This window comes from Paramormyrops kingsleyae, chromosome 2, assembly GCF_048594095.1.
Source record: "Paramormyrops kingsleyae isolate MSU_618 chromosome 2, PKINGS_0.4, whole genome shotgun sequence".
In the NCBI taxonomy this organism is placed as follows: domain Eukaryota; kingdom Metazoa; phylum Chordata; class Actinopteri; order Osteoglossiformes; family Mormyridae; genus Paramormyrops; species Paramormyrops kingsleyae.
The window spans coordinates 7,213,593-7,274,540 of NC_132798.1; the positions used below are offsets into that span (position 1 = coordinate 7,213,593).

The window sequence follows — 60,948 nt, forward strand, 5'->3', positions numbered from 1 at the left end:
GCAGCCATGTTTTTCATTCTTATGTTTTTCATTCTCCTGATTTGGGTTTTGTAATGACCTGTAAATGTACTGATATTTGAGGTTTGCACTTATCCTGTCTCTACAGGGTCACGTTGCTTCTGAAAGTATCTCCTTGTGGTATGGAGCTTATGGACCTGGTGCTCTCCTAAGATAAGCGTATGTTTGAAGGTTTGTCGTTAGGCTTGCAGGGTGATTGCTAAATAGTTTTGGCCTTTGAATGTCCCCACATGTGATAGGGTTGGGTTCAGTTTGTGTATTTCTCCTTTGTTGTCACAGCCATTATCATATCTGTAAGCTCCATAAGCAGGACATTTTCCTGAAGGTGACAGACATTTATTTGTGACTTTGTGAAATTTGAGCGGTTTGATATTGACTTGACTTTGTCAGGCAGTGTGTGACTCTATGGGTGAATGCTCTAGCCTGCGCCTGTGGTCAGATGGTTGCTGGTTCAAATCTCGTGGCTGGTAGGGTGATGTCACTCTTAGGTTCTTTGAACCAGACCTTCAATCCCAATTTTGTTTGGCCATGCGCTCTGGTCCTTGCTTCTATGTAACTTTTGACAAAAGCATTTGCTTGATAAATGTATTAATTTGGCATACAGTGTCAAAAAAGGACTGTCATCAGTACTGAACTAGATATTAATCTGTCAGATTTTACAACTCGAAGAACCGTATTTGCATTTCTTGTCTTGCAGCTTGTATATACATAAATCATTATGTTCAAGGTTCAAATGCGAGCATGACCCTAATCTCTCTCATGTTGGGAAACAATGATAATACTGTTTTGAAAAAATAATGAAAAAAGAGAACACGACATAATGAGTGATGGGCTGTTGATAAATGCAGAAGATTCTCCTGGGAAAGAGCCACAGTCATAGCCCCAACAGCAGAGAGAGAGAGAGAGAGAGCAAATGAACTGAAAACTGGTGGCAGATGTTATCATATGTGTTTTGTAGAGGGAAAGGAAAGAAAAAAAAGAAGACAGAATGGTTTTTCAGTCTTAATTAAATGCTTATTTGATATATCTTCTCCAGTCAAGTCCAACAACATGGGAGCTAAACAAAACAGATCAATTTGATTGTTTGAAATTTTCTGGTGTTCATGATTTGTGTCATATTTATGGTGGGATAACTAAAGTAAATAAGATTCTTGATCCATCAGCAATGTCACAGAACCTGTAAATTCCTGGAGGGACACATCTGTTATTTTTCATTATAACCTTGTCCATCCATCCATCCATCTTACTGCTTATCTGGGTCAGGGTTCCAAAGACAATTTTTCCCCTCCTCATAAAATCACAAATAATGTACTGATACTATGTTAAGTAATATGTAAGTTTAAAGCCAATTAAGCTACAAGTTACTGTATAAACAATAAGTGGATTGTCTTTCTGTCCTAACATGACACTGTTGTGGGTGTTACACTTCGTATGTCCTGGGTTTGCAATCCACTGTTGATTAACAAGTTGAAAACTTGAAAGCTGACTGGAATATTTAAACTATCTTAAATGCTACAAATGGTATGACCTTATAACCGATATGGTGAACTTCTTCCGCAGACCCTGACAGCCACACCTCCTTGTTCAGACATGTCAGAAGTTAACGGTTCTAATATGTGAGAGGAAATTAACACCGATGGATTTCATTGCTATCAGGATTCGACTAGTATACAAATGGACAAACAATTACCCGTTAATAATAAAAAAGAATTTGGAATTGTACATCTTGAGGAGCAATATATTGTTGGCGACGTCTATTTGGGGGCTCTTAGTAACGTGGTTCACAAAAAACACGGCAGAAATCGGTCTCCTTGATGGCCCCTTGTCTCTTTAAGAGGAATTCATCCAGCGTTCCTTTCAGACCCCAAAAGCCTCCCCCAACTACCTGCTTTTGAACGTTGACGCTTTGACTGTCGGAAAGTCCCGTTCGTTTCTATCGCATCTATGCCAGCAGGCGGTAAACTGATCCCGGATACACGCTTTTGCAAGACCATTATTTGCCTGACAAAGGTAAGTTATTCACAAGGGTTTCCTGAGATAGTGCTGGCTTTTGTTGTGCGTTTTCTTATATTCTTGCTTGATAATGTTCAGTATTGAATTGGACCAATGAAATTGGGTATTAAATTTAATTTTACATCATTTGAGATACATACCCATTTCATAATACAAACTGACCCATTGTCTTTAGACTTAAAATAACTGCTTTGCGCCCTTTACCTTTGTGAACGAAGATGCATAAACTAGAAAATGTTTTCCTGATTTATGTGGTACTATTCAAACATTATGACACATGGTACTTCTGGGACTCCTTAAATGTTTGGTTACAATGTCACGTATATTTATTAAATACGCGTGTATATGTTTAATAATGTATATATTCTCAGATATAAATACAGTGAAACAGTTTAACGTCTTTGTTGTTTACATCGCTGAGTCCCCATCTATGAAGACTTTGGCAAATTCTCTAACCATCCAATGATTACCAAAAACAACATTTGACATAAAACTGAAAATGTTTTCACACGCAAGCATTAGACTACATGCGGAGTGTTTATTTTGTGTGACTATACCCGGCTCGGCAGTTACAGATCTGATTCTTCCTGAACGTTTCATCCGTGCATTTACTTTTCTTTAAGGGATTTTTCATGTGTCTAGCTCTTCAAAGTGTCCCATGTCGTTGTTCAAAATCACTCTGATACATATATTTTGTATAATTATGTTAAAAGATGATTTTTTTTTAACCGATCAGTTTTAAAAAAAAATATAATTTAAAAACTATAATTTCACCACACATTAAATTAAATGACGCTTCATTTGATTCACCTAAAAGAAATTTGATTGGTAAATGAAATCATTTTTATCGTTTATATCGTTTTTTTCTGACCCTTCGATTTCACACCGTTTATTACCTGCCCAGTTGCTTGGCTCAGTTACACTCTTGACGTTTTATTATTTAGTTCTGGTTTCACCTTCTTCTCTAGGCAATTTTTAAACAAGAAAAAAGTGAAGTGCCTGTGATATAATGCTGTAAAAGTTAAACATTTCAAATGCATGCCTGTTACATTTTAATGACCGTGTTGGGGGATTGTAATTCTAGGTAGATAGCGTACAAATTGAGCTTAAGTGAAACTGACATGAAACAATTACTAATGTACTTGAGTGAGTAGTGTACTGAATGCTCAGCAGTATCCTTACCACTTGCATTAGCCAAGCCAAATCAGAGAGGTCACAGAAGGGATCCTGAGGTGACCTTTCAGTGACCTTCACCAAAATTCTTTGTACTAAAAATGTGAACAATCATGTATATCTAATATTTCGTAAAAGTGGGTTTTATTTAATGCATCAGATTTCCACATTCTACAAGAATTTCAGACATGCTGTGCTCCAGTGAACATCCCAAGAGAGCCCCATAGCTCTCCTGTCTGTCACAAATGGGGTTTAATCCACCATACATCAGATACTTGGATATTGGTTTTTATTAGGTAAACGAACAGTGATAGACAGCACAAGCGAATCACCTAAACCTAAAATTTAAACAGCAGCAAAAACTGGGGTGCGTTCCGAATCCTTTCTGAAATACCCTGTGCCCTTATCCTGCCATTACACCCCAGCAGGTGTGAAGAGCCCAGGACACCATGCTGAAATTCCTTTTAGGCTATTACCATGGTGTCATTTGTCAGACAGACCCAGTGCCAGGTGACGCTTCATACACCTGAGCGCCAGTGCTGGCAGGTGTCACAATATTGCGTCACAAAGACCCAAACGCTCGAGGCGCCTTTGAGGAATTCATATTCAAACTAAGAAAGTCTTTCGCCCTGGGTGCCTTGTGGAGAATGTTATTTCAAGATTGCCTGACGGTGTTCAGGTCATTAGTAACTGGCCCATTCCCCAGGTGCTCCAATGCCGCGTGTCCATGCATTTTTATCACATTTGACATTCGGATTTTAGCCATATTACTCGAAAAAAGGGCTCAGTCTGTAATTTAGCAGCTGATAAGGTTAAAGCATACAGGCCTGAAACCAGAAATAAATCTCGTTGGGGGGGGGGGGGGTCCAGCAATCATCTTGGTAGATGTTGTCAACCAGGGGATGGGGGTTTCCCTCGGTAGAGTTTGCTGACTTGGGGGCTTGTAATTTTGCTACATGGCTATGTGCCAGACTGGCAACAAAAAAACTTTGGGGGGGTTCAAACCCCTGGTTTTACTATCTGGCTACGTCTGCCTGAATGTTATGAATTTACAGAGCCGTGGACCTCGCAGACTCACACAGGGTATCCATCAGCTTCCTGTCCTGTTTGCATGGCTCTGGCCAGGACACCTTGATTCACGATTACGTGAATTACGGCAGCCCACCATAACGGCTGTTACTCCACTGCTTTTCAGGGCCATGTTACTTTCCAGATGCTCACCACTGCAAGCTGTTTCAGACAATAATGTACCACAAAACTCAGTACGGGATTCCTTTATTAGATTATCTCTTTATCTTTTTATCCACTTGACAGATTCTGTGGCAGAAGGCATATGTGCTTTTTAATCTTAATGCTTACGGACCATGAAGAGTCATTAGACAAAATTTTAAACTTACATATTCAGTCCCTTATGTTTTCACTCCTTTGACTTAATTGTTTTAGACGCAAGGGTCCAGTGTCTCAACCAAAATAAATAAAATGGTACTGGATTTTAGTTTGCTGTACTGTAATTTTTCATCTGGGAATTGTAATTGTAGTGTTACTCTGAAACATGTTTGATTTTACAGGTGGTCAAGGCCTCTCAGAAGAGCAGCAATCTTATCAACATACCACAGAATCCTGTCTTGGCTTTTCAGTCAAGATCCAGTTTGTTCTCACAGACACTGGAAGGACATCAGTAAGAAGGTGAAGCAGCACAGTCTGAGTCTGAATCCTACTGTAGCTAGATCAAGCTCAAGTAAGTGCTTTACCACCAATCCTAAATGCATTTTAATATATTTTAATTTTAATATGTTAATATATCGGATATATGGTTGACATACAGGGGTTGGACAATGAAACTAAAACACCTGATCAATAGTGTTTGAGGTTTCATAACTATATATGTGCAGCCTGGTGCTTCAGAAAGAACCATTAATGCTGTATTGGCCGCAAAAGGAGGCCCTACCCCATACTAATGAATTACTGTGGTCTAAAACAAGGGGTTTCAGTTTCATAGTCCAGCCCCTGTATTTCACCATAAGTCCTGCATACTTCAGCATGAAAATGCTTTCTAATCAAAAAAGGGAGTAATGTTCTTAATACAAACAGACAAATTAGCTGGTCAAAGTCCTTTTTTTAGTTTAAACTTGTATTTCGGTCGCATCCATTTAATTCCATTTCTGAGGCTCACGCTACATCGGGGTGCAGCTTCTGCAGATCAGGTCAGCAGGTGAACATAATGTTTTAGAAGCAACAGCAGCACCAAAAGAGGTTCACTAGTTAAGCACCCCTGATATGGTTAGTAGTATGGTTAGATTACCTTTTATATGAGCGGCAATCATAGAGGACAATTTAGGAGTTGGTGGGTGGAATGGTATATGTGTGAATGGTATATGTGTGAATGGTATATGTGTGAATGGTATATGTTTGAATGGTATAAGCATCTATATGCATCCCATGACAGCTTGAGCCCTGAGCACCTAATCAGCAGCTCCCAGCTCAGGGCCATTATGTGCAGTTGAATAAGGTAATTCAGAGCTACTTCTGAAAGTCATCTACATATAATCCAAAACGTCTCGCAAATTATGCAGTGTGCAGTTTTCATGAAAGAGATGGTGAACATTTGCCCTCCTGCTGGTAGTGCCATCATTTTGTATGTTGAAATTATTACAGGTTTAATGACTATCACTTCATGCCTTACTATCGTAACATTGCATCATTGGCTGACTGAAACAAGTGAAATTAGAATCAGGTGAGATAATAAAAATAGAGTTCTGTTCCCTTGCTCTCACAAATACTCTTATGCAGACAGTCTGCTAGTGGGTTTGTCAGCCTGCTTTTACCTACCGTAGTAATATTTAGCACACCAGCTAAACTAAACTGGTTCTGTGAACATATTCAACTGTAAATCTACTGTGTATCTGTCTAATACATCTACTGGGCGCTGTGTGAATGTCACCATGTATAAGCATCCAAATAATTACTGTCTTAGGAACTTTTCATTTGTGTACACAGATATATAGTCCGTGATCATTTCTGGAAAATGGCTTTCAGGTTATCCATTACTCGTCGTAAATGTTACAAACATGAAATAAGGAATACATAAAGAGCCACATATCTCTGAGGTTCCACTGAAGGGTACTTCATAAATATTTAGACTTTTACATCATACAAGAGAGTAAATGCTTGGTTCTGTCATAAAAAAGCTAATAGCCACTTGCTAATACTTAGAGCCGATGTAGCTACAGTATCATCCGACCAAAAAAGGCTAGGAAAATTACAGCTGGAATTTATCAGCCCGGTTAACGATACTGTCAAGTCTTGAGACAACGGCATTTTTGGCAGTAATTTCCTGTCGTACCGTACGACAAAATATCACAATATTTAAGGAAGACTGGCAAACACAAGTTGAATCCATCCATCTTCCAACTGCTTATCGTGAGTAAGGTCTTGGGGGCTGGAGGTGGTGGTGGCTGGAACTGACACAGGCTGAATGTTAAACTGAGCTTTTAGAAAAAGAGAACCGAGCCTCTTGTAAAATAATACCAGAATGGTTATGAAATGTTGGAGTCGCCTGGCAGATGTCACACAACCCATGTGTGAATAAATTATTCTGCATGACATTGCTACAAAAATGCAACTGAGAACTGTGCTGCGTGGCTGTGGAACAACACACAAATGATTACTGTACCTTAAAAAAAACACCTTGCATTGCATTCTAACTGAGCGAAAACAACTGGGCTTAGCTTCAAACACACAGTGGTCTTGTTAACAGCATTTAAAATTAGGGCTAATTTCTTGCCACTTGAGGAAGAAGAGACAATTTCATGCTTTGCCTAGTCTGATGATTGATGAAAATTATATTTAGGTACTTTTTTTGTACGTAACTTTTGTAAAATCGGGTAGACTGGTATGATTTATTTATAGTGCAATATTTATGTTCTACATGGGAAATAAATTGCTCTTAGAGCAAAAGCTTAAGCTGTTTCTCTTGATTTTTTTTTTTAACACAGACGAATAAAAGCAGACATCTAAAACCTACACCTGAACTTAGGAACAAGGGACATGACTCCTGCCAGTTAAATACAACAAAGAACAAATCGTCTTTACTGTATTACTGCTGAACAAGTCCTCCCCACGGACATCCACCTGCGGTTGGCCCCATGATGAATAACAGCAGCAGACCCTGGTGGGATGAGCTATCCTGGGACCAGTCAGGCCAGTGCCGCACCTCGGTGAGCAGCACGACCTTCCTCATTGTGGCGTACAGCGCCGTGATTGCCGTCGGCCTCATCGGCAACACCTGCCTCGTCTTCATCATCTCCCGGCAGAAGGAGATGAGGAACGTCACCAACATCTTCATCGCCAACCTCTCCTGTTCCGACATCCTCATGTGCATCGTCTGCCTGCCAGTCACTGTCATCTACACCCTGATGGACCGATGGATCCTGGGAGAAGCCCTCTGCAAGGTCACGCCTTTCGTCCAGTGCATGTCTGTCACGGTCTCCATCTTCTCCATGGTGCTTATCGCCCTGGAGCGCCACCAGCTTATCATCCACCCTACGGGCTGGAAGCCGGTGGTGGGTCACTCCTACCTAGCAGTGGCTGTCACCTGGATGGTGGCTTGCTTCATCTCCTTGCCATTCCTCTCGTTCAACATTCTCACCAACGCCCCCTTCCAGAACCTGAGCCTCCCTTACAATCCATTCACGGACCACGTGATCTGCATGGAGCTTTGGCCGTCCGAGCGTAACCGGCTGGCCTACACCACGTCGCTGCTGCTCTTCCAGTACTGCCTGCCCCTGTCCCTCATCCTCGTCTGCTACCTGCGCATTTTCTTGCGGCTACGACGGAGGAAGGACATGGTGGAAAGAACGCGGGACCCCCGGCAGAAGAAAGCAAAGGGGTCCAAGAGGGTCAATGTCATGCTGGCCTCCATCGTGGCTGTCTTCGCCCTCTGCTGGTTACCACTCAATGTCTTTAACACGCTGTTCGACTGGCACCACTGGGCGATCCCCTCCTGCCAGCATGACATCATCTTCTCTGCCTGCCACCTGACGGCCATGGCGTCCACCTGCGTCAACCCTGTCATCTATGGCTTCCTCAACAGCAACTTCCAGAAGGAGCTGAGGGCTGCGCTATACCGATGCCGATGCTGGGGGGCGCCGGAGAGCTATGAGAGTTTCCCCCTCTCCACAGTAAGCATGGAGGTCACCAAAATGTCTTCTTTGAGTGTAATTACCTAGCTACCCAGCCCCTCTGCAAAATCAACACAGAGTAAGAGAGAGTATAAAACAAGCATGAATCTTTCATAAGCCATATGGTTCCACATTTTGTAGTTAATGAAACTGGTACATCTGCTTCTTACGTGTTTAATTTCACTTAAGAATCAGAACATGACGGAATATTCAACTGAAACTGCCTAAGGAAATTGGCCAATTGTATTTTTCACAAAAATGCTTTAATATTGTACCTTATGTTACTTGCTTTTCCATTTTTTTTACTGTGTATGTTGTGTGTTTACCATGCAAGTCTCTGCTAAAATGTTAGATTGATTGTTGTCCTATTTTCTGCTAGTTTGTAAAGCACTGAATGTTGACCTTTGTACTTAATACAGTAGCACAGGTGAACCAGCAATCTTTATCATTATATCCAAAGAAAGTCATTCCAAATGATGAAAAGTGTTTATGATTATGGATTCCACTTCTGAAGACATTTTAGTTTTTTTTTCTTACAAAGCCTCTATAACCTAAATGCTTAAATCCATAAAGACCGAAAAACACAGGTTCATCCCATTTTTTTCAATGGCCAAACCTGTTCTTTTTTGTAATAGATGACTGTTTAGTTCAGATGCTGGCTCCATTTGCTGCTCCATTCAGATGTCATTATGCATGATAAAATTCTGTGCTCTACGCTCTGTTTCCATAGCATATGCTAGCTGCTCTGTTAGCGGGTATTTATCTGAGCTTAAGGTCACTGCAAGCATGCAGCTGAATTTCAAATATGTAAATCAATTTATCGTTTTTCTGAAGATCGCCGTGAAATATTTATACATTTAATAACTAGCTCTTCTGTTTTTTTTTTTTAATGTATGCTTTTTCATTCTGGTCATGGACGTCTTGCTTTCTCTTTGGGATTTTTGCGCTTCACCAGTCCTCGAAGGCAATGTATGAGAAGTAACGCACTGTGTGTCTGTCCCACATGAACACAATTCAGGCCATTATTTTGCTTGCCATACTGTGTGCTTCTACATGTGTTCATATTAAAAACAAGTGGATTTTTATTTTGGGTGCTAAACCCAAAATTATTTTTAAACAACATGTATTGTAGTTAATATCGTTGCCGTTTTATGAGCAGTGAAGAGCCTGCAAGCTCTCGTTTCACTTCTGTATGTCAAGGAAAGGCAAAGAACATGGAAGGATTTATGTTTGACTCCTCTGCATACTGACGTATTTCAACTGAGAGAAAACAAGTGGCACAAATAACATCTGCCTTTCATCTAGCCCTGCTGTTCTAACCTTGGAATGGCCTATTTTCATCGATCCCACATACCATCTATTTGATTACTGGCTCTCAGTTCTGGTCCAACAAGATAGGTTGATTTTTGATAAGTAAACACTGATATGATAATATTTTTGCAGTTTTATTCTTATCCGTATTTAGGACGCTCATGGGAGTTTTACTTACACAAAAATGATCAGTTCAGAGAGATAATCAATCAGATTGTAGAGGAGGTGGGTCTAAGTAACTAGAGGAGGCGGGGCCAAGACATCTGATTGTTTGGTCCTGCCTCCTCTAGTTTGAACCCACCTCCACTACAATCTGATTGGTTATCTCTCTGAACCAATCATTTTTCCTTCTGCTCTCAGAACATTTTTGTACGTAACTTTTGTAAAATCAGGTAGACTGGTATGAGTTTTGCTAAAACTCCCACGAGCATTTAGGACTGTCATTCATGTTAATGCATATCTACACAGTGCATATTTATCTTTCTTTACTAAATGCAATTTTTCAAAGGTACAGCTTTAAACTTTTAATTGAGGACAGTCTAATACTAGTTACCAATGATTATATTCTCCAATCACTCACGTCTTATATAAGTAAAAGGCAGCTATAGAGAAGGTAATGAAAAAGTTGATGGAATAATATGTTACCTTCACAAATACAAAATTAGATGCGATACAAGACAGTTAATACAGACACATTTCTTACATTGCATCGTAATGTTATACAATAGACACATTCAGTCTCTTAACAATAATGAAGTAGTATTTGGCCTTCATAGTCTCCAGATATTTGGAAATATTCAGGAAGTTAGGTATGGAGAAGAACGCGCAAGCACACCGTACTGGGTGGACATTTTATGCTTCCAACTTTTTATGAAGGTTAAATGTTTAATAAGAAATATAAATTGAATGAAAAATTAATGCAAGTTATTAAGGAACTACTGGTTTTAAATCATTATTTTGGTGAATTGTCCAACATTCCATTGTCTGCATTGGTTTGTCTTTGTAGATCTTTATATATCTTATTTATCTCAGAATTTTCAGAACAGGTGTAATACGTATTGTCACACATATCCACTATTATTAGGATATTACTTTGTAATATGCATTACAGAGATATGCACTTAATTACATAATATTTTTTGTAATGCTTAGATAAGTGAATATATATATATATATATATATATATATATATATATATATATATATATGATCATTTTATGTTTAAATATTTTTGTTAGTAGAAATTTCGGCACACATTCACTTGTAAATATAGTTTTTAAGTACAAACATAAAACTTACATGTTAGCAATTGAACATTTAAAAGAAAAAAAGAACAAAAAATGAGAAAACAACTAACAGTCATAAAAATGATTAAATAAAAATTAAACACATTTTCCCCAACCAACCACCCACCAGTGCTATCAAATGGTAAAAGTAGGTACTCAAGGCATAGTAAACATATTAATCACAAGTTTGTAGAAAGGAAAGGAAATGAAAGGGGACCAGATTTTTCAAATAACAAAATCTTGTCTATACCTGATTTTTTCCAGATGTAATGTACCCGTTAACTCTGTCAGCCATAATCTAGAGTTGGATATGATCATTTTATCTTTAATGTACCGTTATTTTCTTAAATAAAAATGTAAATGTCTGCATCTATAGTTCATTTCATGCAGCTTTATCTGAATACGTCTCTGTATCAGTCTAACACTAACATCTATCACTGTGTTACAGTCTAATGTAGTTTTTATTGTAAGTAATGGCCCGCAGTGTTTTATAGGAGAATATGTACATAATGGTTGGTGAATACATTATAAATTCAATAGCCTGAGTAAGTAACGTTTATCCTAATGTGTGTTCTTCTCTAGTAACATCTCCAAAGTATACTGAAAATGTGTGGTGTGATTTTTTTTTTGGTTGCCAAACCATATGGTTCTAGAATTGCTAACGGTATGTAAATAGAACTTTTGAGATTTATTTTATTTGGAATTTATATTAATAACTATGACACTATCAAGAAATATAGTGCAAAATGTTTACTCAATAGGACTGACAGTAATCATTAAGGCTGTAGATTTCTTTTCATTGATCAGTTTCGAAACCAGGTGCTTTCCTCTAAGCAGTGAAATATAATGAAATGAATATAATGAAATGAATCTGTGTGCAAATGTAACTAAAGTGTGACCATAACCCTCTTATTTTTATGTGGCTATTAAACTAATTATTAGACTAATATTTGGAATGGAATATTTTGATTTTTTTTTTTTTTTTTTGCAAATTCTGTGATTACCTCATTCATTGAAAACAGACCAGAGGACTAGATTTCAAAGTTTATTGATTTTTCTCAAAATAATCATTGTAAAAGTGCTTCAAAACATTTGTGCAATTCCTGTAAAACACTGTGTATGTTGATTCTGCTGACGGTACACACCATATGGCTATCTGCTCTCGATTGATTTGTGGTTCCTTGAGCTGTACCTTAATTGTGTTGTATTTCAGTGTTCTTCACCTGTCGCATTACACGGTATCGACGTGTCTCAGACAGACTTGAGCCGCAGGCCAGTCCCTGCAGCCGTCATGAGGGCAGGACATCACACGCCCTCGGTCAATGCATTTAAGAATGAGCCTGTCACCTGCTGCTTCTCCTCATGCTGCAATTCCACAGTGACACAATTCACATCGTCACACGTAGGGACAAATAAAAATGCTGTTCGACCATTATTTTATGATGCTACTTCATGGCCAGCTGAACCATACTGGGACACCTCTTTCTGATATGAAGAAAATAGTCCAGGTGTCACTAATGAAAAAAATATATTAAACACTGTTGACGTTACATTTCATTTGTTCTTGTTGTTGGTTGATTCATACATGAATTATACGGCAATAAAATATTGTATGTTTATGTTTTATGCATGATTTTGTTTTTAATGTGCTGTAAAGCTGTATTTGAAATGGTTAATAAATGTTGGACTATATTTGCATAATTGCATAATCCACGGTGTAGACCACCTTCATGCCCCGTGTTGCCTGGGATGGGCTCCAGGCCCTCCTGTAGCCCTGACCAGGATTAGCAGTTAAAAGATGGATTGAATGTTTTTTTTTTGCATATACTGTATATAAAAAACAGAGAACTAAAAAAGCTTTATTAGAGAGGGACATGCTGATCTGCTGCAGGGCCACATTTGCATCCAAGCGTCTACATTATCTGCAGGGGTCTGCAGATCTCCCATCTTTCCGTGAAGAACCCCAGGACCACCACAGAGCTGGGGCAGAGTAGATGAACTTGAAGCCTTTCCCGATGACCCCAGTTCATCCCTCATAGACGGGAGCTTTTAAAGAAGGTTACCTAATGCTTAAAACATCTCCACTGTATTGACAAAAACTTTCATTTTAGACTTTTTTCAAAAGGGTTATATCTTGCAGTGAAACACTAATGTGCTGACAAACAAGTACTCGGATTACTCAGCTGCCCATGCAATGAACATACAGGAATACCATGGGCACTGAGGCCAAGGCAGCTTCTAACTGTAGCAGATTGCCTGTATGTCCCTCCTTGTCATTCACGGCTGTTTCACCACATCCACCAGTATGGGTTCCTACTGCAGCCATTTGATAAGAAAAAGTCTGACCACACAATTTGCATCCACACAGTGCTCCAATCTTTATTCTACCTCCTGACTCTCCCAGATTTGCTCCAGAGGGTTTATTATTAACTCTATTTTTGCAGTTATTTGTCTTTACAAAGACATTTCACATGCCTGGTTCCTCTTCTACACAACATTTTTTTCGGTGACTAACCTCATTCTATACCACTGACCCCTATTGGCTCTCTGTCTACTGTTGACTTGTTCCATTTTAACATGGTTTGCCTGGAACTACTAGATGTTCTCAAGTGTTCTAAGCATTGTTTGTATAGCTCTCCTTCCGACAACTATCATGCACTTGTTTCTGGACAATCAGTGGAAGTTCATCCTACCAGCACTCAACTCTGGTTGGTCATTGACAGCTGTACACTTGTGATGTATTATCTACCCTGCTTGTACATCGCTTTGGACAAAGCTTCTGCCAAGTAAATAAATGGTAACGTAAATGTATAACTATATTTCTAGAGGGGACATTTCTCACTACTTAAAACTATTTTGCAAACTTTTGTAGTGGTGGATCAGAAACAGGTCTTCAGCATCACACGGGAAAACGTTCAGCTGTGGAATAACAGCACTCCAGCTACAAGTGTGAGAAAAGCCTGTAGGACTCAGTCGTCACAAGGCTGAAATCCCAGAGTGACTCTGATGACACCTTTCAGAGGAGAAAGCCAGACTAGTTGTCATTTTCATGGAGGAGAAGAAGAGAGGACACCATTAAGGCCATGAAAAAAAAAGAAAACTACACAGTAGCAAAATAAGGCAAGTTGATATCAAATGTGGTTTTCGGCTATACAGACGCTCCTGCACTTACAGTACGAACAAGATACGTTTCGAACAGCCGATCGTAACTTGAAATGTTCGTAAGTTGTTATTCAAAATCATTTTAAAGTTATACGCAAGTACAAAGAACTGGGATGTTGGGAGTACGCACGTTATGCTGCTGCGTGGCAGGAGTAGCGGTCAGAAGTTGTACTAGGCGGAATTGATGCACAGAAAAAAAACTGATGTTGCGCACAGGAAACGGGAGCCCAATGAACACAATTTGGACTTACAGTCCTCTTTGTTCGTTTGTCTGAAAGTTCATAAGTAGAGGAGAGTCTGTATTAACATGGTTGCAGCATTCTAAAAATGCAGATGCAGTAAATGACAGGATGCTTTAAATGCTTTAGCTGTCATACCAAAAAACAGCAATAGATTGTCATGGATCCGGGCGGCTCGGGTAAGGGAACGTGGCATGACCAGGGCATAAAAAAGGTGAACGACCCACTGGCGGCTCCAAGAAAACAAAAAGGGTTTATTTAACTGAACTAAAAACACAAGAAAGGACTAACAAAACAAAGGCCCACGAGGGGTCAGAAACTGAAGGGGATAAACAAAAACTACAAATCACAAAAACTACAAATCACAAAAACTACAAATCACAAAAACTACAAATCACAAAAACTACAAATCACAAATAACAGAAACTGGGCAGGTAAGCAAAATACACACCTCACAAACATTTCAGTACAAATCACCATCACAATCAACAACCACTAGGGAACAGAACAGAAGCAGGGACTTAAATACAGAAACCAAAATTGGGTAGTAAGACTAACACAGGACAGGTGAGACTAATTAACAGAGACCAGGAAAACAGGGCACAGGTGAAACTAATAAACTCAAAAGGAACTAGACAGGGAAACTAAGAACTAACCAAGGAAACAGGGAAACAAACCAACACTAGGGAATTACAAACAGGTAAAGACACAAGCAGGGGCACAAGGAACAAAACCAAAACCAACTACAAAATCAGACACAAGAACGAGAGAAACTCAAATGAAACACTAGGGAGCAAAATACAAAAACAGAGGAGGTGGGATTCAAACACAGGACAAGGATCACAAGCAACCACATGCTAAACACATTGAGAACAAAGACTAACATGAAGGACGGGATGACCAGCAACGCCTGCTGGCCAAACGGGGAAGGGACACAGAGTGGGACAATGGGGGCTGACCCTGACATAGATGGACTAATATAAGGTTAGCTGTAGTGATTGACCGATATTAATTTTTATTACCGATACCAATTATTTGCATGTTTATGTGCCTGATAACCGATATTCAGAACCGATATTTATTTACTATTATACTTCTGTTTTTGACACAATGATTACAACACCACTGAACTGAACAAACTGTTTTATTTATAACAATCACTCCCTCCTTGCATACAAATCAAAACTCTTATTTATACACCAATAAATAGAGGGGTCTGAAAGTGCAAAAAATACAAGAAGTGCACTGTTACTAAAGTGTTTTTGTTCAAAAATAAAATCTTCAATGAGGTAAAAAAAAAAAACAGGTAGCCTAACATTCTTAGCCACCTGGAAAAAAAATAACATTGTTGTTTTAATGCAGCTTAATACTCCCAGTTGAGCAGAACTAGGTTGTAGTGTAGAAAACAGAGTCTACAGAGAAAAGCATGGGCAGCAACACTAACATTACCAATAAGCAAAATAAATAGACCTATAGAATGTCTGTTTTCAAGCACAGGAGTCATATCAACTTTGCAGAAATGTAACTTCATTTTAAACTACAGTTTTATTAGGTTTATAAAGCTGCGTTTATAGGCTAAAGAGTGAAGAATGATTTGCTGGATAATGTTAATTTGCTGAATAATATTCTGAAATATTGAAATATAACAAACAAAACATAGTTTTTTTATTGCTTTTCTGATATATCACAATTACGTTTTTGAAAAAAAAAAACGTTTTTGTCGTTCTACATTATGACTTGCGTGCTGACAAAGCGCATTCAATTTCTTAGTTATATTTATTTAGAAGATGTTTATTAGCGGAATGATGGTTATATAGTACATGTTAATATAATTCGGGTGTTTTAGTGAATCTTGTTAAAAGTTATATGCGGTGGCTGTGCTGGAGCATTTCATGGTGAGTGAACAGCAAAATGGAAGTAACTTCACGAGACGAATGATGAGCATATAGACGCTCTTTAGTGGCTGTATTTAATTCCGGCAAGTTACGTCTTTATTGGAACAGGACATGACGGTTTATCTTAGCATTCGTGACTCCAACTTCACGAGACTATAATGATGAGCACTGGCGTGCACAGATAGAGACGAGGTGGTGCTGAAGCACTTGCCCTTTTGCCCTCAGTCCAAAAAAGTGCCCTTTTGAAAGACGTGATTTTTTTTTTTTTTTAAAGCTGCGCGATTTAAAAAGGTGTGAAAATAATGGCTTGATTTGTGCCCCTTCTTCAAAGACACCCGAACCCTGTCGCTTTTTCACTGTCACCGTGTCACGTGAACACGCTTGCAGTTCATTTGTTGTGAGGCGTGTAGCAGCGGCATGACATAGGACTACTTGGAGTAGGCATAGTAGGCTAACTATAGCGACTGGGAGCCACGGCGGACAACACGGCAGCTCTTTCCCTTCCCAACCAGTCAGGTAACCCATGAATCGAGTGAAATTATTCTGTTTGCCCTCTAAGACCAACCTGCAATTGTTTTGTTGTGAAGTAGCCTGTCAGAAACTGCACATGACAAACTTTGCCAGCTTGCCCCCTCCATCCATCCATATGGATAAACAAAAAAACGACACATTTAAAATGTAACCTAAACCATTTAGGCAACCCCGCTCTCCATCAATTCCGACCTTTTTGCATACACTATTGAAAATATCACGTTATGCTATAGGCTACATGCCGTTAGGCAGAGGGCTCTTTTGAGCCCATTTTTCGTTACAAATTTTAGGATGATCTCACGGAAATCTGTGAATAAATACAAAGTTTTCAAACTGAAGTCAGTGACGGGAAGACATCACACTTTTTAGAGATGGAACTGCAGAAAAACCTAAAACCTTGACATGATTATGAATAATAGAATTATGGACGTTTCTCCGTTTTTGTGGATTAGCCTTTCCATAACTAACGTCAACTACTGTCCTACTTTGGTAAGATTGAAATTAATGTCTTTGACTGTCTTTAGTAGGTGTCTCCTGTGAGAAAGTTAGAACACCGTCCAACTGTCTAAAGATGCAGTCTTTAGCCTAACTGGTTGTTACTGACTCAGCGATGCTCGCAGACATTTACGCACTGTGTTGTGAATATGTATGTATATAGTTTAGAGTTGGATACAGATTTTATCTTTTTGTGGTGTGATTTTTGATTTTTAGAGAATGTTTTGAAATAAAAGTCAAATTGCATTTAACCTGTGCGTTTTTTTTATTATAAAAAGAAAAGGTTTTCCACATATGCAAAAAGTGCCCTTTTTTCCCCCTGGAGCACTTGCCCCCCAAAATGTCTGTGCACGCCACTGATGATGAGCATGTAGACAACAGAGAGAGGATTAAATTCAGCGCTTTTATTTACAAGATGCACTCATCCATGTCTGTAAATGATTTAATTCATGCAAAGTTACATATTTATTGGGATAGGACTTGATGGGTTATTTTAGCCGACCAATTTCACGAGACTAATGATGAGCATATATAGACAACATGAGAGAGAATTAAATTCAGCGCTTTTATTTACAACATGTGCTTATTAATGGCTGTATATTATTTAATTCAGGCAAAGTTATGTTTTTATTGTGACAGGATTTGACGGATTATTTTACGTGACTGTGAGTTCGTCTTTATTTCTTAGAGCCAAGCTGCATAAACTACATATTAGTCATTTATGTAACACATCTAATTTGTGCATTAATAGCTGTTATGTTAAATAAAGTTGACTAAATATAGCAAAACAAGTAAGTATACTTTACCTGTGCACGCAGTTGTTGTTTCCCCTCAGACGCTGTGCTGCAATGGCGATCATGCACGTAATTCTCAAAACACACACAAGATGGCGGCGTTTATCGGTGAACCCGATATTACAAAACCGATAACCGATTATGGTAAAATGCTTAAATATCGGGAAAAATATCGGTAAATCGATATATCGGTCGATCTCTAGTTAGCTGTCAAGACTGACAGAATTACATTAGACCAGGCATGGGGACCCTGATCCATGGAGAGATGGCGCGGGTTTTTGGGGTGACCTCTCAATCAGCCAATAACAGTGGATCCCCAGCACTGGTGTTGAGAACCACTGCTTTATTATTGGCTGATTGAGAGGTCATCCCAAAAACCTGCACCCACAGTGACTTTCCATGGATCAGGTGTGCCACCCCTGCATTAAACAATTATCCAGAGGTTTTCTAACACACAATTTTTCAACCTTCTTAAGAAACTAGCATTTATTTCAGCTGCAATGGTTTTTCAAGGAAGGACATTGATTCAGATTAATAAGTATTTATCTTGATTAATAAACAAACAAAAAAAACTTTATAAAAAATTATTGTCAGAAATTAATCATTATTTATGTTTACAATATAATATGATACAATTTCTCTAAATCTCCCGTGCCTGTGTGGGTCCCATCCAGATTCTCTGGGTTCCTGCTGCTGTCCAAAACAATGCTTAAGTGAACTGGTGTCTCCAAGTGGCCCATAGTGTGACAGTGAGTCTCTGTGTGTGTGTGTGTGTGTGTGTGTGTGTGCGTGTGTGTGTACATTGTGCCGAATCCTTTGAGCCCAGCATGATTGATAGACATGATACAAGTTTTCACTGTATATATTCAGCATATTAATACATTTGTCTCACTATCGTCACCCATTTTCTAAGCTTTGAGGCTATTTTTCCATGCAGTTTATCATTCAGACCAAATCCATGCATTATTCATTTGTCCTTTTTGCTTAAAAAGAGGGAAAAAAGATCAGAGACCCAGGGTCCTCTTCATTTATTTATGTCACATCACTTCAGGGCTGTTTCCAGCTCTGTGAAAGGAGTCGCTGGATTTAGCCGAATTCATGTATTATCGCAGATGTTCTCCATTGCAGGGTAAGTCCGCATGTATAAAAGGTACTAAGAGAATTTAAATAGGCCTACTGACAAGTTATCATCAAAGCTATTTCTAACCCATATTGTGTGGGATTATGAATAACAGCTTTGTGGAAAATATATACAGGTATATAGAATAATCACTTCTTTCTCCCAAAACGATAACAAAGTTCATGATATCGATACCCAAACAAAACAATTCCATGGCCCTATATTTTCTTTTTTTTCATTTAATGAATAAATAGTTCAATTAAGTCGCCTTCCTTCGTGCATATTTTGTTCGCTAGAACTGATACTGCACCCAACAGATCTCCTAGGATCACCTATAAAAACAATTAATGAGAAGAAAGAAGATTTTCACAGAGGACGTACAGTATTCAACTATAGTGAAGGAAAATCAGATCATGGATCTCCGGATTGATTTAACGCACATGCCAATCATTCAAGCCTAATTGAATGTGCTTTGTTCTTTCCCTTAATTTGTGAGCAGTTTGCCTATGTGACTGAGGCATATGTCTCAGTTTAATTTTTTATTCTCTTGTCTTTCTTTGATCGCATTAATTGCCAGTCCCTTACAAACAGACGGGAAAACCCGTCTGTATAAAAAATATATTCCGCACCCCACACCTGTGCCACGTTTTTCTTGCCGGCGAGAGTTTCGCCGCTTGCATCTCCGATTTCAAACTACACGTGGTTCACCTTCATTTTTTTGTTGTTGTATGGTGAAACGCATAATAACCGTTTAATGCTATTACTTAGTGCTTATGGTTTTCAAAGAGTAGCAGTACTAACTATACATAAACCGTTTGTATACTTGAAGGTCGAAGCACAAACATTTTCAGAGGAAAGCGATGCAGCTGTTGATCAGAAACTGATTCTAGTTTTTTTTTTGCAATGGCAAATAATGCGACTTAAAAACAAAGTAAAAAGGTAAATAGATAAATAAATATTTTAATGATTACAGAGGAAGAACTTTACTTTTTCCTTTACATTTATTAACTTATGTTTAGTGAAGTTATTATTTGGTGTTTTTACCTTGCTAATTAGCTGTTGAACTTTTCTTACCCTGCGTAACTTACTGTAAATGCAGAAAGAGAAAACCCAACCGCAGCTCGTGTACACGGTAATAATGTGAAATGAATCGAAGGGTCTATTTCAGAAGTCCTGACCTTTATCTTTAAAACCAGTATTTTACATTAAAAGTAAAGTAAATAGCCCAAGTTAACAATTGTATAGAAACAGTACGCCGCATAGATAGATAGATAGATAGATAGATAGATAGATAGATAGATAGATAGATAGATAGATAGATAATTGATTTTATATTAGGAAACAATGTAACTTGGCCACAGTTTTAAGTATACCCTGCACCTTGACCAATACGAAATAATGAACATGTTTAATGTAAACATTCTTATAAATATAAGGAATTAATATGAGTAGAATTGCAGTCTCTCACAGTTACTGTCCGTGTGACGTAGATGAATAAATGTACCTGCACTCGGACTTTGAGAAAGCCTCCCACCTTCATCCCATCCCCTTCTTCTGCTTGTCAGAGTTACTGAGGTGCTACCTACCCTACTGACGTCATAAAATGCGTCCAAATGACTACCCAGGCAGAGCGAATTACTAACAATAAACTTCTTTTTGTTGCGGGTGCTGGTATTATGGCTCTCGCTGCTTTTTACTGAGAGCTTAAATGCATTCTCTTTTTGAAAACGTCTTTTGAAATACCACTTACCAGGTGACTCATCCATCAGTCTCAGTATCCCGTCATCACTCTCTCGCTTTCTCCTCCGGCTGGCACGTGATGCAGCCGGCTTGTTTTTACAACCCTTCAAACCTCTTTGTTCTGGATATCTGTTCAGTGTAGCAAATGCCAGCCTAGATCTTCTCTAAGTGGTCTTCATTATATAAAGAAGTGGGCGTGCATTGTCCCTTTGGAGTTTAGCTTTTGCACCAGCACAAAGGGTCAGTAGACTGGTCTGCCTTTCTCTGATAGCTATACAGTATGTTTGATGGGGTCATAGAAGTCACCCAGTAAATCAATGCTCCCAAAATGTAACCCAGCCTCTCTTCTAAGCTCTGCATGCTAATTGCAGGTGTTGGTGCGGTGGGCAGGTCTGTACAGGTTAGATTTGGATTGTTACCGAACTTTTGATTTTGATAAGGATACAAGCTTTAGTACCTTGATATCAATAATCTTTACAGTATCTAAATTTCCGTAATTCTGTGGTACATTGTATTTAAAAACAAAATTCTATTCCAGCATAGAATTCGGCAAAGTGTGTGTGTGTTTGGGGCAGGGGGCGGGGGGGGGGGGGGGTTGGTCCAAATTGACAACCCACACCATTCCCGCTCATTTTGTTACCAAGAATAAAGAGATATACCCAAAAGGTCATAATCATGATAACCTACAGTTAAACACCCCTATTTAAAATACTGTTTTTAAATAAACAGGCCTGATTGTGAAATAAGCCAAAAGCAATAGCCTACTGTATAGTTTTAACATTTTCATTGAAACCTACATAGATTAAATTCCATTCAATACATAGATTCTGTTATTAATTTGGCCTTAGCTGTTACAAAACCTAATTGATGCTAGAGTCATGTTAGCTTTGTGTCCTGTTAGCCATTTAGCCAAGCCTACTTTTCCTAACCGGGGAAAGCGATATAAATGCATTGTAATTATGCACACCTAAGAATCTGTAAACTCATTATATAAATAGGGTGACCGGATAATCCAGGACACTTTGAGCTAAGACAGGGTTTATGCAAGCTACCATTTCAATTAAAAGGACTTGAATTTCACAGCACTGAGTTCATGGTTTGTGCTGATTGGTCAGTTTTCCTATAATCATGCAAATGTCACTAATGTGAAACAGCTGGATGAGTCTTTCAATCGCGGAAACAAAAGCGCAAGAAGACCTGAATTATTTAGACAAGTACAGGAGTCTTTCAGTTTTAAAATAGTTTGTAAATCCTGAAGTGTCCTCCCTGACATGAATTATCTTGTCAGTCTATATACAGTATAAATCAAGGTGAGCGAGGGACAAATGTTCCTCCCGGTTAGACTTGTTGCCCACTTGTAGTCCGTTCTTCAGGTTCACCCTTTTTGTTCAGCTTGAAACTAAAATGACATCTTATCTCACTCCTGCCGCCCTGTTTATCAATCATAGGCACCAGCTGCTTCCATCTTCCATCCATGTAGCATTTTGGCATAGGACACACGTGAAATGAGGGCTCCTGTGTCTCTCTGCTATTTGACGTAAGTTCTTAAATATCTATATTTGTAAAATGATAGAATTGTAATGTTTTAAATTTCTGGTATTGCGATATGATACTGATACGGGTACATCAAACAAAGCTAGTACAAGTTTGTGGATAGTATTCTGATTACCTTTACATCTGCTTATTTAGCACATGCTTTAGCTGAAAGTGAAAACTTTGGGTCAGAGAACAGGGGTCAGACAGTGTGGAAAAAGTTTGAGTTAAGGGCTTTGCTGAAGCTTCCAGTAGCGATCTTATTGCTCTGCCAGCCATAGGGTTTGAACCCATAACCTTCTGGACAGAAGCACAGATCCATAATCCGCAGTGTTACATAACACTCTGATAATTTGCATATCCCATCTTGCACTTTAAGCTTGAAAACTCTCTGTATATAGGAAAGCACCGGCATGCCAGGCTACATCTGTACTGCAGTGCACTGAAACTCTGAGAAATCTACTTTTTTTTTCTGAGAAATTTGTATTTTTTAATGAGTTCTCACCTTTGATACTGATATTTGAGGCTGTAAGTTTTACCCCAAACACACAAATGTAAGATCAGCACCTTACCTAGACTAATAGCATATGCCCATTTTTTATGGATTTTTATAGAAAAGTTTTTGAATGATAGTCTTCTTTTAACAATTTTGACTAATTACTGTTTCAAGATCCAGATGGACAAGAAACCAAACATCTGCATTAAATATTTATTACAAAAAATTACTAATTATTTGATGACTGTGATGGATTCTTAAACTGTGCACCTTTGACCGAAATATATCTCAGAATGCAATAGTAAATCTTTGACTTTAAAACACTATAAACAGACTATAATTAATTACTTTGAATTCATGAGCCATTTTAAATCAAAATGCAATTGTATGCATATATTGTATCTGTGGGATGACGAAGGCAGATAAACAATGCAAAGATAACAGAAGCATTTACTATAAATAAAAGATGTAACATTTCCCAAACACAAAGAGAAACAAACACAATAGAACAAGGGCACTTAAAACAGAAAATTAACCAAAAAAAGGCAATACAGCTGACTTAAAGAGAAAAGATATAAAGATTGGGGGGGGGGGGTATTTTGTCCACCTCCTACCCCCACTCAGCCTAGCAAGATCTTTCTCCCAGTCAATTCAATAAAACCCAAATATGTGTCCTTAAAGGAAGGTCTACTAGGCTGGAATCACTCTACGCAGAAATGCAGTGCTTTTTTTGTTTGTTTGCTTGTTTGTCAGCTCATAACATCGTTTAGTTTTGTTCAGGCCCCAGCTGGTGCTCTTGCAGTGGTAGATGATTTCTGTTGTCACTGAAGGCCCAGTCTTGTGATAATGAATGTATGAAGCCTTCAGTCTGCAGAGGGCTCCCATATCTCATTTACACTGCTGGGGGGTGATATTAATGCACCTCCCATCTCCTTATATCTTTTACTGAGATGCCTGTGAATTACTATTACTATGTTGTTTGCTGTTACTGTTGCAATAATATGAAATCAGCGTACAGGGTAGAAAAATACATTTTGATAATTATGTGCCACTTTCATTTTAAAAAATGTTCTTTTCTTTCGGGACCTATGGGAATGACACAGATGAAGAAATGCATGGATGTTTGTTTATTCACCTCTTAAAGCAAATTGGTACTTTGACCGATCAGGTAATTGCTTTAAAACAGCCCATTGTTTTCCGCGAAGCCAAACATTGAACACAGTGATAAAGGTGTGTGACGCGAATGTGATTTAGGTGGCACAGCTTCCGCTGTAGCGTCACACTTTCCAGGTATGTGTGTGTAGCGTGTGATGGACAAGCTTCCCATCCACGATGCCCCCTGCCTTGTGCGCTGGCCTTCCTGGGCCCAGGCCATCCCATCACCCAATGCTGGCGTGTAAGATGGATACAAATCAAGACTTAAAATCAGTTGCATTCATCAAAACAGGCAGTCTGCATAACATGCACTAAAACCACAATCCTGAAATACACAAAATGGGTTTATAATATTCAGAACCACTGTGTCTACAATACATTAAACAGTTTTACTGTATTATTTCTTTAGTAATAGCTACATATTTACGTCTCATTTGGTTTGTCTAAATCAGCTAGAGTAAAAGCAAACACATCCATTCACTCGTTAATTACGTTATTTCTTGTTGCTTATCTGATTAAACCCATTCAGTACGCTTCCTTTGCTTTCCCAGTTCTGACTGCTATAAGCTGTATTAAATGCCTGGTTAAAACACAGCTTGATTTAATATCCAAGGCATTTTCAGGACATGGAAATGCCGGCTAAGAGGCTCTGGGGTGGCTCCTGGATCCTAGGCCAGGGAAGAGCTGGGGCACGTGCTGCATGGGATGCTGGTCCATCACAGGACAGGGACAAGATGAAAGGACAGATGAAAATGAAGGTTTGTTGCATTAATAATTTACATAAATGAGAATTCCTGGGTTGTTTAGTATATCTTAAAGTAATAGATTGATAAAAAATAAAAAGGATTGTTCAAGTATTCAAGGAACTGCATATTTAATAAGAAATTTTAAAAATCCCTTCCATGTATAACATGCACATTCATGCACATTACATGTACATTACATGTACATTAACAGTTATGGAGACTCCTGGATTTTTATAATGAAGAGCTGTTGGTTTCTAATTTATATGTGAAGACTTTATGCCCCCTGAAAACTGCCTTTCTTTTTTGTTTGCACACCTGGCTGTCAGATTTCAATATATGCCAAGTTCAGTCAAGTTCGCTAATGCCTTCTTGTCCTTATCTTATAGTTCTTTGTGTTGAAATATCTTTGAAGACCAATTATATGGCTAGTGTAATTTGCCAAAATTTATCTATAAAGCAAGACAAAATGGAGCGCCATTCTAAGTGACCTTTAAATGTTTGAAGATCTGACAATCTCAAACCAGACTTATAAATGGATGCAATTATAGCACTCCCTTATCGTAAAAAAGTGACCTCTGGCGGCTGATAAGGTTACCGCACCACAAAAGTTACATTTTCCTTTCATACGTATTTCATGCATTGTACTGCGTCTTTACAATAAAAAAAATAACAACCTAACTGCGTATCCTCATTCTGTTTATTTAGAAACGTGTCAAAAAGAGATACAGAGTTGCCTTCTTTTCGTTTTGTAACCTAGGGTATTATGAATGAATTATAATGAAAGAATTAAAAAAAAAACATCTGATTTGTTGACAGAATGTATCCTGAGAAGACGCCAATGAATGCTGAGAATGTTTGCAAAAAAAATAATACAATCTATTCATGAATATGTATTGCTTATTAAAAAATGAAATTCAAACTAAATTTCATTAGTGACTGTGTGTGTGTGTGTGTGCGTGTGTGTGTGTGAACAGGTATACCTTTCCTTATGGGGACACAATGTTCCCATAACGTGATAAATATCCGTTTTTTTCCTTTTCCCCATAAGGGAAAACTCTATTTTATAAAAATCAGTGACTGCTATGAAAAAACTACAAATGCAAAAACTCATGTATTTTGTTTGGTTACTTATGGGTATGGTTAGGGCTGGGTGGGGGTTAAGGTTGTCTTAGTTAGCGTTAGCATTTTTCCCATAGAAGTGAATGAGCGGTCCTCATAATGATAGATATACCCAACGTGTGTGTGTGTCAATTTTTTCAAATTTACTTCAGATATGCACATGATAGAAGAGGGCTGTTTTGTAGGGCTGAAATAAAATGTTTCTTTATGGCCCTGCTTGAGTTAACATGACTTAATGCCCATATAGAGAGAGACTCGCATTTGCTTTTCGTTCCAGAAAAGCTGAAGAGGCAGCAATGGCCTTAGTTGAGGAGCCACTGCTGTTTGAAGTGTTTCCTCAGGGTGCCTTTGATCAGGATGAAGGTGATGCACTGAGTGGGGAAACCACCCACAGCGCCAACCAATGCTAACCTGCCATGCAGATGGAAAACCGGGCACCACCCACAGTGCCAACCAACGCTAACCTGCCATGCAGATGGACTTTGGCTCTGGGCAGACAGATATTCTGTGACTGCTGGCCCTATTCAGGGTTGTGGGGGGTCCAGAGCCTATTGGCAGAAAGCAGGGAACAACCCAGAATGGGGCACCAACCCACCGCAGGGCACATACTAACACAGCATTCATTCACACTCACACACACACAAATGGGCAATTTCGTAACACCAATTAATACTCACATTAATACTCACATAATACTCACATAGCATTCATTCACACTCACACACACACAAATCGGCAATTTGGTAACACCAATTAACCTCAGCATGTTTTTAGATTATGGGGGGAAACCAGAGAACCTTGAGGGAACCCTACAGAGAGCCCTGATGGAGACTCGAACCCAGGTCTCAGAGGTGTGAGGTGACAGCACTAACCGATGCACCACCGTGCCCCCCCCCAGAATGGAACATATTCATTATTATTAATAATTAGTATTATACTTGTTGTTTTTTTGAAGTAACAATTTGCAGTCTTGTACAACTAGATATCTGAGTGGTGTGAAACAGATTAAGCACCTCATTCAAACACTGAACAGTACGGCTGAGGAAGAGGAGACCTTCAGGTCCAATTCTGTGCCACAAGCAGCATGTCATCCGTCACTGATGGTCACAGCCCATGTGAGGCCCTCAGCAAGCTCCAATGCCAGTACCCCCCCCCCCCCCACCCCCTGGCAAACTTCCCCACCCAATTTCACTTTGTCTCAGAAACTGACAATAGAGGCTGTCTGGTGAATGTCAATTGCTAAAGAGGTTTATAATTTAGGTGCGCAGAAGCAAAAGGCTGCTTCTCCATTTTTTATTTTACATAACATCTGGAAGCTTTAGCAGCTCAGCACCAGGTGATCTTAAGGTCCTATATGGAATTTATTCTATCAGAAGCTCTGAGATATAAGCAGGTGCTTGTCCATTTAGAGCTTTAAAAACTAGTAATAGAATTTTAAGTTCTAAAAGAAACAGATAAACAGTGCAGTTTATCTGTTCAAATAACTCCATGTTAGAAATGCATTCATGTTCTTTCTTTAGTGTACGTTTATTTTACTTGTGGTATATTTTTCAGATGGAAATAACCTCCCATCTGGCTGTGTTTCACAACTACTGATCGCTTCCTCTGTGAATGAATCACGTCGCGTTCATCGGTGTCTTATCGGCAATTAACCTCAGTCTGCTCTTGTCAAGTAAAGCGATTAAGCAGATGTCCCGGGCAAGGCTGATTCCACGCTGGCCTTGCAGATGTCTCAGTAAAATCTGTTACCCAAGATCGCAATCAACGGGATGGCGGATGGCCTGACATCGAATGTTTGGTAGCAGCTAGTGACGTGTCCTGGCTTGTCCCTTAACAGTGGCTCTCAAATGCTTTGTTATTAACAACACACCTATTCCCCACGATTCATTTCCAGCCCGATACCTTGGTCCAGTGAGAGCACATATTTGCAATGAGGATTTGTGTCTTCTATCTATACCTTCCTCTTTTCGGGAAATAAAATGACGCTGGACTGCAGCTGACCTCGCCGAGTCTCTTTGATGTAATAGCATGCCAGGTCTCTCTGTCTCCACTCAGACACCAATTGATAATAAGGTTGGCATCCTCCATTCTTTATATTTGCTTCTCTCCTTTTTCATCCATCAAGTCCAATAGGCTGTGATCGATTGTCGTATTTTCAATGCCCAACCATACTGAAATTGTACATTCCCATCTGATATTCATCGCAGTATTGCAATCATGGTGGAACCAAGACTTTCTTTGGATTTTGTTAATCAGTTTAGTATAAAAAGTCACAGTCACAGAGTACTCAACACAGAGTACACAGAGTACTCAACTGGTTGGTTGAAACAAAATCTTGGTCTGGATTTTTGCTTTCTGGATCTGGGCTGTCCACCTCTGAATCTGAAGCCTTGCCTGTGTCTGTGATGTCATTAATTGTTCTCTGCTCCTAGTAAAACCTCTGAGGAACAGGTGTGAGGGAAGAAGCCAGGTCCACTGTGTGGGGCCCAGGGAAAAATTATATTAGGTACACTGGGAATGGGATTACTAGTACCCCTTCTTGGAGCCTGGCCTGGTTAAGGGGTTCAGCAGTGAGCTCCTCAGCCAGTGCTGGGGAAGTTGTTTGCTGATAAGCACCTGCTGACTAGAACATCCAGAAATCCCAGGCAAATGTATCCCAAAAAATGCATACTTGAAGACATGTTGTGGGCTCACCTCATAAGTTTTGTTATCAGGGGCAATATCAGCCAAATACTGAGCCTGAGCTGGACAGTTCTGCTTGACATCCTATTGTCATCCTTTACTCTATTTCAGCAGTGTCATTCTTAGTATCCATTTGCTGCTAGATTAACATTGTCCATGTGAACTGTTATAAATAAAACACAAACATGGAGCAGGGACAGCATTCAAGCTCCCTCTCTTGGAGATATGGGAAAACGCTGTGCTCCCCTATATGCTTCAACAACATGTTATATTTTAATTGTTACATTTCCAGACGGAAGTTTGTTCTCTTTGTTGATAGTGGAAGTAACTGAATGTCAAAAAAGTGCACACCAGTTTTCTGGCTCTGTTCGCATGTATATTTCATGTCTATTACTACACTGCCACTGTAATCCCATATAATTATGTACACAGAAATACACTGTTTCTGTTTCCACTGGAATAGAATAAATGAATAAACATTTATGTAAATGTTTGCTGAAAATATAATTTCATAAATCATATTATACTGTTTATAATATATTTAACATTTGTCTGTTCTGGGGCAGAACGGTGGTGCAGTTGTTAGCACTGTTGTCTCACACCACTGGGACCAGGTTTTGTTTCTCCGCCAGGGTTCCATGCGTGTGGAGTTTGCAAGTTCTCCCCGTGTCATTGTGGGATTTCCTCTGGGTACCCCGGTTTCCCCCCACAGTTAGGGTGACCAGAAAATCCATGTCAGGGAGGACCCTCTGAGGCAGGACAGGAATTGTAGATTACCATTTCAATTATAAGGACCCGGATTTCACTTGAGCACTGAGTTCTTGCTGTGTGCTGATTGGTCAGTCTCCTATAATCATGCATGTGTCACTAATGCTAATATGAAACAGCTGGATGAGTCTTTCAGTAAAGGAAACAAACCAGTCAAAGCACAAGAAGAGCTGAACTATTTAGCCGAGCACAGAAGCCTTTCAGCTTGAAAGTAGTTTGTAAAACCCGATGTAGGTCCAAGTGTCCTCCCTGACGTGGATTATCTGGTCACCCTACCCACAGTCCAAAAACATGCTTGAGTTAATTGGCGAGACAAAATCGTGTATATGTGAGTGGATAGATTCCGTCCCGACTGTGACCCTGAAAATGACAAGCGGTTACAGAAAATGGATGGATTTGTCTGTTCGGCACAAACACGGCAGACAAAACAACGTCTGTCCGGTGTCTTTCCCACACTTCCGGTTACATTGCGTCATTCAGATCGTCCCTGACAGATCTCCTCTGATTGGCTGCTGTAACTGTCCGTCTGGTCGAGAATCCGCCTCATATAACCACGTGACATCACTGGCAGGCGAGGCAGAAGTGACCCGGGTGTGTTTCCTGTTTCTGAAACAAACAAGCATTAAATAAAACACGGAGGCAAAAGCAGTAAAGCAACATATATCATAAGGAAGGTGTCATGGAGTCGTATGACATTATCGCCAATCAGCCTGTTGTAATTGATAATGTAAGTAGCTTGTTGCAGAATTCAAAGTGCTCTCCCACGCTCTTACTAAAGGGGGCTATCTGACTAGCTATTGTGTTGCTTTTGTCTCATTCATTCTAAAAATAATTTTAAAACGGTCGTTTACGATCCTCCTGCAGACTGACACATTATCATTGAAATAACCGGCTTTCACGGATTACTATAGCTGTGTGTATATTTTAGATCAGTCATACCGCGTATGAAAGTAATGCTGCCCGTTTAGCAAATGCTGCCGGTCTGCCCTGTCAACAGTGTTGACATGGCACCCATTTGTCAGCATTACTTAATTCGGCAGTCCTGTGCGTTAGAAAATAGATAATATACTTTACTGTATCGTTTTCAATAAGCCAGCGAAATATGGAGATCTCCTGGAGATCTCAATGAAAGGGTTGACTTTAGACGCAAAGCCGGAGCCACCATCTAATAGCGAATATAATGCATCTGTACGTTATCTATAACGCATGCAGAATAACGATATGTGCACCTCTTACGGTTATTTGCTTTCCATACGTTACTGGAGCACAATTTACTCCATTTAAGGACATGTCAGAACTGCTGTCTCCCTGCATTGTGCGGCAGTTTCCAACCCAACAAGGCCGCGCCCTGTAAATTAATCTTGGAAACTAGTCTTTTAACTTAGTCACTAGGAGAATGTCTTTAGTGGCTTATTCTGGTGTATTTCGTGTTTTTATTACTAGATGTCAATAAATGCAGCGTCGTTGCTGGCAGTCTGTTTTAAAGCTAATGTGTATCTATTCTCTTAGGCTGCAAATACTTTTTATATGTCCTTGCTGGTGGTACTGACTAAGTGACTAATTTTAGCTAAGGTCTTGTTATCTGAATGGCAGCGTTAGAAATTATTTAAGTGCCATATCTTGGTGAGGTTTGGGTACCTGTTTGTGGCAGATTGATTTGAGGAGGTGTGTACTGATGAAAGTTCAGCTTTGACAATGGACATCCTGGTGTTTCTGATCCAATGTTAAATAAGAGGGTTAATCGTTGCTTTGCCCTAAATCTATTTTGTCAGTTGTGGCACCACAGTCATTTGGCTTTGGATAGTCCAGCGTTTCTCACTGGTTTTATGTGGTATAAACTTTCAGGGTTCTTTTCCATTCAGGGTTCTGGTGTTATCAAAGCTGGATTTGCTGGAGACCAGATCCCAAAATACTGCTTCCCAAACTAGTAAGGATCACCTTGCATGCAATTGCTGCTCTGACTTGATTTGGTGCCTTGATGCATCCCACACATTGTATCACTGGCCTGTGTGTTTTTTTCCCCAGTGTGGGCCGTCCTAAACACGTGCGTGTGATGGCAGGTGCTCTGGAGGGAGATCTCTTCATTGGTCCCAAAGCTGAGGTAAACTGTAGAAATGTAGTCCTCATTTGCAGCATTTACTGGTTCTTTAATACGTGATGGATCTCACACACGATCTAGTCATATTTCCAGGTATCAGGGTTGGGACCATTCCAGAATGCATTGATCAATTCCAGTCCAAATCAGGAATTTGAACTGGAGTTGGAACTTAAATCTCCCTGAAATTCAAATTCAACTCCAATTCTGTTCCCCGTAGTCTTTTTTTCCAATCCTAGCTCCAGTTCCATTTCCTGATTTGGACTGGAATTGATCAATGCATTCCGGAATGGCCCCAACCCTGCCAGGTATCATATATATGTGACTTGTTGTCGATGCTCGTTAAAAGAAACAGTAGAACTCATAAATTGCGGCATGGTTTTAACAGCACGTTAACAACTATATTATCTTAGTTTTTGTTAGTTTTTTTCCTTTTTTTTCCCGAAAAATCTGATCTCTCTAGGAATCTTCTTACTATGACCAAAATACAATCTGTTATTGCAGCTTGCTTGTTGGGAGTTTATGACTGAATATGTATATAGCAATAATTGGCTTGGTCAGAGTGCTGTTGGTTTGTCTTTGCTGTTAGCCTGGATTCTGCTCTGCTGCAATCATTTAACTGTCATTAAGCGATGTGATGCTTGACAGATGTTTTCTGGTCATTTATTCTTGTTTTATTGTAATGATAGAATAATGACCATGTGGACAAGTGTTATACAATGAGATCGACATTGACATTCTGGGCTTTACCACAATGTAATTCAGTCTCACAAATATGGGGATGGTGGCTTACAGGAGCACAGGGGGCTGCTGTCTGTGCGCTATCCCATGGAGCACGGCATCGTGAAGGACTGGAACGACATGGAGCGTATCTGGCAGTACGTCTACTCCAAGGAGCAACTGCAGACCTTCTCAGAGGAGGTGAGTGTTGTGTGAAGAACCCAGGATGAACCAGGGGTAAATCCTGAGTGGGATTCCAGCGTGCCTTGGTGGTTCACTTAACCAAATGTCATTAGATCGTGGGAGCAAAGGTGATTGCTGCAGGGAATCACCTACGAAGAGACCAAGTTGGAAGCAGGAATTGATCCCATAGCCTTGGAGGTGCTTGTTCACTGTGCCACCCTTTGTCTATCCAAACTAATTTTAATTTTCAGCCCTTATTAGTTGCTCGATTAAAGAAAATCTATATACACAGGTCCTAAGAGCTGAGATCTTACCCTAATTGGCTGAATCTCCTGGATCATTTCCCCTCTTAAGCTGCTGTGTCGATAACAGCAGGCAGAGATGCTGATGGACTCAAGGCTGGAGATAACCGTAACAGTTATGGGGGCTTGTGTCAGGATGTCACAATTGTGATATTACCATCTGTTTAAAATTCACAACATAAAGAGAGACAGTGTGCGGCATCATCAGTTCAAAGGCATTATGGGAGACTGATTTCTCATGACTCTGGTGGTGTTTGGTTCTGTGTGGCCTGTTTCTCACGGTGTAACTTCCTTCCCAGCATCCTGTGCTGCTCACAGAGGCACCCCTGAACCCCAGTAAGAACCGGGAGCGGGCAGCAGAGGTGTTCTTCGAGACCTTCAACGTGCCGGCCCTCTTCATCTCCATGCAGGCCGTGCTTAGCCTGTGAGTCTGTGGCTCCGTGTGCCTGTTAGCAGTATATGAAGGGCTGGAGATGCTGCCGTGTTTTCTCAGGCCAGGAGTCGCTACCACTTGTGAGACGTGAAACTTTAGGTCAGGTGACTAGCTGCATATATATTTAGTTATGTAGACCAGTGTTTCTCAGACCTGTCCTAGGGGACGCCCAGGCGATCCATGTTTTTGCTCCCTACCAACTCCCAAGGAATTGGGAGAGAACAAAAACGTGGACCATCTGAAGGACTGGTTTGAGAAACACTGATATAGACCAACTAACGAAGAACTAGATCAAGCAGATCCTAAGTCACTCAGTGACCAGATATTGCACATCCAGTGAAACATCAGTTTCCCTAATGTCACAGACAGCCTGCCGTGACTGCACGGAATGTGTGTTGCTCACAGGTACGCCACGGGGCGGACGACTGGCGTGGTGCTGGACGCCGGTGACGGTGTGACGCATGCCGTACCCATCTACGAGGGCTTTGCCATCCCGCACTCCATCATGCGAGTGGACATCGCCGGGCGAGACGTCTCCCGCTACCTGAGGCTACTACTGCGAAAGGAAGGCTATGACTTCCACACTTCGGCCGAGTTCGAGGTGGTGCGCACCATCAAAGAGGTACGGGGTCTCTGAGTTTTCCTTCAGATAGCCATTGATTTATGCTGGAAGCGTGCTCCTGTCCAGTTGTGCTAGTAACAGAGCAAATCCCGCCCTTATTTCTCAATGGTGTGCACTTGTATCCCTCTGCAGAGAGCGTGCTATTTATCACTGAACCCTCAAAAGGACGAGACTTTAGAGACAGAAAAGGCACAGTACACCCTCCCTGACGGCAGTGCGGTGGAAGTAAGTCTGCCCTGTGTGTGGAGACAGGGCCGTGATTTATGTCCGTCCTGCACAGTACCAACCTGGGTCTTCTGGCTTTGAGTTTGGTCCTTGGAAGCCTTGCTTGCATCCATATAAGACCTGAGGACTGTCTAACTGTGCCTGGCCTTGTGAACTACCTCAGATCGGACCTGCTCGCTTCCGGGCCCCAGAGCTGCTGTTCCGGCCGGACCTTATTGGAGATGAGAGTGAGGGAATTCACGAAGTCCTGGCCTTCGCCATTCAGAAGTCTGACATGGACCTGCGACGCACGCTCTACTCCAACATCGTCCTGTCGGGAGGCTCTACGCTGCTCAAAGGTGCATGGAGTGGAGTGGCCAACGTGTGGCGTTGCTGGTCTCTCTCTAACACACTTTCTTACTTTTGCCTCTTTGTGGTTCTGTCTCTTATACGGATTGACTGTCCACAGGTTTTGGAGACCGGATTCTAAGTGAGGTGAAGAAACTTGCACCAAAAGATGTAAAAATCAAGGTATTTATAAATATGCTTTTGTCTGCAGGCCTGTTATTTGACCTCTTTTCATCAAGTACATGGTATCGTAAAAAAGCATTTGTTTATTGGACTTGTTGTCAATCTTAATTCACTCATTTTTATAATCCCGTTCTTCCACAGATCTCTGCACCCCAGGAGCGATTGTATTCCACTTGGATTGGGTACGTCCCTGAATATTTTACAAATTACCTTTTTGCTGTGAAGACTTCCAACTCGCATTTCAAATACATACCCATTAAATACGTCGATAGGATGATAAAAGTATCTATTTCCTGTTTTGCCCAGCCGGTAGTCTTGTAAATAACATCTTGAAACTTTTTCCATAAAGCTGTTTTTCGCTAAGATTTCCGAACGTATCCATCATGTCAAGAATAACTTGGTTCTACAGGAACAAAAGTATTTGTTCTTGCATTTGAGTACCAAGTACTGTGATCTGATGGTTGCAGAGGTTCTATCCTGGCATCGCTGGATACCTTCAAGAAGATGTGGGTCTCCAAGAAGGAGTATGAGGAGGACCGGGGTCGTGCCATCCACCGAAAGACCTTCCAGTAGAAGAGGGAGGATCAGAGTCATGGTGCCACTGCACCATCCCAGTACTATATGCCCCGGCCCTGTGGTCCCAGTCCGCCTGTTCCCCCATCATTCCTAGCACCTCCCAGGAGAGACCCGGCCAATCTCTGCAGCCTGGCGCTTCCTCATTCCCAGATCTGTTTCAAGACTCAAGTGGTTTGACTGGGCAGTCTGAGATATGCCCACTACTCTCTCCCCACATCTGTGAGGTGACTGTTTTCATCCATGAGAATGTAAGAGACAGTGCATTGTTAGGGGCAAGGCTATACTCTTCACATGCATGTATTTACAATAGCATTTAACTAACCCAATATGATATCATTATATGTTCTAAGAAAAAATAAGGTCTATGATAAACATCTATTGCTCCATGAATTTCATTCCAAAATGGCCAGATTTTTTCTTTTTTTTTTTGTTTTTCGCCAAGCTTAAAAGCACAAGTTATGCTTGCATTGAAATACAATAAATGTATTTTAATACACGTATTTCTTAACAAAGTGTGCTAAATTAAGACAGAGAATATCCCTGCCAGAAAACAATGTCCTTTTTTCTATTGCCATTGCTTAATGCTGCTATATGCCCCCCCCCCCCCCACGTTTACCTGCAGAGCTTGTCTGTCACCCTTAACGGTTGAGCTGGTGAGGCTAATATATAAATGATGGGAGGGATTACTATACTATCACTGCCTAACATGGATACTGATGAAAATCAACCAGTAGGAAGTGAGTTTAAACGGCATCACATAATCCCACCCACTGTCAGTTTCAAAGCCTTCTCATTTATCATTGCTCTATGTTTTTCCATTTTTTCCCCTACAATCAAACAGATTTATCCTCAGGTTTTCTTCGTGATTCATGTTGGACCGCAGTATAATAAGTTATCACAGTTTGATTGATCTTGCATGCCTCATGTGTTTGTCAGAAACAGAAATATTACATGAATAGTCTCTGTTGGACATCCAGTCTTTTCCTGTAAGTAAAAACCTCTATAAGGCTGGTGAAAGACTGATTAGTCTGTAAACATTAACACTAAGTCTCTGTGGGGACCTTGTGACCTAGTGTTGTGGACAGTAGTGTCCTGTAAAAATGAGCTTTTGGCTCATGTTTTGAGAAGCCTTCTGTTAGCTTTTTGATGCTGGCTTTAGTGATGCCTTAAAGGAAAAGCTTTAATTGGCAGCCATGAAATTTTAAGAACTCAACACAAAAGCTTATATTGCATTTTTTTCTTTTGAATTCCTCCACTTAACCATAACAATGTTAATATAAACTAGGTAGAGGAGGGTATCTTTCATACGTTTATTTAATTAAAAGTGTATAGATAGAATAGTATTGTGATTTAAAATAAGACAAATGCTTTTTTATGCGGGTAAAAGGTGTTTGTCTTTTGCAGGCTGTCTTGTGGATAATTCCCTGGCCAATTTTGTCCAATTCCAGGTTTACTTTGTAAAAGAGCAACTCTCCAGCAGTCTGACTGTATTTCAGTCAGTCTTTTTTTAATAGCATACAGAGTCTTATTCTCCCATATAAACCGTTGCTAAAATACAGCAGGAGGACTGACATGTACAATATGTTGAAGTGTTGCTTGTACTGTTTATTTTGTAAAGTCATCATAATAAAGTTAATGACAGCTGTCTTACTTTTCTGCTCATTTCTACAAGATAATTGCATTGTTTATATTGAAAGCATATGGCCATAAATGCAAGATCATCTTAAACTTTTGCTCAGACGTTTTTCGGAGGTAAGCATCCGATGGAAAGTGTTACAGAATTAAAAAATTCTCCTAAGACAACCGTAAATTGCGAAAGTATTCAAGGAAGAGATTGAATGACTGGACCTTTTACTGAAGCAGATACCTCAAGCAAGAATAGCAGCGGTTAAGACTTTTTTTCCTTAAGTATAATTCTCTTAACTCTAAGCTTGCAGATAATATCACGGGCATCTTAACATTTCTTTTCAGTACAACATTAACCAGTAATTCTTTCCGTTGCGTCACGGACTGGTCATGCTGCACAAATCAGTCTATCATGATTTCATTCCAGCTGCACCTGATAGGTTGGTTCTGTCGCATCAGCTATTCTGCCTCCATATGATTGGATGAGCTTTAGAATAGCTCTCCGTCTATGATCGCTTATTGGATATTCCTGCCGCGGTGGGCGGTGACCCAATGGATTGTCTTAGAAGCTTTTTTTTTTTTAATCGCAAGTGAGCTCATTTAAGTTTAAAGATAAATCTGTGTACGTGTAGCTAGATTTTTTTTATTTATATTTTATTGATAACAACATAAGCTCCGCACAAAGAATGAGAAGGGTAACGCTCTTCGTTAACGGAACCTCTAAAAATGGCAAGGTGGGTAAAAAAAGCTTGTGGGTTTAGTCAGCACAAACTTTGGTGTCTGGTTAGCTCTAGTAATATTAGCTCCCTTGTCTGAGTTAACCTAAAAACTGTCACGCTGCATATTTCGTCTTGTTATTATAGAAGGCAGATTACTCATTTCCTATAATTAATCGCGGATTAACTAACCTTCATTGTCTGTAATGACTCTGACTTAACCTAAAACCTTTTTTATCTACATGGAGAAGCAATGTTAATGTCATTGTTATGTATGGGACACCCGCGAATGTTATTTTTCGTACTTAAAATGAATTGCCAGTTAATAAGGATCAATGCATTTACACTTTGCTTGCTGCTGATGTGTCCTTGGTTAGTGGCGAATTGCTTATGGCAAAGGGCTCGAAAAGGTGTTTTTAATCATGATTTCCCAGGTGGTGGCGGTCTACGGCACCTTGTCCGACTTGCTGTCCGTGGCCAGCAGTAAGTTAGGGATCCGAGCGACCAGCCTGTACAACGGGAGAGGAGGCCTCATAGATGACATCGCACTTATTAGGTGGGATGGGGGCTGGAGGTGGTGGCAGCAGTTGCTGTGACTGTACTGTAATTGTTTCACTGTTCTTGTACGAAGTATTAAAAACATGTAACTGGTGGGTCGTTTGTAGGTAATTTTCAGCCTATTATGACACTAGTTAGAATTTTCTTCACTTTTTTTCCAGGGATGATGATGTCCTCTATGTATCTGAGGGTGACCCCTTTGTCGGTGAGTTTAGCTTTCTTTTTAGCGCAGAGGTATTCAAACTGCTGGGTGCGCCTTCCTGGTGGGGTGTGAAGGAATTATAGGGGAAGAATCGTGGGGGTAGATGTATTTTGAAATTGCAGCCTTTTGAAGCATTAAAAATAATGATGCTCGTAAATGTCATGTGACACAATGAAATGATTAAATCTGTGTGTGTTGGGCCCTGGGTGGGTCTGTCAGAATATGTTTGAATACCAGTGTTGTTCTGCCACGTTTATATGCGTTGTGAGTCAGAGGAGTAATGAAATGGCCTATTTGCCCTATTATTAGAGTCTCATATCATTAGAGTGTCCCAGTTACCTCCTGTTTCTCGTCAGACCCGCAGCACAGCGTCCGTGGTCCAGAACGGCGCTCCGGAGCTCACACAGACTGGCTGACTCTGAACATTGGCGGCCGCCTCTTCACCACCACCCGGTAAGCAGGTGCCTCGAGAGGCGGAGCAGAGGCGAGTCATGCGAGCTGGCGGCTACTTGAATGTCATCTCCGGTCCATTCCACTGTTCTTTCTTGCTTTAGACCAGGTCATTTCATAATACTGAGATTCTGTTCTATTCCCCGATTCCGACAGGAGCACCCTGGTCAGCAAAGAGCCGGAGAGCATGCTGGCACACATGTTTAGAGACAAAGGTACATCTCCAAATTGATTCTCAAAGAAACGACTCTGAGCTGAGTCAGGCAGAGGGTGGCTCTGCAGGTTAGGACCTTGTGCCTGTGATAGAAAGGTTGCTGGTTCAAATCCCACGGCTGTAAGAGTAATATGGCCCTTGAGCAAGGCCATTAGCCCCAATTTCTTCAAGGACACTGGCTGTCCCAGCGCTCTCATCCTCAGTTGTACATCACTTTGAACTAAAACATAAACTAAATGCATTCACTGCATCACTGACGGGGCTTCTCCATGCTATCCTCCACCTCACAGATGTGTGGGGCAACAAGCGGGATGAGCAGGGGGCCTACCTGATAGACCGCAGCCCAGAGTACTTTGAGCCCATCCTGAACTACCTTCGGCACGGGCAGCTCATTGTCAACGATGGCATCAATCTGCTGGGTGAGTGCAGCCTCCGGACTGCCAGTCTGAGCCTCTCGATTGGCCGTCAGTCCAGCATAGCAGCATCGTCATTGGTGTCTTTCTGATCCCATCAGGGGTTTTGGAGGAGGCGCGGTTCTTTGGAATCGAGCAGCTCGCTGAGCAGCTGGAAGGAGTCATAAAGGTATGGGGGCCTTGTTGGGACATAAAGGGCGAAATGCCACGTTGGTTAGATGTGATTCCAGACGTGAGGGGAAACACTCAAGACTGGACCCTGCATGTCTCTCAGACCATGCTGGCCTAACCTGTCTTCCTGCAGAATTCCCAGCCTGCGGAGGACCACTCCCCCATCTCCCGAAAGGAGTTTGTGCGCTTCCTGCTTGCGACACCCACCAAATCTGAGCTTCGTTGTCAGGTGCTGACAATTTGCCAGGATTGACACAGGCCTACGAACAAAAATTAAGCACTGCTGCATTTGTATTCCATTCAAACTGTTAAATGCAGTATTCAGAGTTTTTCCACAGTGTGCAGATTTATACTTTTTTTTTTTTACAAATAGTGAAGCCCTTAGAATTGTAGTTAAATTAATCTACATATGATCTTCTTAAAGTGCTAGATCTCATTTGCCTCTGAACATGCAATTCACTGGAAACGCCTGTTACTCAGGGTCTAAATTTCAGCGGCGCAGATCTCAGCCGCCTCGACCTGCGGTATATCAACTTCAAGATGGCTAACCTGAGTCGCTGTAACCTCACACACGCAAACCTGTGTTGCTCCAACCTGGAGCGGGCTGACCTGTCTGGGGCCAACCTGGATGTAAGTGATGCCGGGGCGGGGGTGCGATTAGCTTAAGTTGCTGATTTCTCTGCGAAAATTCCTCAACAATTATGACATGCAGCCGTAGCTCGTTACATTATTTACCAGTAAACCAGTTAAAAATTTTATGATATATTCAGGAGCCATAATGGTGACGGCATTATATCTGAAATAGCTTTGTAGTGAGTCATTTTATGCAGAGACTGCACTGTGCTATGAAGATTGCATTGAGCAATTCATAGGGAAGTAACCCTGGTTTTAATTTAACTTTGATTAAGTAGAGTTTGCTTTGGTTGCAGGGGGCGAACTTGCAGGGTGTGAAGATGCTTTGTTCCAATGCGGAAGGAGCATCTCTGAAAGGCTGTAATTTCGAAGACCCATCTGGCTTGAAGGCCAATTTGGAAGGTAGGCCTAGGAATGAAAGGCCACTATTGGATATTATAAAACGTTACTTGGTGATAATTGGTGCAGATGTCTGTGTGCACGCGTGACATCTGCATTCACTGTACACGTGTGCCACCAGGTGCCAACCTGAAAGGTGTGGACATGGAAGGCAGTCAGATGACGGGCATCAACCTGCGTGTGGCGACGCTCAAGAACGCCAAGCTGAAGAACTGCAACCTGAGGGGGGCCACTCTGGCAGGCACTGACCTGGAGGTGAGGGGGTCACCAGGCCTGCCGTGTGATTTAAAGACACGGCGTCACCAGTCATTGAAGGTCAAGAGGTGAACATGTTACACAATTGTTACACAGTGGTTGAAGTTCCTGGGTTGTGTCTTTTGCAGAACTGTGACCTTTCTGGCTGTGACCTCCAGGAGGCCAACCTGCGGGGATCTAACGTGAAGGGTGCCATCTTCGAGGAGATGCTGACCCCTCTGCACATGTCGCAGAGTGTCAGATAACCTGCCCACCTTTACCATCTCACTGTAGCTCCTTCCTGGGACCCTGGCTGGCTAACCCCGCCCCCCTCCCCCTTCATTCCAGCAGTAGGTGTCTGGTAGACTCCAGCCTCTCCCACCAGCCAGATCCCAGGAAACATTATGCAATCGTAGCATTTCTTTACTGTGCTGAACCCTGGCATCCCACCCGGCTCTGTCAGCTTTATTCTCTTGCACTAGGGGGCGCCGGGGTCCTTGTCATTCTTCCACTTCTCATTCTGAACGCTTGTTCCAATTAAGAAGACGCAACGCGGCGGCATCCACTGTGACGGGGATGCGTGTCCGTGGTATTTAGCACTTGGCTAGCGGAACGTGCGCACCTGCCGCTAGCTGAGGGATTAGCTGTCGGCCAAGGAGTTGGAGACGCAGTGCGAACTGGAGCTTCCCTGTATACGAAGGACCAACTTAACGGAATGTAATGGTATCGTGTACGTCGACGCCAAACCAGTTAGCATGCTTGGGCAACACATCTTAGGCGTATTACCGTATAAGAATGTAATGGATTCATATAATTAAGATGTAAGATGCAATTGTATATCCAGCTAACGGTTGACGTATGCAGCTTTGAACAGTGTTTATCCTGTGCGTGCGTGCGTGTGTGTGTGTGTGTGTGTGTGTGTGTGTGTGTGTGCGTGCGTGTGTGTGTGTGCGTGCGTGTGTGTGTGTGCGTGCGTGTGCACTCCCACACCCCAGCCTGCGACGTGCAGGATCTTAGGCCAAGTATTGTAGAAGTTAAACGCTGCTTGACACGCATTTTCCGGAAGCGTTGAATCTACCTCCCCTTCAGCACGTCAGCCTTGGCTGCCGTGCATTTCACTGACACCCCCCCCCCCCCCCAAACATACCAACATGACCTGCCTCTTGTGTTTTTCTCACGTGGCTGGTCATCTTGTGTCCCGCCTTGCACACATGTAACGTGACGAAGCTCACGAAGTCATGGCGTCTACAAACCAAATAATGCATTGTGATAACATGAAGCTTTTCTTTTCTGCACCAAATACAACGTGGAGGACAGTTATGGGCCGGCACTCCTGTAGAAGAACGTCTTATTGTTACCTGCATGCATCGCACCAAAACATTATCTGCACTATTTCCAGCTGCACACATATATCCACAAACAGTTTTTTATAAGCAATCAATTATATTAATCCAGTTGCAAAAAATAACATTGTTGAATGTGCTTTAGAACATTCCTAACTCCTAAGGGATTGCAGGCCTAGTCCTTCCCAAGCTGTTCCTTACATATTTAAGGATCATCACTACTGGACTGTGACAATGATAATGCAGCTCTGTGTTGCTAAGTTGCTTTTAACGAGCATATGTTCCGCATCTGCGACCTTGTATTAATCTAGAAAACCTTGTTTTATAATAAGTTTCATAAGTGCCAGCGGAAATGTAGCGCTTTAAAGGTGCAGTGACTATTTTTTTTCTTTTCTTAAGGTACTCTTAGTAATGAAGGCTAACAGAATAATCAGCACTATGACCATAGAAGGTTTTTGCATATCCAAACCTCATTAAATGTGTTATTTATTTGAATATGTATTATACCATATTTATATATGCAGGAGTGAAGGTAAATTCTGTCTCAGGACTGGGTGTATGACATCTCCATATGTTCAGTTTTGTGATTAATTGCGCTTCACTCAGCCAAGGAAGAGTGTTTTCCTGAATAGACTGTTAAGAGAAATCAATCCTTGTGTCTGTCTTTCTTTGCATGCAGTGTCAGTCTTCTTCCCTATTTTGTGTGTTAGTGTAGACAGGAATTTGGTGTAGTGGTGTGTTTCGGGTTGCTTTTAGGTTTACTTTTAATTCAGGGTACGATCAATTAAGTAAAAGTGTAGGTTTTAAAGCACAGCTTAATTTGAAAGCTGTGCTCTCTTTATTTGAGCCTTTTGGGCCTTATTTAAATGTACATTTTTTTTTAGAGGTGGACATTTCTGATCCAGAATTTAAAAATCCAGAACAGGATTTTGCTTCAACCAACCAGGTGAGTACTCTGACTGTGAGTCTTTATACTCTGGTATACTGGTTGGTTGAATCAAAATCCTGTTCTGGATTTTTACTTTCTGGATCTGAAATGTCTACCTGCTTATTTTACATACATAATTAAACAGAGGCTTTTGTCTAAAGCAATATACAAGAGAAGCAGATGGCATGTCACAAGTGTACAGCTGTTAAGGAGCCAATTAAGCACAAGTGCAGCTAGGAGAGTTGCCAATGAATGACTAGTAAAAGGTTGGCATCAGAGCAATAGCTATGCAATACTAAAATGAGAGCCAATCAGCCATATCGCTATAGAGAGCCAATGAAGAGAAACGTAAAGTGCGACAGCATTTTGCCAAATTGAATGCCAGATGTGCTGTTGCATTTTTAAATCATTTGTAGTGGTTTGACAGCACAAGCTGGTAACCTTGTCAGGAACATGCAAGAGTAATCTAGTCACATCTATTATTATCCAGTATGTTCCTGATAGACCTTGAGGGAGATGGTGTTCTTCATGCAGACTGTACAGTGATGTCATGGTAAATGGGGTGAGATGATCTTGGTCTTTGAATAAGACCAGCAGCCAACAAAGAAACAGTGAACACCAGGACAGAGCAACAGGTGGCTACAGAGGTATGTTACGTGCTATGAATTTTTTTTTGAGAGTTTCTGTTCCAGGTCTCCACACCACCTTCATGATCCCACCCACATCTTCCTCCTGCGCTTCATACAGTTCATCTCTGCTGGGTCCCAGATCTGAAAAGAACGCCATTCAACCATTCCAGCAGCTCTCCTCGTCGACTGCTGCCATTGACTGCTTGTGTTACTGATTGAGTATTACTTTTTGGTTTTCTGATTCTTACCACACCCTTTTTCACTTTGTGAAGCTGATGTGAAGTCCTGTGACTATCCTACGTGATACTGGTGCTGCTCAGTCGTTTGTGCTAGGAAGTGTTTTGCCCTTTTCTAAGGCATCCTACTGCAGTAGTGATGTCCTGGTTCAGGGCATGGAACTAGGTACTATGATGCTTATACTTCAGAGGGTTTATTTGAAAACGGATGACTTCGCAGGGTTTGTTAAGGTGGCTGTTCGACCACGGCTTGCTGTCTCAGGGGTTACGTTTATTTTAGGAAATGATATTGCGGGAGGGAAGGTGGTTCCCTTACCCTAAGTTATGGCCAAACTGGAAATCAGTCCTAATGACTTAGTGCGTGATTATCCCACTGTGTTCCCCACCTGTATCTAGGTGGCACTGGAATTAAAAATCCAACATAAGCTCTCCAGCGCTTATTACCCAGAGTCCCAGGGGGCCCTTGAGCGATTTCATCAGTCCATTAAGAATATGTTGCATACCTATTGTTTAGAGTCCCAGGGAAGGACTGGAACAAGGGTGTGCATTTGCTTTTGTTCTCCATTCAGGATACTATGGAAGAGTATCTGGCTTCAGCCCTGCTGGCCTTCCTTTTGCCCCTGCCTGGCTCATACAGGAGAAAGTGGGTCCCACAGTCTATGTGACTGAAACCCCGGAATGCAGGAGGAAAACCTACATATGTCACGTAAACATGTTAAAACCGTACATCGACCGCCTCGCCTTCCTTTGCTCCTGTCCCGCTCCCCACTGCCGTTGTTAATTCGCCGATCCGTGAATACTCGCCGGAACGCCATCTGCACCTTGGGAAAAATAGCTTGCAGTGCACTCATCTGTCGAACTTGGAAGCACTCCAAGCCTTCTCAGCTGGACTCTCACCACCCAGTCAGATATTGAGTCCCTGGTGGATAAATTTCTGTCCCTGTTCGCAGACACTCCCTCGTGAACCCCTACCCTGGAGCATGATGTAGATGTTGGCCATCATCCCCTTATCACACGGCATCCTTATGGTGTCAGCTGGAAAAAGAGACGGCTTACCTGTTGGAAACGGGTTTTGCTGACCCCAGTTGTAGCCCCTGGAGCTCTCTGTGTTTGCTTATTCCAAAGCCCAATGGTGCCTTTCAGTTCTGTACAGACTATAGGAAAGTAAAAGCGGTAACCAAGCCAGACCCTTTCCCGCTCCCTAGGATGGAGAATCGTGTGGACTGCATTGGGTCCACTGAATTTGTGACAAAGCTCGATCTTCTTAAAGGTTATTGACAAGTGCCCCTCACTCCTCGTGCTTCAGAAATGGCTGCAATATACTGTTATGTCTTTCGGCATGCATAATGCTCCTGCCACCGTCCAGCGTCTGATGCACGAAGCTTTGGGAGATGTCAAAAACTGTGAAGCTTACCTAGATGACATCTTCTCAGACTTGTGAGATCAGCATAAGCTGTCATTGGAACAAGATTTTACTCGGTTGCAGAAGGCTTTGTTAGTTCTTACTCTGGAGAAGTGTGAATTTGGACAGGGCACAGTGACTTATCTAGGGAAATTGGTGGGTCACAATAGAGTTAAGCCTCTGGACACCAAGGTCCAGGCTAAGGCCTCATTCTCGGTTCTGCAAACAAAATGGGACTATAGATGGTTCCTAGGGATGGCAAGCTATTACCGCTGTTTCTGAAGAAATTTTCCTGATGTTGTATTGCCCTTTTCCCACCTGCTCTGCAAAATTACTCCTTTTGTTTGATCTCCCGATTGTCACCCTCACCCTTTTACTCGCCTTTTAGAACATTTTGAAGTTTACATCGGAGATAGTACCAACCCTGTTATAATTTTTACTGATCACAATCTTATTGTATTTCTAAATCGGATGTGCAATAAATCGGATGTGTTTACAAGACTCTCATTTGGGTATTTTCTACTTAATCTTTGTTAATGTGTAAATGTACAAATTCTCACTGTTTCACAGTATAATTTCCTCAATGCCTATATAAAAATTATTATTATGCTGATGGGTTTCATTCACCACAAAGCTACTGAGAAAGGCAGACATTGAGGTGTATAGATGTGGTTATTTCACATTTCTGATATTAAACAGCAGGAAAACAAAACTATGCTGATCTTGTCAGAGGATATTAATGATAATATTTTGACTAAGAGATGTGAAAATGTAATTCTGCCAATTACTTTGCGGACTGCTCTTTTTCTTCATTTTTTTTTTTTCTTCATAGGTATGTGACACTATCCTCAGTCAGGCTAAGGAGCAGGGGCCTGTACTACGAAGCGGGGTTACTGGCTTATCGGAGTAACTTGTCGGATTTAAGGTAGTCTAGGTAAACTGTAAGTGTACGAATATAAAGTCCATTTAAATTGTGGTACCTTAAATCTGACAAGTTACCCCAATAAGACAGTAACCCCGCTTTGTAGTACAGACCACGGTTCTCTTTTAACAAACACCTCATCAGTGCCTCTCTTTTACAAGCAGACTTGTTCCCAGAACACAATGCAAAGTTCCCAGATTCAGCACTAGAAACCACAGTGGTGGCTCACCCTATGTTGGAAAAGGCCACACTCAAAACAGAATTATCCCTGATCTATGCAAAGTTTGCAGCGGTGCACTGAATTGGTCCAGTTTTTCATGGAGATCAACCTTCAGGGCAGCTTGACTGAGACTGTAAGTCTTCTAAAGATCCTCATCACCACACCCATGACAGCAGAATTAGGGAGGTGTTTCTCCACTTTAAAGATGATTAAGACCTTCCTGAGGAATGCCACGACACAGGATCACCAGAATGCTCTGGCTGTGCTCTCCATGGAGTAAAAACTTATTGGAAAAATTTTGATTTTAGGGTCATTGAGAGGTTTGCCAATCAGAACGACAGAAGGGCCAAATTCTGTACAAATAACAACATAGACACACTCATCTTCCTCTACCCCATTTTTCTTTGCATACAGTTCACATAATTCAGTGATATGTCTCTCTAGAAAATACTAAAACTTTGTCTTAAGGTGTGTGCAAATATTTCTCTTTAAATTTCTGAACCAGACCCTTTCTGTAAGCTTGACTCACACTGTGAATTATATCTGAGCACATTAGGATGTAACCAATGATACATTTCATTATCTGTTAATCTACTCTTTGTTATGGCAATTACATCTCTTGTACAAAGCGTCAGTATCCTGCAGTTTTGTTAAATTGTACTGGGATGGTTACCACAGCACACACAGCCCTACCTAGAATATTTTTCATCAGCCGACCATCTTAAAACCTTGCCTAAAGTCACCCCAGAATTTGCAGCAATCGTCCAATACACATGGATTTTGGATTCGACCACTAGTACACCTCATATAACTCAACACCTCATTGACTTTTTAAACTAAATAAATTGATTAATAAAGTGAGTTGGTTGTGAAATTTAACTACATGAAATGGCTGGGATGCCTCAGCAGAGATTTGGCAACTGAAGCTGTGTTCTTATAGCCATTCAACAAGATACCAGTGACTTTTTGGAAAATAAGATGAAATTCCTGCTAGTTTTTATTGTTACCCAATTTGCATAGCTTCTAATATTCAATTGTGTTTCTTTTTTTTGTTCTGAGAAAATATATACCTCCTGCCCAGATAAATAGCTTTAAACATTTCCTTTGACTGCCAAAGACTTTCGCACAGTACTGTATAGGGTTATATATTTTCCTTATGATTTTTCAAACTGGTACTGCATGTTCGAAAACATTTTTTTAAATTCAGTAAAATGATCCCATATAAAATCTACGTGTTATTATATTTTAAAATATATATTGCGTTTATAAATATCCAACATCATTAAATGGCGTCTAAAGTTATCTACGGGTGAGCATATAGACGGCATTTCTCAAGAGTGACCTGGTACTTTCAGGCTGGCACCTAGGGATTCCCGACGGCATGTGAATTCTTATAATTGGTCATCCTCTTCCTCTTCTACCTTCAGTATGAATATAGCCATTTTGCGTCACGTTTATAGATATTAACTTTTTTAAAAGATTTAATGTAAACTAATAACATGCCTTTTGGATGAGACGAATCGAAAACTAGAGGGCAAGCGGGAAGAGAACAGCTTTTATGTACAGTAATCATCTCTTATGTCCGCTTAGTTTTCGGAAGTGACTCGAGAGCCGGCATAGTTTGACCCTTTGCAGCTCCCGTCGCGGGAAAAACCCACGCGCACGGTGCACGTTGATGTTTACTTCAGTTACATACACTTCTAGTCGTTTCTGATCACGGATTTATCGAATGTGATATATACAAGCATATCAACATATCACATATCTTGTCTAAGTTAGCTAGCTTAATGTTTGCGCCTCGCTGCCTTTTTCGATTTCTTTTACAGACGACGAGCTGCGTAGCGCCCACTGTTAAGATAGCAGACTTATGTAGCTAGCTGCGTCTTTGAAAGGTAATATGGCAAAGACGTCTAAATGTATTGTTACAAAAAAAGGATAGAACTGCCAGATGAATGATGCAAAGCATCTTAAGGTATTTGATGTAAGTGTTTACACTAGACAAACAGCTTAGAAGAACAGTTATTTTTAGATATTTAACAGGCGTAATATACGTAAACTGTTGTATTTGGAATAGAGTCTTCTTTACTGGTAACTGATGAATTGTTCGATCGTAAATTGATCTCAGTATTCCTATAATACGAGAAGTATTACTGCGTCACAGCAACCACGAAAACACGAAGCGGGGAAATAACGAGGTAGCTAACATAGCGACAGTCGGCGTCAATGCAGCCAAATTCGAAGGTTCGGGTACTTTTTCCAAATGCTGTACAAGAATGCGAGTGGAGATTATCTTACGACGTGCATCTCAAAGAAAGTCAGTTAACTTCTTCTAACTTGCGTAATGGGAAGTGTGACATGGCACAGAATTTTAAAAAGTCATTGCAGAAAAAGTGAGTAGTGACTGTCTCCGTACCCCAAACCGAAACCTGGAACCCAAATCTTCGCTTTCTGTCATCATTTCCTTAAAGCAGCATGGCGTCAGTTAACCAGCACTGTACGTGCTGCTCCCACGACTTGGCAAATCCCAGCGTGCACCAGACACTGGAGGAGATGGAGTTTGAAAGAGGTAAACTATCACACGGAGTAGTCAAACACACATTCAGCAGGAATGCCTTTGCTGCTACCGGCAGGCCCATTACAGTCCATTAAATGCAAAGGCTCCTTTTTTTCATTTAGGCATCTGGTCTGCTGCCCTGGATGGTGACCTTGACAGAGTACGTTCATTCCTTGACAAGGGGATAGACCCTAATATCAGAGACCAGGCAGGCTACACTGCATTGGTAAGCCAATGGCGAAAACAAACTCAATGGACATCCCCCACACCATACATAATAGGTGATGTGTAATTTTAAACACTTGCAGCACTATGCAAGTCGCAGCGGAAGCGAGCGTGTGTGTGCACTGCTGCTCAGCCGGGGGGCGTGCATGAACCCTCGGACCAGAGGGGGGGCCACTCCTCTGCATCGCTCCGCCTACTGTGGCCATGTGGGCGTCGTCAAGCTTTTGCTGGATTCTGGGGCAGATCCCATGTTGTGTGATGACGACGGCACCTCCCCTCTGCACAAGGTAGGCATACTGGGAATCACTAAACGTGTAGACTGTATACTACACCAGTAGATGATGTATTTCAGTCCTCACCAAGAGGTAACCTATCTGAGTGTCTTATTGACCTGTTCACTCCCTCATTCGCCCACTCATTCACTCCTTCGGGTCTCTCATTCTCATTCTGAACGAGACACGGAGGAGTGAATGAGTTGATGAGTGAGTGAGTGTGAACAAGGGAGTCTCTTGTGAACAAATCATTCGCCAGTGTCACACCATTAGTATATCCATCTACATAGATCTTTTTCCTATAGGGTGTCTGTAGTGTTTCGTGGAGGTGTGCAGTGTCTGTAGTGATCTGGATTATTTTCACAGGCTGCCGAACAGGGCCGTGAGGAGGTATGTGAAATGCTGGTGGAACGCTGTCCTTCTCTAAGAGACCTGAAGAACAAGAGATTACAAACAGCCTATGAGCTGGTCCAGCAGAGCACGCCTCTGTATGAGCTTCTGAGACCTACATTGGATGCATGATGATCGACTTACCTCCTGTTTTGTATCAAGTATCATTACAACTTCTGTATCCAGCTTACACATCTGGACGTAGACGGTCCTGGGCAGAACCTACTGAATGTTAGTGTAAGGTTTTGGACAAGGCATCCAAAGCAGGACACCCAGGGGAGGTTGAAGTGAATCCTGGCATGAATTTCATCAATTTGAGGTGGTGGCCCTTGAGCAAGGCCTTTACCACTTGTTGGTCCAAGAGTGCTGGACTCTGGCCGTCCCTGTGCTCTGACACCGAAACATTGCTCTTCCATGTATATGTCTTGGTGTCTCATGGAGAGAGATGGGATGGAGGAAAACAGTTTCCCCTAAGGGAAGAATAAAGTATCACTATTTTAATTTAATGCTGTTGTTTGTGGTTTTGAAAATAACTATTTGAAGGTCAGGAAACAGGTAAAATATTCATGCCAAAGAATAGAAATGCTTAAGATAATATCACTGGGAGGGGCCGTTCATTGTTGTGTACTCTAGACTTGTAACTTTTTTACCAGATTTTTCAAATTTAGGTAATACTTCTTGCCACCACCTGAGGGCAGCAGTCTCCCAATTTTAGGTCTGTTTTGGACTAAAGCTGAAGCAGCAGCAGCGGTTCCCCAGAGGCATGTTTACAGCCACCTTATGCCTGTACATAACTAAAGCTTTAGGGAGCAGACTGCTCTCATAAACACTGGTGAAGCCAATGATACAAAACCCGACCATATTTCCTGTTTGACCGTTGCGTAAGTAAAGTGATAAAGAAAAACACATTTCCCGCATGACAGATTTGAAAGCTGTATGGAAAAGGAGCGACACGTATGCTTTAAGAATTCTTTAAAAATATTAGTGTACCTTGATGGAACAAAAGACTAAATTTAAGCCTCCCGCCTGGGCCCGGACAGCACGACTGTTACTATGGAGGGGTGGTTGGAAGAAACCAAAGAGAGGGGGGTTGTTCTGTAAGTAACTTTACCAAGCCAGTCTCCTGATGCTAATCAGTGCTTTCTCTGCATTAAGATGTAGAACGTGGCCCACTTGGTCTGTATCCTACATTAAAAATATGTGGGACGTTCTTTACTTAACTGGGTTTTTTTTTTCCATCGTTCCTAGTAACTCTAGTCATTAAAAATTGACTTTGCTGATAATGTGAGAGGCTGATGTTTTCCCTCTTCATCGTTAATCATGGCCGTTCGGCTACATGTAGAAGATGGCCCTGGACCAGACTGCCGTCCCGGCTGAACGCTCAGCTCCTGCAGGCACACGCAGCCATGTGACCTTCTCCTGGCGCTTTAGGTGGAGCCATTCAGAAACCAGCACAGTCATTATGGCGCTTGGACTCGCGTCAGCAGCACTGTGCCGGGATAAAGACTCGTATGTTTTCGTCACATGATGTCCTGGAGATACAGGATTATCCCATCTAATCTCGCCAACATCAGTTGGAAGGACCCTGCTGTATGATGTGTTATATTCCCAATGTGAGGGGGGGGGGGGGGGGGGGGCGTGTCTCTCGGGTGCCTCTATCCAGAGGTTTAATGCAGTTATTTGTGCCCAGTCTCCTCTTGGTTGAAAAGTGGTTAAGGAGTCTAAGCAAGGTTCCACAAACAGCCTTTGGTTCTGATTACGTCTTGATCCATATGCAACATGCTGCAGGTTATCGGGGAGCGAAGGCTAGCTCATCTGCTCACAGGAGGGCTACTGTAGCATGAATTGCTGAAAAGAGAGAGAGGTAATACTCTCAGAGAGAGTCAATATGACCTAAGGGGAACAGATGTCTGAAAAAAATAAGATAAGGTGAAACATAAAGCAGAGATGTGTGTCTGTTAGAGGAGTTAACTTGTGGAATAGTTATGATAGTAATTTAAAAAGGTGTAGTTCATTTACCTTGTTTAAAAATAGGTTTAAAAATAGAGTATTAGAAACATATATAAATCAAGAATGAAAAGAGTGATAACAATACTAAAAGCCTTGGTTGTTTTGCTTTGATGTAATTACTTGTTTTGTAATTGTTTTGTTTTTGTTAAAAAGGTTGGCGAAATAAGCATAAGCTTCAGCCAATACCTTTTGATTAGCTTTGTCCTGTGTTTTTGCTTTGTGGTAATTTTTATTTTGTATTCATTCAGATATTTGAATGTGAATGCTAATCAATAAAATCAATCAATCAAATCAATCAAAAAGTTAAAGCTGGCTGTGACAGAAAGGTGTCAGGTGTCAGGGCACAGTGCATCACAGCTTGCTGTGTGTGGGGCTGCGTAACCACGGGCCAGTCAGAGTGGCCGTGCTGACGCCTGACCACCGCCGAAAGCGCCTCCAATGGGCATGTGATCAGCAGAACTGGACCATAGAGCAAAAATGGTTGCCAGGCCTGATGAGTCACGTTTTCTGTTTCTGTTTACCTGGGGAAGAGATGGCACCAGGATGCACTAGAACTAGAATGGGCAGTGGTGGCTTGATGGTTAGGGTAGCGCACTTGTAATTGAAAGATTGCAGGTTCGAATCCCCCACCAGCAAGTCACCACTGAGGTACCCTGAGCAAGGTACCGTCCCCAAGCACTGCTCCCCGGGCACTGAATTAGCTGCCCCCTGCTATGTCACGAAAGTCACATATGGGTCAAATGCAGAGGACACATTTCGTTGTTGGACACTGTGTGCTGTGGTGTGTTGACAATGACCACTGATCACTAAATTCTAATTCTAAATTCTATGGGAAGAAGGCAAGCCAGCAGAAGCAGCATGATGCTCCGGGGAATGTTCTGCTGGGAAATGTTGGGTCCTGGCATTCACATGGACGTTACCTTGACATGTACCACCTACCTAAACATCATTTAAGATCAAGTACACTCCATGGCAAAGTGTATTCCCGATGGCAGTCGTCTCTTTCACCCTGCCACACCGCAAGAATTGTTCAGGAATGGTTTGAAGAACATGAAAAAGGGTTCAAGATGTTGACTTGGCTCCCAAACCTCAGTCCAATCGAGAATCATGGAGGCTCCACCTCACAAGATACGGGACTTAAAGGATCTGCTGATTACGTCTTGGTGCAAGATACCACAGAACACCTTCAGAATGTTTTGTGGAGCCTACACAATATTAAGCGGGTAGTTATAATGTTATGGCCGACCGTTGTATGTAGCAATGTAATTAGTCAGGTACCATACATGAACCACATTGCTTAATAGCTAATTTGGCTAAATAGGCTAAAATAATTACCGAACTAGGCTTTGTTTACCATTTAACTAATACGGTTAAAGCCGTACAAAGTATGTATATACTTTCATGTATTATCGAGATGAAAACTGCAGACTCAACGCATGCATGGTCACCGCGCCAGTAAACATCTTTCCTAAGCGCTCATTTCCTTATTATCCGCAGCAGTACCAGCAGACGCTTCTCCATAAGGACTTCACATGCCTAAGAAGTTGAAACACTGCCCTAGCCTGGCTAATAAACAACATCTGCGCGTCCAAATCAATGTGCAGGAGCCAAGTGCAGATCGCCTCGGAACTAACCTCATGCACATGGGTCTCGCATAGCTATTATAAACAAGGCAGTTATTAGCAGTTTTGCCGTTCGCCATAGCTCTTTTACGATTTATGTTTAGTTACTTTATTATTTTATCCATTTTTCTTGAGAAGTGAGGAACAGGCGGGCTTTGTTCGCGCATCCTGAAAGCTCTTCTTGTTCCCCCATTACGGGACGGCCCCCGGGAGGATTCGCTTTGGGGTGCCTGGCTGTTGCCAGTTTGAATTTCTTGCCACGGCTCCTCTAAGCTGTGCTTTAAATTCCTTTTCCTGTTATTTAAAAGCGAAAAGCCTCCTTGACCTGCACCGGACTGGTATCCCTTACAGGGTGTACCCTAGCTCTGCGCCTTGTGCTGCATGGGATTGGCTCCAGCCTCAGACCACATGGACCTGAACCGGGGGACGATTATTCACTGTGAAAGTCTTATAAAAACAATTAGCAAACAGCTGGTTTCCCCCAAAGAATCAGGTTCACTGTTAAGTGACTTGAATTAGGTGGGGCTGCTCTGTTATAAGTCGTAATCAGGGACTTAGCCAGAAATTCTAAGCCACCTGACAAAATGTCCCCCAGCATAGAATTTTTCTTCCACATTTAGGGGCCCCTATATCATGCTGGGCCCCCTAAATCTGAGGATCCATGGCCCTACTACTGATCCACCAACATCTGAACCGAAAGTCATCGACTGCATGTAGAGATGCATTCTCCGCCATATTCCAATTTGCGCCAAAATGTCTGCCACTCTGTATCCACCCTCCTGATACCCCCATGTGACAGCTCCATTGTATCTTGCGGTCGTCTCCAGCTCACCGCCAGCGAAAATGGCACCACCCCTGATTTAATAAGAAGGTCTCGTAAATACACCCTCGCGTCTCCCGGTCGCTTTCATGCTCTTAGCTAAATTCAGTCAATGTGGTGCGTCAAAGACATGTCTCGTCGTCTTATTAAATAAATTGTGTGTAGAGAAAGCACCCTGTGTTCTGTGGCACATATTTATCGTGGTCATGGTTTTGAAGAGCACCACCCCCTGCCCCCCACGTATCATCTTTAAATTAAATGATGCTTTATTTACGCAAGTACATTGTAGGTCTTTAGTTTTTGCATGTGCCACCATGCTCTCCTTTGAGACATGCATACAGTTGAGAGTGAGGATTGGGGAATGTATCTGTTCTGCTAGAATGGGACTCAAACCAGCCACCCTCTGATTACGTGTACAAATGTGATATTCCCCGTCCGGAGTGTGTACGTCTTTAAGATTGGTCAGTCAAACCGTGATGGGGTGCTTTGGAAGACGAGATGGCTGCTTTAACAGCTGTGCAGTGACGGCAGTCTAGAATTACATTCTTGGACCCAAATCTCCCTATGGAGCGCTACAGTGGCCATTGACATTATATCCATCCACCTTCCAAGCGTTTATGCACTGGGTCACGGTGGGAGGCTCCATTCCAGCCAGCAGGGGGCACCTCTGGACACACGCCATGGGCAGTTAAGAGACGTCGGTTCACATCGCCGCTATGGACTATGGGAGGAATCCAGAGTACCTTGCGGGTGGAGTGAGGCAAGGGCGCCCCCCATTGGTGGGCTGACTGTCCTTCCACTGGACGTTCAGCCAATCAGAACCAACAGCGGGGATTAGTGACACACAAATGAACAGTCCTGACAGTTAACAAGCTGAGGAGCAATGCAGGTACAGTAAGTCAGACCTGATGAAATCATATCACATTGAGATTAGAAAGATTTGCAAAGAAATAAAAATAGAAAAAAAACCATACCCCACTGGGAGAATATGTAGACTCCGCACACAGAATACAGGTGGAAGTCAAATGCTTGACCCTATAGATGTGAGGCAGCTGCACCCTGCACTGAGCAGGTGTGACTTACATTTCACTACATAGTACGTATGGTACTTGCTTTGTTAGTGCAGCACAGAGGTTTTCACTGAAGTGATACGGAGCCTGTTTGCAGAGGTGCAAAGTGGAGCTCTGTCAAGCTGGCTTTATGTATCTGGGTGCACTGACAGTCCCTCCTTAGCCTACCTTGAGTCTTTCTACGTTGGTGTGAAGCCGCACACAGGAGCCTGCAGGACAGTCTCCGGGCCGGGCCAGTGGGCGGTGTTTCCACTGCGGCAGTTTAACCACATCCAGTGCCGGTTAAGGGGGGAGGGGAGGGACGTGGGGTGGGGGGGGGGGGCGCTTCAGGGCGCATCTGGACCTCATTCCAGCTGACGCCATGCTGGGCTGGGGGGGGAAGGGGGATGTCGGGCTGGATTTCTTTATTCTTTTTTATATGGTCCCTCCCTGTTCAGACATAACAGGCCGTTCGTTCTGGGAGGCTGTGATCCAGCTTTCGGCCGACTTCGTTGCACACCTGGATTCCTTCCTCGCCGACGCGTCGCTTCAAGGACGCAAACTCTTACTGCGGAAGACGACCGCACGTGGTTAAAGATGCAATCTTTGCGGGAGAAGTTCCCAGTGTTCAGCAAGAGCTTAGCTGTCCCTCTGTGCGCAGAAGTTCAGTCTCTTACAAGAGCCAAAGGACTCGTAGAAGGATGAAGTGAATCATTCTCAGGCAGGCCTTCATGTACGCCACAGAAAATAACCCAGGCTTGTTCCATAAGTACAGCTGATTGATTTCAGATTGCACTCAGGCAAACCTTAACAATTGAAATGGCTTGGCTTGTTTCTTGGCCAGATGTTGTTGGAGATTAAACAGTTGTTTGATTCACTGCTGGATAAGCCAAAGAACGCCTTAATGAAAACCTTATGTGCTGCTGACAGGAGTGGAGAAGTGATAAAAATTAGCTGGCGCTAAGTTCTCATTGGTAGGTTCTCATATGGCCGTGTTGGAATTTAAGAACCCCTCACCTTTTGATGTGGTAAACGGGCTTTTCGAATCCAAGACTTGTAACTGGAACAAATTTGCCCGGAAGTCTTCAAAAGTTAAAAAAAATATATATGGGGGGGGGAGTTGACAGAAGAATGTATTCACTTACATTATACAGAGAGAGCTGGTAAAAACATAAATTTCGCTGCCTTTTGTCAGCTTCCATGTAGGTCTTCATAGCTGAAGAACTCCGTTAAACGGAGCTCTTATTCTGGAGCGCTTTGCGGCCCAAGCTGACAGAGCGCCTCGCTCTTTCGAAGTGCTATTACAGTGATTATGGTAATTTTGTAATGCAATCTGAATTCCGTCACATCTTGTGGCCAGTTGGGCGGGCGGACGGTGCCACCCCTCCCCAGGGCAATTTGTATTGTTTGGGGGCATTTAGACAAGGAACCAAATGCAAGAATAAGCCAGCTCTGTATTTCTCCATTTTTTTTCCATTCTGCTCTGGCAGAGAAGTCATTGTATTCATCTCTGACCTGGGGCAGCCATATTTGCTTCACCCACAGGGCAATGGGTGGTGCCCGGAATATTAAACGGGGTCAGTCGACTGGAACTTTCCTCTCGGTTGGGGCTTGTTTGCTGGCGTGCCCCAGCTCTGTACCCAGGATTGCTGATGGCAAACAGGCTGCTTCTTAGAGAGAAGCTCAATATCTCACCTTAATCTGGTTTTACAGGGAAGAGCAGTGTTCTGCGATCATACGCCGTGACTGCTTCATTAGCTCTCCCAGGTATGATACCTATTGTCCTGGAGGATTGTAAGCAAGAGAGGAAAGGAGAGGTGATACTAAGGTTTTTAAATATCAGTGATAGTGATACGCCCCACTCTGTGCTGTGTATAGAGCTGCCCAGGCATTATAGATTAGGCTATAATATGTGTCTGTCCCTTTCATCTGAAGGATGGATTGAGCGAGAGGAGATCAAAACAAGCAGCCTGCAGACCCCCTTACAGTACAAAGGGGCTGTGTAATCACACAGATTGCTTGTTTAAAGAAGGATCCGGAGTCTTTCTTACTGTCTTTGTGAGAGATGTAATACCCCACAAGCCGGGCCTCTGAGATCTTCCGTACGTTTATGTGAATGTGAGAACGCGGAGTGTTAAACTTAAGAACACAAGAACTATACAAACGAGAGGAGGCCAATCGGCCCATCGAGCTCGTTTGGGGGGAACTTAACTAATAGCTCAGAGTTGTTAAAATCTTATCTAGCTCTGATTTAAAGGAACCCAAGGATTCAGCTTGCGCTACGTTATCAGGAAGACTATTCCATACTCTGACTACATGCTGTGTAAAGAAGTGCTTCCTTAAATCCAGTTTGAAATGTGCTTTTGCTAGCGCAGTGGATGCTGCATCTCTGCACGCTGCTGGCATGACGCTCAAGCTTTCAGACTCTCACGCAAAAAATCCTACGACAAGTCTATATTATTCCATTATAAACCTAAAATTAGCTACATCAAAAGTGTCGAGGTAGTTTGCAAACCCTACAGACTATTTACAAGGTAATAACACTGTTACATACGTGTAGATGCATGTGCCTATAAGTGCAGACTTAAAATTGTAAATCTCACTTCAGCCAGCTGACCGAAGTAGGCAGCCCTGCTTTACCGTTTTCTGTGTCTGGTTTTAAACACTGGACCTGCGGTAAATGTCTTCAAGAGATTCAGAACCAAACAACTAAACTGATCCAAAAGTTTCACAACCTGTCAATTTTGAAATGTCTCATTGATAATTAGGCCTGGAGTGAAGCAGTGCCTTCCTCTACTGCCTGAATGATGAACAGCTCACATCGATGGACGGCAGCCAGCTGGAAGTGCACTTAATCCGGCACATTTCCACACCGTGATCTCCGCTCTCAGCTGCTCTGAAACACTAGCTCAGTGTGGAACATACCGGCTCTGGCGGGTTCTCGCCATGGAACAGGGAGCAAACGGGGAACGCGTCAGCGACTCCCATTGAGAGAGCAGTCCTCCTGCTGCGTGTCAGACGCGCCATCCTCCCTGGGGTTTCTTGCCCCTGACCGCAGGGCCGGCTCTGCGTTTAGCTCTCGCACCATCGAGTCCTCGCACACTTTCACTTCCCGCCACCGAACAGAGACAGGATGTATTCTGAGGTTACCGTCAGGCCATGGAGGATGAAGGCTGATATTACAGTTACTAATCTCCGCTGCAGGTTCTGATGGTTTGACTGTCCAGTAGAGGGACAGCGCATCTCCCCCCCCCCCACCCTTACTGATTAAATACAGTGAGGGGGCAGCCTCTGGACACAAGGAGAAGCCTGTAATCAGAGAGGAGCTCATTCACAGATGAACGGCCCAAACAGATAAAAAGCTGTGAAGCAATGCAGGACAGTCTGAACTGATGAAATTATATCACATTAAGATTAGAAAGATTTGTGAGTCTTTCTTGTGAAAATGGGATGAGAGAGGGAAGTGCTTCAGGATAATTAGTCCCAGCCATTGTTTAATCCACTTTGATCCTGGACTGCAGGAGTCAGGATCCTGATCCATGGAGAGCCAGTGCGGGTTTTTGGAATGGCCTCTGACTCAGCCAATGACAGTGGGTCCCCAGGACTGGAGCTGAGAACCGCTGCTTTATTATTGGCTCAATGAGAAGTCGTCCCAAAAACCTGCACCCACACTGGAACTCCATGGAACAGGTTCCCAGCTCCTGCTGTACTGGATAAACTGTCAAAGGGGTTAAAAAAAAACATATTCACTGGATTTGGTGCCAGTGGTAGACGTTGGTTGGCTGTGTGGGTCGGCCTGAATAGTGCTGCAGACTGGCAGCAACCTCTCATCTGCGCCATGTTAGGTGATCAAATAGTTGTTTTCAGGTTGTTGTACAGAAACACTGGGGTTTCCAGTTCACCCTAACTGGGACTGGTGGTTTAGGAAATTAGAGCCCGTTCTTCATTTAACATGGAAAATTAGACCACAGGTCTGCAAATATGGGGAGCGGTAAAGACGAAACTAGACAATAGATGACAGAAATATAATGAGATAATAACGTGTTTTGGGCTTTCGAGAAGCAAAGCAGCATTTATTTTACCTTGGTAACATTTAGTCAAGTGTTTCAGTGTAAAAAAATGCCACAAGACAGGAATTTGCTGGATGGCATTTTATTTTGAAAGATTTTTTTGGCCAGCTAAGAAGCTTTGGCCCCAAAACCCACTTCCTTAATAATAACAGGCCTGAGCGGGATGTTATTTTCTACAGAAATAGAAGGTGGTTTTGGATTGAAACCTTCCAGTAGACCGGCACTCTGTCTGAAGCAAGGCTGTCTTCTGCTCTCTTTCCCAGCTCCCGGTGAGGTAACAGCACAACACAGGGCTGAAAAGATGGATAAACCAGCATTCTCAAGGCTGTAAAAAGCTTTCTCATTCTTCCGAACAACAACTAAACATTTACATATTGAGTGAGTGGGACGAGTGGAAAAAAAATTGTAATGCTTTGTGAATTCTTTTGTTTAGCGTGAAGTAGTGCTTCAGTCAGCCATACTTATCTACAATGCAATGCCCTGTATAAATAACTGGTTTGTTTGTATACTTGGTCTTCCTGTCTAACGGAACCACATTTTTCAGACAAGTAAAAGCAAATAATGTTATAGAGTGGGAGCTGATCTATAAGACTGATGAAATTGGACCAGATGAACTGCATTGGAGTAGAAGGCAGACTCGTTTTTTTTCTTGCTAGAGAATGTTCTTCTTGCTGGGACCTTTTCCGTCTCCCTCCTCCATGTTTGCTTGGCAGGACATCTCTGTTCAATAGCTGGTGTTTAGAAACATCCCTAAGAAAGCACGGGTTCCCATCGCCACTGTTAGCTGGATGGCCCTTCTGCATCTGACCGGCCTGTAGCCCAGTGAAGTAATAATAATAAAAATAAATTTTATTTGTAACGCACTTTACATTTAAAATAAGCCTACAAAATAAGTCATCCTAAAAAAAGTGAAATAACACCTATTAAAACAACAATTAAAACAAGCAAGTAGATCAATAATTAAGAAACCTCTAGCCTGCAAAATAAATTAAAATCCATAAGTTCTATGGATCCAGATGATTATTACAATGTAAAGTGATGCAGCAAGTGGGAGAATGTTGCATCTGAAAGTGTAATCTAATCACAAAAGGATGCTCCCTGTTAGATTACGTTAGATTCCTTTATTGTCATTGCACAGAGTACAACAAAAATATTTACAGTGGCCCAAATGGTGCATTCATGCATAACAAGTATATTAAAAATGTAAATTGATGTATAACTAGAGTGTAGTACAGAACAAAAATTGACGTATGAACAATTTTGGACATGAGCCATCACACTGGACATAACTCAATAACACCATAACCCATGTATGCGCATGAAATACCATAAATAGTACGAGGTACTGCAAATGCAATCACCAGTGTACTGTAGTTCTTTCAAATAAGGTGCAGTTAGTTGTGGCACCTAACTAAGGTATGCTGGGGGGGGGGGGGCATTTAATAATTCCACTCCAGTATCCAGATGATTATTACAATGTAAAGTGATGCAGCAACTTCCTTTGCCTGCTGTCCAGGT

The 60,948-nt window shown here is 41.8% G+C and overlaps 4 protein-coding genes and 1 long non-coding RNA gene across 11 annotated transcripts; all 5 read left to right on the forward strand.

Moving 5' to 3' along the window:
• Positions 1 to 1,598: 1,598 nt before the first annotated feature.
• npy8br (neuropeptide Y receptor Y8b) lies at positions 1,599 to 12,690 on the forward strand. 2 transcript variants are annotated; one of them, XM_072704511.1, is made up of 4 exons: positions 1,599 to 2,028; positions 4,773 to 4,942; positions 7,200 to 7,421; positions 7,518 to 12,690. In XM_072704511.1, exons 3-4 carry the CDS (start codon positions 7,350 to 7,352, stop codon positions 8,430 to 8,432), a joined length of 987 nt encoding a protein of 328 aa, XP_072560612.1. In that variant the 5' UTR covers positions 1,599 to 2,028; positions 4,773 to 4,942; positions 7,200 to 7,349; the 3' UTR covers positions 8,433 to 12,690. The 2 variants fall into 2 exon arrangements, with proteins under 2 accessions (XP_072560612.1, XP_023694144.1); XM_023838376.2 differs by having other exon boundaries at positions 7,200 to 12,690.
• A 9,719-nt stretch (positions 12,691 to 22,409) lies between these two features.
• On the forward strand, positions 22,410 to 25,745 carry LOC111857506 (uncharacterized). The gene is made up of 3 exons (XR_002841370.2): positions 22,410 to 22,494; positions 24,765 to 24,899; positions 25,704 to 25,745. It is a non-coding gene; the product is annotated as an uncharacterized lncRNA (long non-coding RNA).
• Positions 25,746 to 30,017: 4,272 nt separating this feature from the next.
• LOC111857549 (beta-centractin) lies at positions 30,018 to 36,769 on the forward strand. The gene is made up of 11 exons (XM_023838529.2): positions 30,018 to 30,183; positions 31,319 to 31,383; positions 31,482 to 31,557; positions 32,347 to 32,472; positions 33,056 to 33,180; positions 33,595 to 33,811; positions 33,944 to 34,036; positions 34,200 to 34,374; positions 34,485 to 34,546; positions 34,688 to 34,728; positions 35,014 to 36,769. Exons 1-11 carry the CDS (start codon positions 30,136 to 30,138, stop codon positions 35,117 to 35,119), a joined length of 1,134 nt encoding a protein of 377 aa, XP_023694297.1. The 5' UTR covers positions 30,018 to 30,135; the 3' UTR covers positions 35,120 to 36,769.
• Positions 36,770 to 37,302: 533 nt separating this feature from the next.
• Positions 37,303 to 42,731, forward strand: kctd9a (potassium channel tetramerization domain containing 9a). The gene is made up of 12 exons (XM_023838422.2): positions 37,303 to 37,482; positions 37,899 to 38,020; positions 38,184 to 38,227; positions 38,581 to 38,677; positions 38,831 to 38,889; positions 39,179 to 39,307; positions 39,403 to 39,470; positions 39,606 to 39,701; positions 39,953 to 40,102; positions 40,402 to 40,507; positions 40,626 to 40,759; positions 40,888 to 42,731. Exons 1-12 carry the CDS (start codon positions 37,435 to 37,437, stop codon positions 41,002 to 41,004), a joined length of 1,170 nt encoding a protein of 389 aa, XP_023694190.1. The 5' UTR covers positions 37,303 to 37,434; the 3' UTR covers positions 41,005 to 42,731.
• A 5,333-nt stretch (positions 42,732 to 48,064) lies between these two features.
• On the forward strand, positions 48,065 to 50,365 carry ankrd39 (ankyrin repeat domain 39). 6 transcript variants are annotated; one of them, XM_023838380.2, is made up of 5 exons: positions 48,065 to 48,399; positions 48,887 to 48,984; positions 49,095 to 49,198; positions 49,281 to 49,484; positions 49,836 to 50,365. In XM_023838380.2, the coding sequence occupies exons 1-5, from the start codon at positions 48,371 to 48,373 to the stop codon at positions 49,989 to 49,991; spliced, it is 591 nt and encodes a 196-aa protein (XP_023694148.1). In that variant the 5' UTR covers positions 48,065 to 48,370; the 3' UTR covers positions 49,992 to 50,365. The 6 variants fall into 6 exon arrangements, with proteins under 6 accessions (XP_023694148.1, XP_023694149.1, XP_023694150.1 ...); XM_023838381.2 differs by having other exon boundaries at positions 48,890 to 48,984; XM_023838382.2 differs by having other exon boundaries at positions 48,065 to 48,390.
• The last annotated feature ends 10,583 nt before the right edge of the window (positions 50,366 to 60,948 follow it).

Coding starts and splice junctions, on each gene's coding strand:
- npy8br (XM_023838376.2), top strand. CDS start 7,350: ATGATGAATAACAGCAGCAGACCCTGGTGGGATGAGCTATCCTGGGAC.
- LOC111857549 (XM_023838529.2), top strand. CDS start 30,136: ATGGAGTCGTATGACATTATCGCCAATCAGCCTGTTGTAATTGATAAT. Junction 34,547..34,687: donor CAAAAGATGTAAAAATCAAG/GTATTTATAAAT, acceptor GTTCTTCCACAG/ATCTCTGCACCCCAGGAGCG. Junction 34,729..35,013: donor TTGTATTCCACTTGGATTGG/GTACGTCCCTGA, acceptor TGATGGTTGCAG/AGGTTCTATCCTGGCATCGC.
- kctd9a (XM_023838422.2), top strand. CDS start 37,435: ATGAGAAGGGTAACGCTCTTCGTTAACGGAACCTCTAAAAATGGCAAG. Junction 38,021..38,183: donor GATGACATCGCACTTATTAG/GTGGGATGGGGG, acceptor CTTTTTTTCCAG/GGATGATGATGTCCTCTATG. Junction 39,702..39,952: donor AATCTGAGCTTCGTTGTCAG/GTGCTGACAATT, acceptor CCTGTTACTCAG/GGTCTAAATTTCAGCGGCGC.
- ankrd39 (XM_023838380.2), top strand. CDS start 48,371: ATGATGCAAAGCATCTTAAGGTATTTGAT. Junction 49,199..49,280: donor AGGCAGGCTACACTGCATTG/GTAAGCCAATGG, acceptor AAACACTTGCAG/CACTATGCAAGTCGCAGCGG. Junction 49,485..49,835: donor GCACCTCCCCTCTGCACAAG/GTAGGCATACTG, acceptor TTATTTTCACAG/GCTGCCGAACAGGGCCGTGA.